Raw genomic sequence first — 70,581 nt, forward strand, 5'->3', positions numbered from 1 at the left:
TACTAGTACGTTTGGGGGCTATTGTAGATAATAATAAAGAAATGCATCTAATCTATAGTTTTTATTGATATGGAAGGAAAACTGTTCATTTAAAGATAAACTGTGCTGTTAACTGTGGCAGATGCAAATACTCTTGGGGTTTTTATGCTCAAAACCTTTTCCCTTTCCCCTCCAGCTAATACATATAAAAAAAATTTAATACTGTTTTTTATGTTGGAATTATTTTTATGTATACATATATATTTTGTCATTTTGAATTATAAATTAAACTTTCATATGCAAGTTTAAGTCTGCATACATTACTTTTATAGAGAAATCGCTCAGTCTGGCACAAGATGGCTTGTTTCAGCTGTCTGGCTTGAAGTTGTAACCACTACAAGCCATTCACAAAATAAAAACCTAATTCAAGCAAATTCAGTTAACTTTTATCCAGCTGCCTGCTTTGAACATCAGTATTCCTGCTTCTTTTACGTTTTAAAAAAAGCCCAACAAATTTGGAAGAATTAGACCTGCAGCAGAAATCATCTTCAGATTTAGTGGAACTCTCATAACAACCATAAGGCAGAGTCACTGGGAGTATCTTTAAGTGGCTTCAAGACAACCAGTGTCCTTCTACAAGGATAACAGTGCAGGTGTGTCAGTGGGAGTGATGAAACGTGGGAAACTCCTCTGACATTCTCAGAAAAGATACTTCCAGCTTCCCAGCTTCCAGTCTGAATCCGACATGAAGAAGTGGTCTTTCCTGGCTTTGGGTGAGTGAAGTAAAGCCCTTTCTTTTTTTTAAAATCTTTGCTGCGTGCTTTCATGTTGCCATTTAGTCATGATAAGGATTTTATAATCGGAATGTTTGAATAACTTTTTGCAATAATAGAACTAGTAAATTTTTTACACCACAGAAGCCGTCTGTGCATGTGTTGCATGATCCTGTCTCCTGAAACTAGGATGGTACATAAATAATTCTTTACATAAACTGATGCAAATAGTTCAAACAAATTCAAACAACCTCTGGATTAATGATATGTATTTCGAAGGAAAAATCAAGAAGAGTTTCCTGAATGACTGAAGAGACTGAACCGATTCAATTATTAATCAACACTTTCTTTGTCATTGTAGAAAGAAAGTGATTCAATTATTAATCAACACTTTCTTTGTCATTGTAGAATGCCTCTTTATGCAACTATGTCACCAGTCCTTACTACAGAAGAGACGGTGTGCTTTCCAAGTGACAAACGTAAAGAACCACGGCTACTATGCAGCTGGGAATGTGACTGGCTCCGTGCAGCTCTGTGAAAACACCGGCTGCTGTTTGGCCATTTATCGAATCACAAATGGCCAGCGGAAGGTCGACACGCTCGGTGAGAAAGCTCCATGTCCAAATGAGAGACTCAGGAAGTGATTTAACAAAAAAGCAGTCACAATTTATGTTAATTTAACATCCAAGAGCAAAGATTTATGAAGGAATAATTCTTTCAAACATCAAGAGTGTTTATGCGTTGTTCTTATCCACATGTTTGTTATTTTTAGCATGCGACAGAGTAAAAATGCTTTGCTCACACAAAACCTGCGAGGAGCAATCAACCTTCATAGAAAACTTCACTGTATGTACATGCAGTACAGACATGTGCAACAGAAACATCTCGTTGAGTCCAGAACCGGAACGGCCTCCAGAAACCCACCACCATGCAGCAGGTACTCACTGAATTAGTTGTTTTTAACAATTAACTGTTTGATATAGCTAAACAAAAAATCTCTGCTTTTTTCCCCCACAAAGTTTTACTAATTCAAACAAAAATAAAAAAAAGAAAAGACATGGACCTGTATTTGTTTTTTTTTTGCCCTTCTTTTCTTTTAGCTGAAATCACAAAAGCAGTGGTGATGGTGGCGATTCTGTTCCTTACTGTTCTCATCGTTATTGCTGTCAAGTGGAGAAAACTCTGCAAGGAAAAAAGTAAGCTTCATTTTCTGGTGTATTGTTTTTAGGAGGTTTTTGGAAACATGTCAAGTTAACACAAAACCTTAATGCCTCGTTCTTATCTATCAACTTAGATAGATGGATATACTTGATATTCAGGCTTTACCAATCAAATGATGCTCAAGTATACCTGAAGCTGAAAATCAGAACAAAATACTGAGAAAAATTCAATGTCCATCTCAAGCTTCCTTCTAATGGATTTGGGAGAATTTTTCATGTTTCTCATCTTTTATACACGGCTGCCTATTTGTGCTTTTTTATTTTACTAAAGACTGATTCTGGGGATCAGTAATAGGTTTGCAGAGATTACTCATGGAAGATGAATCAGAACCCTGTTTTTTGATCCGACTGAGAACATTTAGGAGAATTGCATGTCATAAACAAATTTTGAATCTTTAAATGAACAACTTAGTTTTGATTGGATTTCAAGTGGTATAACTGGATTAAAATATGAAAACAAATAGGTTATTTTCTTATGTTTTCCATGATGTTCATAATGCTCCTCAAATATGATATAAAAGATTTTATTATTACTTACATATGTACAAATATATATATAAGTAAATATATATATAATATATGTCCAGTGAAAAGATGCATGAAAAACCTCTGCAGCGCATTTATTGGTCATTGTTGTATCAGCCTTTGTCACAAAAGTACAATAATGGTTAAATACAAATACTTTAAACTTCAATTGTTTTTCATGGAGTTTTAAGTCACCATAAAAGAAAAAGTTGTGTCTAAATGTATTCAATTTAAAATATGTTATTGTGTAGTTAAACAATGTTGGGCATAAAAAACAACTTCACAGTTCTTAATAATTTCTAGAAAAAGAAAATCATGTTTACTTGTAAATTAAAGAATTTATATGCTTTAAACTTTGCTAAAGTTTTAGAGGTTATTGAAGTACAAAGCAAGTCTTACCTGAAGTGTGGATTTTTTTTATTGATTAATTTCTGTTGTATTCATATTCAGTGTCTTTACTGCTCTTCTTCATTTTGTCTTGTTTTTCAGCCAAAATGAAGATCCAAATTGAAGGTAAGTTCAGATATGCTGGTGAAGATCCAGATCTGTTTCTTTAATAAAGCAACACAGAGCTGGACCTTGATGGCCACTTTAGTAACAAACCGGTTATTATCCTGATCCCACCTGTGTGATGACCTAATCAGACAAACACAATTGTTTTTGTTCTTATATTAAACAAAAAAAAAAAAAAAAAAAAAAAAAACAATAAATATTCTTGAGTAATTGCTTGAACTTTTTATCTTATATTTATGACATTTTCAGGATGTCTCCACTAAACCTTGAGTCTCTTTCATTCTCTGCTAAAGCTGACCTTGGTCTTGATCTTTGACACATAACTCCCCTTTACCTTTGCTACTCTTCCGCAACAACTCAGCAGATGTTTAGTCAGGCCAGCTTTAAGAGAATAAATACACCGGCATGTCTGTCAGATCCACAAATGTAAAATGTTTTCTATAATTTTAGAGGAGTATCTGCAGTCGGCCTGTAAGGACTATAATATCCAACAACAGTGTTCCTGTCAAATAAAAGCTTCAGAGAACCAGATTACGGACATCGAACTGCAGGGGGTAAATCTGACAGTGAAAGTTTTCCTCAGAGTGTTCTTTGGACATTTTAGTAAGTCCTGATAGCTTCTAGATTTTCTTTTTTTTTTTTAACCTTACAGGTTCTGGGACGGGGCCATTTTGCAACTGTTTATCAAGGGAAGCAAAGGGGAAGTGTGGTGGCTGTGAAAGTGTACACTGCAAACTGGAAGCATCAGTTTATTAATGAAAAGGGGGTTTATGAGCTTCCACTGATGAAGCATGAGAGGATTCTCCAGTTCTTAGGCACGGAGTGGAAACCAGACGACAGCAGCCTGCTCATTGTGCTTCAGTACGCTGAACATGTGAGTACGAAAAGGTCCTTTTATATTTACCATTCTGAGCTGCATAAAGGGTTTGGTTGGGGTAAATTACTTAGCTTGTTTTCAATTTGCTGAAAGATCAACATATAGGAAACAAAAAGGAAACGATCCTCATAAACAAAAAGGGTTTGTTGTTGCTAAAAGGTGACACTATTGGCAAATGTGTTATTTTATTAAGTGAAAGTCATTTAAAGGGAAGCTCCTGTTTCATTGAATGTCCAGCAAATGACAGCTAGAGAAATATCTAAAACATCTAAAATACAGTTAGGTATGAAATCGTTTAATTTCCAAACTCAACCTAATAAAAGATATATTGTTCATTCTGTGAAGTCTGGATAGATAACTTGCTAAATGTGTGTGTGAATGTGCTTCTGAACCTACAGACATTTTGACATTTACAGAAAACCAAATGGTGTAGATGAAACTAGAGGGTAGCAAATAGTTATTAAGGCAAAACGTTTTGATTTTTGTTTGTCAGACCAAAGAAGATATATTGAGAGAATAAGTTTGTCCCTGAGTTCATTCACAAACAATAATCTGACCACTAATACTGCTTTTAGAATAAGGGCTAGTTTGTACCATACCTTCTTCTAGAGATTTCCACGAGAGCTTTTCCTTTTGTCCTGGGGTTGATATACACACTTTGGACCAAAAGATGTCCATTTCTGGGACGTGGGACCAGTCTCCTTCCTGTATCTTAACATCTGGTTTCAGAAAAATATGAATGAATATTTTTGTGATAGCCAGTTTTAGATTAATAACATTATTAAAGATATAAACAACTTCATCAATAGAGACTCTTCTTTCCTAATTTAGACTTTTAATCAACCTCGTATTTTGTAAAGCTGATAAAATGCTATTCTACCAACCACAAGCAACATGCAAGAAAATAATTTTTAGATATCTAAAAGGATAAAAAAGAAAGATCCCAGCGTGGTCTACATCCCTCCTTTTATTTTTGTTTTGAATGTGGAGAGTTTACATTTCTCCAGCTCAAAGCTGGATTTATATTGCCCTTCTTTTTTTGTCCTCTGGACTGAGTGCCAAACTTCTTGAGTCCTGGACAGTCGTCTTGTCTTTGATTTCAGGGTTCTCTTCATTCCTTTCTGTGTAAACACGCCAGCAGCTGGATGCTGTCCATGAGGCTGTGCCAGTCCTTATCGGAGGGACTTTCCTATCTCCACTCTGACCTCCGCAGCAATGGTACTGGCCAGAATCCCACACCACAAAAATGTGTTTACATGTTCACATTGTAGCATTCACGCTAGACAGCCGAATCTGACGGTACTTAACCAATGACGTGTTCCTTTTAACCAAAAACTTACAGAAACTTGATTAGCCGGGTGTCAGGGTCTGCATTTTGTTTCCGTTTTATTTTGGGTTTTTTTTGGTTTGAGTTTTTTTTTCCTGCCGTTGGGACTGGCATTCCTCATGACATCCACCAGAGGTCGCCAACAGACAGAGCCCCTGGAAGGCTGCTGAGTTCAACCCGTTTACACACCTGCAGCTTGTTTTGGAGGGCGTGGATTATGGATTTAAGCAGCAGCTCCTCTCCGTCTCATCGCCTGAGTGTTTGCTTACTTCGGTAACAACTCGTTCCAGAACTAGGCTCTCTGTGATCTGTTCCGCTCTAACCCTTTGTTGTCTTCCTCGTCAGATATCCTGCTGTTCTCTCGCGGTTCTGGCGAAGAGCAGTCCTCCCCGAGTTCAGTGTGCGCCTGTGCTCCCCTCGTTGTGGATTCCCTACCTCCTGTGTCCTCCCTCGACGCTGTCGGTGCTACCGGTCAGAAGCCACCCCTCGTGTGTCCACCCTTTCCTCTCGTCGATCCCTCTCTGGTGGAACCCCCCTCATTCCAAGTAAGACAGACTCTGGAATATTCCCGAAGGATTTTCTCCTCACTGCTCTGACCCTGCTTCTCCTGTTGGTAGCAAGACGACCCGGTCATCAGCACCAGGAGTCGAGTCCTGACCCCTCCCCTGACTTCAATAAACTGATTATTGTGCACTTAATCGTTCTCTCTGATTGTGTTCTTGCATGTGGGTTCGTAAAGTAAAACTCAACATGACAGAACACTCAGGCCAAGCTACGACCTCCGCAGACGCGATCAGAGGAGCGTTATCAGACCAACAAGCCCTCATTCAGCTCCACGATTCAGCTCTGAGAGAGCTGGGAAATCGCCAAGCTGAAACTAACCGACGATTAACTGAACTCTCAAATTTCCTACAGAATTCATTACCTCAGGACACAAATCAACCTTCTGTTTCCCCATCCGCGCCGTCATTAGCCCCGGATCCGCTCGTCCGCTCCGGCTTCTCTGAGGTCCGCCCGGCAACTCCAGATAAGTTTTCTGGTGACATCAAGAAGGTAACAGGATTTATCCTCCAATGCACCATTGTCTTCAACCATTCGCCACAGAGTTTTCCCAATGATGACCGTAAGATTTCTTATGTCTTATCCTTGTTGACGGGCCGAGCCTTAGAGTGGGCCGAAGCCCGGTTTACCACCGCAGTTAATTATGGATGTACCTACCCCGAGTTCCTAACTGAGTTAAAACAGGTCTTTTGCCAGGAGACGGAAGGAACATCCTCTTCCAGAGATTTGCACGGGTTAAAGCAGGGGCAGAAGAGTGTTTCTGATTTCGCCATAGACTTTAGGATCAAGGCGGCCGCATCTGGCTGGAACATGATAGCTCTCAAGAGCGCCTTTTTCCATGGGCTAAACGAGCAGATAAAGGACGAATTAGCCACATTGGATGAGCCAGAATCCCTGAACGATTTCATAAACTTATCCATAAGATTGGACAACCGAATCCGTACTAGAGCCAGGGAACGCACCCGTCGAGTTTCTTCTCCATGCACCTCTCTAACCAGTAGTCGTCTTTCTGCTCAGCACTCACCTCCTTCCCCAGCCCCATGTATGGAACCCATGCAAATAGGAAACACAAGGCTCACACCCGAGGAGCGTCAACGGAGGTTACGCTCCCAGCTCTGTATTTACTGCGGTGAGCCGAACCATGTGATTGCTAATTGTCCTGTACGTTTAAACCCGCAGGTCCGGCAGTGAAGGCGGGGAAACTGCCGGCACCGTCCACTCCTAAACCCCGTCTCACCTTCCCTGTCACCCTATTCGCCAACAATGACTCACTTTCTGTGTCAGTTCTCATTGATTCCGGTTGCGAACAAAATCTCATCAGTTCCGACATAATTCACCAGCTCTCCGTGCCTACTGAACCGTTACCAGTTCCTCTCCGTGTCGCTGCCCTGGACGGGAAGGGTCTACCCCAGATAACCCACCGGACCAAGCCACTACGCCTGCTAATTTCTGGTAACCACACTGAAGAGATAATTTTCTATGTGTTTCCCACTATCAGTTCCCCCATAGTTCTAGGATTCAACTGGCTATTCAAGCATAACCCCCAGATAGATTGGGTTGAGGGACGGATTACTTCCTGGTCTTCCAAGTGCCACACCACCTGTCTCCGTTCCGCTGTTCCTTCGCAGCCCACACGTTCCACGATGGATGAGGTGGATCCATCCGACGTCACCGCCGTCCCTAGTGAGTACCATGAACTCATCACTGTTTTCAGTAGGGACAAAGCCCTCTCTCTACCACCTCACAGACCATATGACTGTGCAATCGACCTCCTGCCTGGGGCCCCTCTACCTAACAGTAGACTGTATAACATCTCCAGGGCCGAACGCCAGGCCATGGAGGACTACATAAATAAATCCCTCGCTGCAGGTATTATCCGTACCTCGTCTTCCCCTTTGGGTGCTGGGTTTTTCTTTGTGGGGAAGAAGGATGGTTCTCTGAGGCCCTGCACCTGCAGAGGCCCTATAGAGGCCTAAATCAAATCACCATCAAAAACAAGTATCCTTTACCCCTGCTCTCCTCTGCCTTCGAACCTGTTCAAGGGGCAACCGTCTTTTCGAAACTGGACCTTAGAAACGCTTACCATCTACTACGCATCAGGGAGGGCGACGAATGGAAGACCGCTTTTAAGACCCCTATGGGGCACTACGAGTATCTGGTCATGCCTTTTGGTTTGTCTAACGCCCCCTCCTTCTTCCAGGCCCTTGTGAACGACGTCCTCCGAGATTTCATTAATGTGTTTGTCTTTGTCTACTTAGATGACATCCTTATCTACTCAAGGACCCTGGTGGAGCACCAAGAACACGTCCGTCTAGTTCTCCAGAGGTTACTAGAAAATAAATTGTATGTGAAAGCCGAAAAATGCGAGTTCCACCGCCCATCAGTAACTTTCCTGGGGTACGTCCTTGAGAGCGGACAGATCAGAGCAGCAGAGGACAAGATCGCAGCAGTTCTGGACTGGCCTCAGCCTGAAACGCGTAAGCAACTCCAACGTTTCCTAGGCTTTGCCAACTTCTACAGGAGGTTCATCCGGAACTATAGCCAGATCGCTTCCCCCCTCACAGCTCTCACCTCCACAAAGAGGGTGTTTAGCTGGACTCCACAAGCCGAGGCCGCCTTCACTGAACTCAAGTCGCGGTTCTCCAAGGCCCCGGTCCTGGTTCAACCCGACCCAAGCAGGCAGTTTGTAGTGGAGGTTGACGCATCCGATATTGGGGTGGGGGCCGTTCTGTCCCAGATCACTGCGCAGGATCAGAAGTTACACCCCTGCGCTTTCTTTTCCCGCAGACTCTCTCCAGCTGAGAGGAATTACAATGTGGGAGACAGAGAATTGCTGGCTATAAAACTGGCTTTGGAGGAGTGGCGTCACTGGCTGGAGGGAGCAGAACACCCCGTTCTAGTCTGGACCGATCACAAGAACCTGTCCTACCTCCAGTCAGCTAAACGATCCAACCCACGCCAGTCTCGCTGGTCTCTGTTCTTCGCACGCTTTAACCTTTCCATTTCCTATCGTCCAGGTTCAAAGAATGTAAAGCCAGATGCTCTGTCCAGGATACACTCCCCTGACGATTCGGAGGAAAGCCTGGCTCCCATTCTCCCGCCTAGTTGCACAGTCGGAGGAGTAACGTGGGAGATGGAGGACATCCTCCGCCAAGCGCACCAGACCGAGCCTCCTCCTGAAGCCTGTCCTCCAGGTAAATAGTACGTTCCCTCCGCTGTCCGTGCCCGCTTCCTACAATGGATTCATGCCTCCAAGTTCGCCGCTCACCCTGGAGTCAGTCGCACCATAGGGTTGGTCAATCGCAGGTTTTGGTGGGGATCAATACACAAGGACGTTAAGGAGTATGTCTCCGCCTGCGCAGTCTGTGCACGCAACAAGTCGTCCAACCGACCCCCTGCTGGCCTCCTACAGCCATTACCCATACCAGGACGACCATGGTCCCACATCGCTGTCGACTTCGTCACCGGACTCCCAAGGTCCAAAGGTATGACCACTATTCTCACAATCATCGACCGTTTTTCCAAAGCCTGTCATCTTGTCCCCCTACGCAAACTACCCACCGCTGCTCAGACAGCTAAACTACTCATCAAGCATGTTTTCAAGCTGCATGGGATACCCCAGGAGATCCTCTCCGACCGCGGGCCCCAGTTTATCTCGCAGGTCTGGCGTCAGTTCTGCTCCGCCCTGGGAGCCAGGGTGTCTCTCAGCTCCGGGTATCATCCCCAAACCAATGGGCAGACTGAACGTATGAACCAGGAGCTGGAGGCCGCCCTGCGATGTCTCACCTCTACCAACCCTGATGATTGGGCTCCACACCTTCCGTGGGTAGAGTATGCACATAACTGCCACACGTCTGCAGCTACTGGTCTCTCTCCCTTTGAAGTAGTCCTGGGATACCAACCTCCTCTCCTCCCGGCTGACGAAAGTAACATCTCTGTCACATCGGTCCAGCACCACATTCGCAGGAGTCACAAGATCTGGAAGGACACCGTCTCCGCCCTCAACAACTCATCCGCCAGTAATAAACGACTCTCTGACCGACTTAGGATCCCTGCCCCGACATACTCCGTGGGGCAGAAGGTATGGTTGTCAACACGTGACATTCCCCTTAAATCTATGTCCAGGAAGTTGTCCCCTAGATTCATCGGTCCTTTCGAGATACTGGCGCTCGTGGGTCCCGCGGCTGTGCGACTCCGACTCCCTTCATCCATGCGTATCCACCCGACCTTCCACGTGTCCCACATTAAACCTGTTCTCTCCAGTGAACTTTGCCCTCCGGCCGAACCCCCTCCTCCCTCCCTGGACGGGCGGGGCGACGCCATTTTTGCCGTCCGTCGGCTAGTGGCCTCCCGGCGGCGGGGTCGGGGCTACCAGTACCTCGTCGACTGGGAGGGCTACGGCCCTGAAGAACGTTCCTGGGTCCCGGGATCGTTCATTGTGGATAACACCCTCATTAGGGAGTATTGGGACTCTCAGCCCTCATCCTCTGCTCGGCCGCCAGGTGGCGTCCGTTGAGGGGGGGGTACTGTCAGGGTCTGCATTTTGTTTCCGTTTTATTTTGGGTTTTTTTTGGTTTGAGTTTTTTTTTCCTGCCGTTGGGACTGGCATTCCTCATGACATCCACCAGAGGTCGCCAACAGACAGAGCCCCTGGAAGGCTGCTGAGTTCAACCCGTTTACACACCTGCAGCTTGTTTTGGAGGGCGTGGATTATGGATTTAAGCAGCAGCTCCTCTCCGTCTCATCGCCTGAGTGTTTGCTTACTTCGGTAACAACTCGTTCCAGAACTAGGCTCTCTGTGATCTGTTCCGCTCTAACCCTTTGTTGTCTTCCTCGTCAGATATCCTGCTGTTCTCTCGCGGTTCTGGCGAAGAGCAGTCCTCCCCGAGTTCAGTGTGCGCCTGTGCTCCCCTCGTTGTGGATTCCCTACCTCCTGTGTCCTCCCTCGACGCTGTCGGTGCTACCGGTCAGAAGCCACCCCTCGTGTGTCCACCCTTTCCTCTCGTCGATCCCTCTCTGGTGGAACCCCCCTCATTCCAAGTAAGACAGACTCTGGAATATTCCCGAAGGATTTTCTCCTCACTGCTCTGACCCTGCTTCTCCTGTTGGTAGCAAGACGACCCGGTCATCAGCACCAGGAGTCGAGTCCTGACCCCTCCCCTGACTTCAATAAACTGATTATTGTGCACTTAATCGTTCTCTCTGATTGTGTTCTTGCATGTGGGTTCGTAAAGTAAAACTCAACATGACACCGGGTGATGAAATATGGATTCCTACCGCATGGTTTAGCAAAAATACTACAGTTTTACAGAGCTTACACAAAAAAAAAAAGTATAAATTTGCGTGTGCAGAAATCAGGGTGATTGTGCTGGAATTGTCTCAAAGAGTTACATTAATCACTTCTTCACACGTGAATGCCTCTTTAAATCATAAACAACTGATACCTAGTTGAGACATAATGTGATAACTTATCAAAATATCACCTGTCTTTCATGCAGCAGAGAAATGTGCTTCTTTTGCTAATGTTGCCAACAATAATAATAAGGACATAATAAACTGCAAGCAGGGTGAGGCTGACTAATATGGTCGGGTTCATCATAAATCTCACTGCCAAGCATCTTTCAGCTCATACCACTTTTAATAACTTTTAGCAATTTATCATCAGCAAATTATCCAGAAATCTAGACATAGCTCTCGCAAATGTTTACAACTGCAGATGTGCAGAATACAAGTCATTGCAGGAAAATGTGATTAAAAGGATGCATTTGAAATATCGGAGTCTTTCTCTTGCACAGATGTGCACAAACCTCCCGTTGCCCACAGAGATCTCACCAGCTCCAATGTACTGGTGAGAGCAGACGGGACTTGTGTCTTGTGTGATTTTGGATCCTCCACCATCCTGCGTTCTTGTTCAGGACATCGCTTCTGGAGAAACCACTCCACAACCATGACGGTGAGATAATTTGTTGGGAATCAAAAATCTTACTACCAAATCGTGTCATTCAAAAAAAAATAACACTCAACGGAAAAGAAACAATCGGCACAATATAAGGCTAGGTGACCGATTTTATGTCTACTCAAGCTCTTTAAAGGAACCATGCTTCTTTTAAAATTCACAGGGTCATCTTCAGTTTTGCACGCTCAACTACATGTCCCCTGAGATCCTGGAGGGCTCTGTGAACCTCAGCAGCAGCTCATTTCTCCTGCAGGGTGACATCTATGCCTTAGGTCTGATTTTGTGGGAGATATGGATGCGCTGTTCTGATTTGTTTACAGGTAAGTTACTGTTGTAGCCAAAGTAATACATTGGTTTTTTGGAGCAGAGCTGCATTCTTTAGGGGGGTTTTATGAATCAAACCCAGATTAATTTCAGATCTACTAGTTGGTTCAGATACAATTTTACAACAACGTGAACCCATTTGTAAGATTGTCTCTATTTAAAGACCAATTCTGCTGTCATTGTTTGGGTTATAGTGTAGACCAAACAACCACAGTACATAATTTAACATCTTATTTATAATATTTTATAATGGGACAGATTGGGACTTTTGATGTGAAGTTAAGTTGTTATAAACTTTTGATACATTATCTGCAGTACCTTGTGCCATCTTCATTTACTACCCAGTTAATTCATGGAAAGTTGAAGCCAACATCTAGTAAAAGAGTAGTCAAAATCAAACTGGAGTATTCTAGGATGTTAAAACAAATTCACAATAACAGACATTATAGTGATGAACGCTTTTTAAAAACCTTTTAATCATCATCATCATGCTTGAGTTTGATTTGGTCTTAGTCCTTCTTGGATTAGCAATTAGCCTCCAGGTCTAGGAACTACCTAATCTGGATTTATTCTACATAAAGATGGCACAACAAAAGTGTTGAACTATATGCCCTTAAGTTCAGCCTTCAGGTGAAAAACATCTATAGAAATGAGGTTTTGATGCTATGAAGTGTTGACCAGATGGTGGTGCTCCAGGACCGAATGTTCATACGGACCGCAGGCGTTCACCCTTTAACTCAGCTTCTCATTTCTCAATCAATTGTTATAAAAGTCCTAGATATTACGAACGTGTCACAAAACACCTGTAAGAAATGTTCATCTGTTCAGAAGTTCCTCCCTAGATATTCCTAAAACCACCCAGTTATGCAGTTTGTACACACATCCTAACTGGTTGGTATGGCAGGTGGTTTAGTAAAAAATAATGATAAAATAAACTTTAAACTGATTCAACACTCTTTTTCTGTTTCCCCATATGTGCACAGAAATGTTAAAAATGCACTTTTAGGATTGTGTTCTACAAAGAAAGCAGAAACCCAGACAGAATCTGATAGGTTTGCTGCTCAAAGCTTGTTTTCCATATTATGTTCTTCAAAATCCTAAATCGTGCAAAACAGTTCATATTGTTGGAACAGATTACAGGTTGAATTCATTTCAGAGTCTGTGCAAACACTGTCCTCTACAGGGGGCGCTGTTCCAGAGCATCTCCTGCCTTATGAACTGGAGCTGGATGCCGATGTAACACTGGAGAGGCTCATCCTGTTTGTGTCTGAGATGGACAGGAGACCCTCCATTCCTGGAAACTGGGAGATGTTACCACAGGTATTAACCGAGACTTTGCTCTCGCTCATGGCTGTGTGGTTGAATATCAACAGTATGACACGTTGGCTGGAAACTAACTACACCTTTTACAGGGACTTGGGCTAAAGGAGCTGCTGACAGACTGCTGGGACCGAGACACAGACGCTCGGCTGTCAGCTCCGTGTGTCGTTAACAGATTAATGTCTCTGTAAGCTTTTAAACGCGATGATTTTTGTTCCTTTTTTTTTCTTCCAAGTTGATACATTTATGGATATAAAGATAATGGTTCCCGTTTTGTCTCACCCCTGTTTGTTGTAGTTTCTCATTTTTAGCTTGCTACCAGACAGTTCACATGTAATCTGGTCGCATGAGCTTTCAATAAAGACGTTTTTAATTGAGGTTTGAGTATTTATTGTTCTATCAGAGTTTATTTTTATTCATTTTTTTTTATTTAGAAAAAAAAATAGTCACACATCGTGAAGATGCTAGCAAAAAACAAAATTACATAAAACAAAATAATGTGAAAATTTGCTGGGGCAGTAATCGCCCCAGCATTAAATGCTATTTAATGTAAATATTATATTGTGTGTTGCATTGAAGCATAATGAACGGGTTCCACTGTCTTTTCCATCCTGCACAACTGTTTTTATTATTATTATTATTATTATTTTATCTTTTGATTTTATGTGACGCATTCTTCACACTGGTTTTAAGGAGGTACGCTAAACCAAGAGATGTATTTGGCAGAAAATGCGAGGAACTTCCGGCAATTTGTGTGACTAAATTTGTGCATCTCGGGCTCATTTGGGTTCAATATAGCAGCAGTTCTTGGAAAATAAGATGTGCATCGTCATAGCAGTAAAATTACTGGATTGGCTATGTATTACAAATTTCTCCTCTTGAAATCTAACATTCCTTTTTGTGAAGTTAATATTGTTTTTTTGTTTGTTGTGTCTAATTTTGTCTATTTAAAAAAAACAACAACAAAGGGATCATTAAAATGTATTATAAGTAAGTATTAAGAGGTCATTTAATGCATTTAATAGTTAAAGTTTAATTTTTGATCAATTTCTAAGCCTGGCTCATTTTACACAATGAAATGTTGTTTGTTTTGTTTGTTTCCTCATAAACGTTCGTTTTAATAAAGGGCGTATAAGAGGATAAATGAGTAAGGCTTACTTTTTCTGACTGGTAAAACATCAGGAAACACGGCTGAGTGATGTGGGGGGAAGTGGGTTCAATCTGACCGGCAGGGCAGCACATTCCGGACATATTTCCCTTCTCGTGTGCTGCTCAGTCAAGAATGAGTCCTCGGAAAAGGCAAACTGATTCCTGATGGGCGTGACGCGCCGGGATGTTGGAATAAGGAGGCTCCACCCATCTTTCTGGACCATGTGGTTCCCTGTTGCTGAGCCCACAAGCTGGGAGGGAAACAGATGCAACAGTAGCTGTCAGGATGGCTGAGATCTTTATTAGCGTGTTTATCTGCGCTGCGACTTCGCTCTTGCTCCTTTAACTCTCTATATGGGCAACCCTAAGCCTCCCTGCGCCAGCTTTCGCAACAAACTCTGTACAATTTGGGGATCCGGTGAAAGCTCCTGACAGCTGCGCTCCGTGCCCAGGGGAGGATGGGCAGACGTGAGTCGCACAGCAGAGGCGCGATGAACCCCAGCCACCTCCCCGTGCTCGGCTGCCTGCAGGACTCGGCGTCCAGCGGCCACCACCACCAGCAGCACCACCTCGGCGAGCAGCTCCGTGGGACGGACAGCGGTCACCCATGCGGCGCAGACAGGAGGCAAAGGAAGGCGGACCTGGCCGCGGCGGCAGCGCCGGTGGAAGTGAAGAAGCACCAGCATAAACACAACCTGAAGCACCGCTATGAGGTGATGGAGACGCTGGGAAAAGGCACCTACGGCAAAGTCAAAAAAGCGGTGGAGAGAGCCAGCATGAGAACAGTGAGTAATGTAACAGTTGTAGGATTTATATTTTGTACACGAAATAGTTTCTAAAATGTAGCAGTGAAGCAATCAGTTTTTGAAATGTTGCAAGGGCGTCTTTAGAAAGTTTTTTTTTTTTTTTTTTTTTTTTTTTTTAAGGAAGGACAAATGGGAGGTGGGCTGATAATCACGAGGTGGTTCACCAAACCAAAATGTTTGACAACAAAATAATTAAATACAAATCTCTGTAGAATCACATTGTTCAAACAGCCAAATAGTTTCTGAGTTCATGTTTTTAAGCACATGAATCCCAGGTTCCAGATGATGCCAGGAGCGAGGGATGAACATACAAAAGGGGGGCCAGATGAAGGACAAAACAGAAATACATATAATCAGATGTTGCTCTGTTGTCTACTAAATTCAATGACCAGGGGTGTGTGTCATTAAATTTGTAACCACCCATTTGGTGGGGGGCTTAGGAGACGCTTTGTGGTCCCTGTGTCTGTATCTGCTTGCTGTGGTTCTTAATTATTGATGCTGAATGCTTGCTTCCTGTTCTGCCAGGCTGAAATGCCTTTGCTCTGACTCACTCAGTGCTTGGGGTAAGAACCCTACAATCAGCCTCCAACAGTGGTTTGACCCAGTTCACCGGAAACTAGCAAAAAACAATCTTATGCATTGACAGATATTGTCTATTTTACTTCCGAACTGCAGATTCTGACAGTGGGCAGATTACTTGTTTTAATAGTGGATTTCCGCTGCAATCTGACCACCAAGAGGCACAGTGCTTTTACTTCTCTACCCTCTGTTTTGGAAAACAAACACATGCCAGTAGTGGGAAGCTTTTGGGAAATTAGAGCTTGGAATTTGTGCTTGACACTTCACCTCTAACGCTAAGCATCTAATTGGAATGGGAGAAAACAAGGCTTGAAGAGCAGCTCTTGAGTGTGTGTGTGTGTGTGTGTGTGTGAGCAGGGTGAGAGGGTTTGTTAGGACATGGGGAAAATGCTGAATTCCTTGTGCCATTAGCCAGCGCATACCAAGGATTCTTTGAAACAAAATGGACATTATTTTTGGAAACAAGGCCAGGGGGCTGTTGTTTGAGCTCAGCAAAAAGGGCAGAGGAGGAAGAGAAGGTAGAGGAGAGTTTTACAGCAAATTGAAGATGAGACAGTGGTTTTAGATTTGGGATCAGAATTACCAACGTGCCAGAAACATCACAGGATTAGAACAAAACTAATAAAAAAATATTTAAAAAATGAAAGATTCAGATTAAGATTTGACTAATTATATATGTGTCTGATGTGCTTTATTCCTTAATATATAATTGTATCAGATGGTTATAGGTCCTAAGTTGTAATGCAATATTTTAAAAGAAAAACAACAGTTCTGTTTTGCATTGTCTTGCAAGACCATTGTCTTTACACCAAGCAGAGGCTTGGAAAAATTGTAATTATTATTAAATTAAATTATAATTATTTTATGTTCCGACATGTTAGAACAGCGGACACGAATGTATTTTGATGGGAATGACCAACAGAAAAATGCTCAGAATTTTTTGATGAAAAAGGAAAATTATACATGCTTTACATTTTTTTAAAATGAAGAGAAACATGAAAAATGCATTGTGTTCAGCACCCGAGTGAACTTGCAAATTTATAAAAACACTGCACCCACGGCTGAAGGTATTTTGCCAAGTCTTAAAAAGTTTACTTCCAGGATAGTTACTAGTCTTGCTTTTAATTCTGTGATCTTCCCACTAACTCTTTTTCAATGTCTGACTTTCCAGACTTGGAGCAAATTACAAATCCAACTTCTTCAGGTTTTCAAATCGCAAAAGAAAAACATGGCAAAAAGGATCTTCGCATTTACCGCTTATTGCATTTTTTGAACACCTCAGTATATTTTAATAGAATCCCAAAGCCAAATCCTCTGCTTCCACCCTGAATGAGATGAGGAAGACCTTTTTCCTTTAACGTCAAATTACTACAGTGTGCCTGTCTTGGTCCATATCCCTGTAAGCAGCACATAGCACAGTTTGTAATTCTTGGCTATGAAAGGAACAGCTTAAGGCTCTGTGTTTAGCCGAGCACTGAGGTCCAGGGTCTGTTTGGCAACGATCCCATCTAATCCCACAGCTAAATCTTTCGCAGATGCTTTAGTGACTCTTGGGATGCATATGTGTGCCTCTCCATGTATGTCCATGTCAGGAAATCTTAGACTTCAATGATGACTTGACACAGAAAACCATGTCAGTTTTTCAGCCTCCTGAAGAAGAGAGAAAGGAGGATGGAGCTGTAAACTCGTTACTCTCACCCCGAAATAGCCTCTGGATTTCTACCTCTTTTGCTCTCACCTAAAGCACAACTCTGATCAGCTCTCAGTGACTCATGCAAGTTGCAGCTTATGTTTCCTGCATTTGTAAAGCAGCGATTCTAATCTCAGAATTTGTCACTCAGCTCATTATTTGGAAGATCAATGAGGCACAGCGGTGCTTCTGATATCTGCACACAGCGGTGTGAGCTCATACAAGTGCACACATTCTCAATCTTCCCCTATTGAAACTTGTCAAGGAGGGTGAGCAATGCCCTCTTTATGCAAATGTTCAGTGGCTAATGCTAGGCTAATGTTGACAGCAAAACACAACTTGTTTTTGCTCTATAATTTGTCCTGCTATTTCCTTTCCATTTATTCTTTATGCAAAATTTGATTCAGCATCTCATTTTATCCATCCATTTGTTTTGTATAATTTCCTACTAGATATATTCTGACAATAAAACACACCTGGGTGACGAAGTATTGATTTTCACTGCCGGATTTCACAAAAATATAAAGTTTTTATAGACACAAGAAAACTGGTAATCCTGACTTGTGTGTGTATCTGTGTTAATGACGTCGGACGAGCAGCGTTTGACTTGTGTCAGTGTAGATTCTGCAGTATTCAGGTCCCATCCCAATTTGCCCTGATTCTCTTCACAAATCACTTCCGTGTGTTTTAATGTTGACAAATCTTCCTGCTATCCATGCAGTGTTTTCCCATACTGTGGAACAAACACCTCCAAAAATAAATGTCAGTGGAAACTTGTTTTTGGAAGGATAGCCTCTATCTTAATTAAATATTGATTTACAATAATTTAGGAAAACAAATGCAAAAAAACCCCACATTGCTTTACAGGTGACAAATTACATCTGAAGTAAGTTTGATTGATTTAACAAAATGAAAACTCTGTCTATTGCATTTAAATGGTGAAATAAAGGGCTTCTACTAATGAATTCCACTTGTCACACTATTCCCTTGTTGCTCTGGCTATTCAGGTCAGCAAATCACTAGCTAGCCAAAATTGACAAGTGCCATTCGGCTGATAACTGCTCAGCATATGGACTGCAGACTGCAGCCCAGCAATGGAGATTTTACTTCAGCACAAAATCTCAGTTAATGTGGGAAAATGTCTCTAAATGTCTCCAGTTTGACCGTCGAAAATGCAAAGCATTCCCAAAAGCAGCAATTTCCCTTCATTACGTAGCTTCCTCATCAATTATGGAAGGTCAGGCCAGTCGCAGGAATTCAGTGGCTTGTGTTCGCCTTGCACGACTGCAGCAAACGGAGCGTGTGAATTGTGTCTTCCTGTGTCCCGTAGACATTTTTCCAGCAGCTGAGAATGCTACAAGAGTGACCTTGGGAAGGAGCTATGAGGACGCTCAGGGGGCCGATGTGTTATTTAAGCAGCAACATCATCTGTGTGTTTAAATGTCAACTCTGCTTGTGCACATCTTGTGGTGTGTATTAATCTAAAGTTAAATTCTGACGTCCGCTCTTCGCTCCTCTCCTTCGTGCTATTTCTGTAAGAGTTCCTCTATCAGAGCGGTTTAGTGGCTCATGTCGGGGGAGATCTGTTGTGGTGCTCCTGTATGTGTGGATTTAGGAGGTTGGGGGGCCTACATTGGGGTACAGCATGAGTCTGGGATTAAAGAAGAGGAGTGTTAACTCCACAGCTGTCAACCTTCTGCTTCTGAGCGTGCTCACTTCCCTAGACAGCAGCCTCTAAACCAACATAATCACCTCTAATACCCACAGATTTTATTTGTGCAAGAGAGTGTGTATAACTGTGCTTCTAGTATGCATGTAAGCTTGTGCAAAAACACAGATTTTTAGAAGTTAAAAGAAAAATAAACCGTATCACCCAGTTTCCCACCTGGTACCTCCAGGACAAGCTTTGCAAAGATTAAATTCATTTTGAACATTTTTTTATACTCAGTTGTACGTTTCCATTCCCAGGTGGCAATCAAGTCGATCCGAAAAGAACGCATCACCGACGATCTGGACCGGATTCACATCCAGAGAGAGATTGAGATCACCTCCTCACTCCGACACTCCAACATCATACGCTTCCATGAGGGTAAGATCCTGTTGCATAAGTAGAGGGAGGCATAAATATCACTTATTCAAGTGATATTATGTTCACTCAGCTCACATAAATATTTTGTCTTCATTGTTCTTGAAGACAAAAACAACAATGACTTCATCCAACTAAGATTGATCTAGTGACTTAGATGGCTTCCTGATCTGTGCATTTAAAAAAACCATTTTTTTCCCAATACAACTTAAATCGCATTGATACTTATTAATGTGTGACTTTACATAAAGTCACACAGATAAATTAAGATAAATTATGTTATCTCTCTCACATAATTTCTTCATATTTTTCCATAATGCACAAAATGCTCTCGAAAATTGACCCAAGTAGATCTACTGTAGGTCGTTCTTAAAATTTCTACATTTAGAGCTGAGGACCATGACAAATAGCACAGTAAATTAACATTTTTCTGAGCATTTTACATCTATTATCCATAGTTGAAATTAAATTTCATTGATATTTGACTGCACATATCATCAGAGTGAAAAAAGGGGTTTTTAATCCCTGTTTTTAACAAGCCCATGAAAATTAATCTAAAAAAATGTTTGTCCATCCATCTAAATAAACAGTGTTTGTTTGTGAACCCCCAAGTCAACAGAAATATCTAAAGTAAACTCAGTAAATTTCTATATTTACTGTAAAAAAAAAAAAATCAAATTGGGTCTGAGTACTCCCCTAATTCAAGTCTCGAAAAGTCTGGAATTAGATCATGAAAAATGTGTGGAAACCCTGCCTGTGAAACCTTTCTTGCGTTCTGTGTTGACAGTTTTCGAGAGCCGGGATAAGATTGTGATAGTGATGGAGTACGCCAGCCGAGGGGAGCTGTACGACTACATACAGGAGAGGAAGCGACTGCCGGAAACAGAAGCCAGAAGCATCTTCAGGCAGATTGCTTCAGCCGTCCACTACTGCCACAAGGTCAGACACCCATACGCTCCTCAAATGTGCCACAGAAACTGAGTATAAACTGGGGCAACACATGATCGCACGTGGCGAGTATTCAGCTGAGCGTTAGTAAATACTGTAATGCTAAATCCACTAAATCCTAATCATAATACTGTGCTGAAACCTGACTTTAGTTTCAGATCTCTCTGGTTTTGGAGCACATTAGGCTCTGATTGCTGTTTGCAGTCACATATTTACATATTCACCGACCTCCTTTATGAAATGGCGAAGAACCAAATCCTTCTTTTCTGTTGTTGATGTCAACATTAAATTAGCAGCTTTGCCAAAAAGCAGGAATTACCAGGGAAATGCCTAAATCCAGTTAATACACAGCAGCAGCTAGAGAGAAGCTGTGCCTGACAGTCAGCTGAGCTGGAAGTAACAAATGTGTTTTGTTACTTGTTTGATTTTTCACAAATTCAACATATTAAACTCAAATTAACATCCAGCTCCTGCTGTTTGCAGGGAGGAGTGAATTTGCTGTCCTGCTGCTCTTAAGTATATTCTTAAAATAGAAACAAATGTTCTGGCATGAATGAATAATTGAATGTGCTGCCGAAGTATGCAGGGCACACTGAGGTATTTTCAGCACTTCCAGAGTTTTCTGTTCCATAAAATGAGTCATGATGAAAATAAGGATAAACCGATTTATCAAATATACTAGTTTTGTTTTTGTATGTTCACGAGAACAATAATATTTATAGTAATAAACTTGCATAAAGACTTTGACTATGTGCAGAAAACACATTGTGGAGACATGGGTCATTTCCTTCACAAAAGTGCACCAAAGAGGATGAAATTAATGAAAGAATGGAGTCTCTGAGTTTCTTTGCGTCACTCGACTTCCTGGGTGGTCATACATATCTATTGAGGCCTTGTCTTTTCCTGTGAATCACTGCCAACTCAGTATCTATGGAAACACTCAATCCTTCAACAAACCTTTCCTCCAAAAGGAGCTGAAAGTAGTTTTTTTTTTTTTCGCCTCTGATTTTCCAGACTCCACATGTCTCCTGACTTGTTGGCACCAGTCAGGAGATTGAGTCATCGCCAGATTTAAAAAAAAAAAAAAAAAGCCCAAACTAATTGTTTCTCTGCCTGAGAACCTGCCTCAACGTTCTGGTGTTCTGTCTCTGCTCTCTTGCAGAATGGTGTCGTGCATCGAGACCTCAAGCTAGAGAACATCCTTTTAGATCAAGATTTAAATGTAAAGGTAAGGCTGAGCAAATCCAGCTAATTGTATTTCAAAAACATCATCAAGTCAGATCAGCTTTCTGATCTGACTTAATGCTGTTTAATATTTGTTCAGAATCAACACATGACATTCGAAACTAACTTTTATTTAAATTAATTTTGATAAACATCCCACTCCCCAAAATAAAGGTAAACTTTTGCATGAAAACAGTTTTTCACCAATGGAGCGATATGTATAGCTCTCTATCAAAAGATAGAAAAAAGGTGAACATTCTGAACATGCGTGTAAAGACTTTATCCCCTCGGTAATAACAATGTTATTTTTATACTATCCGCACCGAACCCCAGTAAACATTGTGCAGAGTCTTATAAAGTTACCCAGGGGATGTTTTCTTGCCTTGCCTGGACGTTACTGGCCTTATATGGGAGCCGTTCATGGCCAAAGGGGAACGCAAAGAATCCAGCAGCAATCTGGGCAGACAGTTAAAAGAATGTTTAAAAAAGCAGTATGTGCAGACTTCCCAGCAGTTCTTCATTCATTACTTACCTAACCTAAACAAGCTCACCACACTGACCTCTCACACCATGTGCTGCAGGAAATGACCAACACTCATGTGTTTGTCTTATGTCTGCACAATAGAAAAATGCTTAATGACATGAGTAAGAACATGGCATGTTTTAAATAGTTTGAGTCTGGGTCAGTTTAGACTCTTGTGTGTCTGACTGCAGTGAAAACTTTAGGAAAATTAGCAAATTATGACGACAATTGATCACTTTCACTGTGGAAAACCGCTCTTAAAGAAGGACACTGTGCAGAGCAAATAACATTTCTGAGCGATTTAGCCAACCTGTTCAGAATTTTTGAATAAATTATTTAATAAATTAGAATATTAGACCCATTCAGTAAATTAGAATATTATTGAAAGGTTTGTTCATTTTAAAAAGCCTATCACCAAATGAAACATATTATATAAATGAATTAGCCAAAGACTTGTGTTTTAACATCTGTGTTTCTTTTAATCATGATGATTTTCTGCTAACAGCTAACGAAAACACGACATTTAAGATCAAAATATTACATCAGACCACTAAAAAACAGAAATATGGTTATAAAAAATTAATACCTGCTTAAATGTCGTTATTTATCCAAAGGTACTTTTAATCTGACAAGCAAGAGTCATCAGGACAAATATTCTAATTTACTGAATTTGACAGCATCAATAGCACATTAAACCTCACATTGACCTCAATGTGCAATCAATAACACTTTAATGTATGTGTTACTGCAGACAGAAAAGTAAAGTACATATGGTTCAAAGTTTTGATATTCTGCTTAGTTGTTCATTTTTTGCAGATCTTCACCTCTAATATTTTTATGTTGGAGTTAAGCTGGTTTCCTTGGTCTTTCTAAAGTTTTCTAGCATCTATTAATAAACTTGGACATCACGTGAAGCCATCTGAGACGTCTAAACCTTGTTGGAACAAGTGAAGGAACGTTATGATCATGCATCTCAAACACACACTGTTATTGCCACTGTATAAATAAATAAAGGCCACAGAGCTACGTTGTATACACAATGTCACCTTCTGTATTTAGGTCTCTGTTGTCGTGGGCCTTCGTGTGATGGAAAAAATGTTGGCATGTATTTTTAACACCAGAGCTTGTGATAGTGGGCTGGTGTGCATGTTAATAATCTCTTCAGATAGAGTCGGGGCACTGTGTGTGTGGTTATGTCTCCTCGCAGCCTGGATGAGTGGTTGTTCCGTTACGTAAGCGTGCAAGCAGCACCAGGCTGATGTTTTTGGCTCTTCTCTTTCCCTGCTCGCACATTAACTGACAAAAATCTTCACAGAGCTATTTTTGGACCATTTAAAATAGCTGTGAGTTATTGTGCTTTCAGTATATGACTACATTCGTAGAGAATAGACACTGAAAAGGAATCCAGATTCCAGGATGTGAGTGGTTACTTGAATGTGCACGCAAGCAGAAAGTTTGCGTTTTTGTAATGTTGTTGTGTTTATTGTTTATGGTGTTTTGTTTTCCGTCTTCTCTCTGCAGCTTGCCGATTTTGGCCTTTCCAATAATTTCCAGACAGGCTCCCTGCTGCAGACCTACTGTGGAAGTCCTCTCTACGCTGCTCCAGAGATAGTCAAGGGGCTGCCGTACACCGGACCAGAGGTGGGCCAGTCTACATGGTGGCCTAAAACACCAGTTACTGGGAATGTAATTTCTGTAGGATAGATCAAAATTATTGTTTGAACTTTGGGATTTCTAAATGCAGTGTAAAAAAGTGCTTTTAGAAATAGTTTCCCCATCACTGCTTCTTATGGCAGCAAATCACTTTTGATTTCATCAATCTCATCATGGATAGGATCCCAATTATATATGTTCCTGAGATCACACAGCCTTAATTCTGCCTGTTTTCTTTCTGATTTTTAGTTATATGTGAACATATACTGTATATTGTATATATATGCTTATTCTTCCAGATATGTGGTTATATCATTTTTCAGATATTTCACAGACAATGAATCGGTCAATATCCTCTCTGTGTAATAATACTTCCCAGTTTCCTCCATTCACATCCCTTGTCTTTCTTCCTGTAGTGTTATTTCCTTTTCTTACTCCTGGTATGGCACTACGTCAGCTTTTGTTGTTCCACCGGATTTCCTGCTCGAGCATAACTTAAGTTTACGTGAATACATTAATTACATCGTTACTTTATATCTGTTCTGCATTCTGTGTTTCATTTGCGTTTTGCTGCTGTTAATAAAGTTGTGGACACAATTTTATTTGTCAGAATGCACCCATTGAAAGTGATCACTCCAAATGGATAATAAAAAATATGAACTCACAAACAAACCCTTTACGAAGATCAATGCAAAAAATATTTCGTTGCATTGATATTTCTCATAAAGCTCACTGTTTTAATAGAAGACATTAATTTACTCTTGGTGTGTGTTAGGTGGACTGCTGGGCTCTCGGGGTACTGTTGTATGCGTTAGTTTACAGCAGTATGCCTTTTGATGGGGCAAATCACAAAAAACTGACTGAGCAGATCAGCCAAGGCCGCTACTGCAGACCCAACCCGCCTTCAGGTAAATCAATAAAACATTCACCTCCAATAAAACGTCTTTAAGGTGTATCAGCTGTGATTGCTTTGTGTTAAGCCTGTCAACAGCTGTTGATCTGTTCCTCCCAGACGCCTGTGCCCTCATTGACTGGCTGCTGACGGTACGTGCAGATGAGAGGGCCACGATCGAGGATGTAGCCCACCACTGGTGGGTAAACTGGGGCTACGATGAGAGTGTATGTGACTGCCCCACATCTCCGCACCAAGAATGCCCTTCCCCCTTGCTGGCCCGCTACATCGACTGGCAGAATCAGGTCGGCAAAGCTGGCGAAATGACATCTGACCCTGGAAGCAGGACTTTGGACTCCTCCTGTCATCCTCAGCTAACATCAAACTCATTTTACTTCAGTTTACCTTTTAAAAATGACTGTGGAGGAGGAGCAAGGGTCCGTGAAGGAGCTTCTAACCTCAGAAAGTCACGCAAGGAAAATGCAATTCCACAGACCGCCATGGGAGCCCGCACTGATATTGGTTCAGCAGCTGTGTCTCCTGCTCCAATGGCCACTTCCACCCCAGAAAGAAGAAAACCCAAAGGCATTCTGAAGCATCAGAGGAGTTTAGATTCAGTCTTTCACAACTCTCCAAAAGAAAACTCTGCCTCCCAAATGTGCAATACTCTCCCTCACCCGCATCGGACACAAACACTTGTTCACACGCGTGCAGATGTCTTGTCTAAAACCCTTCCTCACCCGCCTACGTTCAGTCAGCCTTCTTCTAAGATGCCAAAGAAAGGAATACTAAAGAGTCGGGGCTCGGGTTATAACTTAGCCCCTGATCGAAATTGTTCTGGAGAAAGAGTACAAGAGAGCGATGCAGATCAGTCAGGTTCCCACAAGACTTTCCCGGCTGCAGAAGAGAGTCCCAACATGCGAACAGAGGCAGTAAGGAGACGGAAAGGTATTCTGAAACGTAACGGCAAGTTCTCTCGCAGTCTGGATCTTCCTGACAATCCCAATTCATCTGACTGTTTGGCACCTGCAGTGTTCCCCGAGGCCCTCCAGCAGCTCCTGCCGTCCTCAGGGGACGCCGAGGGCCGACACAGCCGCCCCTCCAGTGTGATCAGCGAGGACAGCCTCTTCTCCTCTGATTCCTTTGATCTGCTGGACCTCAGCGCTCAGTCACAACCCAGGATTTTCTCCCAGGGGCGGCGGCACAGTGGCGGCGGCTCTGAGGAGAACGAGGAGGACGAGGTTAAAGGAAACAAAAAAGGACAGAAATAATAAATTAATGGATCTGTGATACTGTGATAACCAGTACCTGTTGTGTTGAAAAGAGTGAAGGATCCTGATCTCTGGAACACTGCAATTGCTGACATTAACTGGGAATGTGAAGCACCATTTGTGATCGTATTTGCACCTACAAGCACATGACCAAGGGGGTCCACCAGCCACCTCTGAGATCAAATCTGCTCACTTTGATATCGTCTGCACAGTGAAACATCACCTACTGTACGCAATGCATGTGAACTAGAAATGTGAGGAGCAACAAATGTTAGTTTTTAAAAGTTTTTCAAAAACTTTTAAAACTTTTTTTTGAGTTATCTTTAAGTGCATAGTTCAGATATTTGTTTACAGTGATAACCCTTTGCAATGTCCACAACTCAACGTATTTACATGACAGTATTTGCAATTGATCTTATTAGCTTTTTTTTTTTATTTCAGATGCAAATATTAACTAAACTGACTTGTGTATAATATTTATGAACAAAATTGTTTTTTACTTTATGAGCCTTATATGAAATTAATTGATTCTGGCATATTAAGATATTTTATTACGCAGATTTAAGGCCCCTTTGTTGTTACGGTGGAAACCTTTGCCTTATTACAGCCAGGTTTTCATCTAATGTTTCTTCTTGTGCAATTCTGCTCATGAGATATGTTTCGACGGGAAGGATTAGAGATTAATTTGTGAAAAGAGCCAGGTGTTCAGCTACTCTGAAGTGCATTAAGGGCAATTTATATTTTATTTTGTGTTGCAATACTAAATAAGAAGATGAATTAAGCAGTAAAAGTAGTTCTGCTTCCTTTAACACCTGTATTTATTCCTCACAGTGTTGACTGTGTGCAATTTGCTCATTTGTACCTGAACAGATTAATGAGTTGCAGATTGTTTTTTTTGTTTTGTTTTTATTTTTGCTGTAACCACACTTGTGCTGCTGTGGACGTTTAAGGTGATCTGTGCAAAAAGATGTGCTTTATAAAAAAAAATAAGGATATTCCTTGTGTGGACCTATTTTATACTTGTTCTGCAACAGTTAATAAATTATTTGAATCAATACGTTGTCAAACTTTCATGTTTCATTCTGGTGAGAAAGCAAAAAAAGCACAAATCTGAACAAGAACTTGAGCCATTTAAAAACACGTGCATCAAGCTCATTATAATAAGTCATAGCGTAACATAATTAAAGGAACATTACAATAAAACATTAAACTTCCCACTGCACTTTTACTATTTACTTTTCAGTTCTTGTGTCCCAAGGAAACTGGTTCTGCTCAACAGACTGGCTTCATTAAGGCTTTTCTTTGAGCAAAAATAGATTTTCTAAAGGAAAAACGGTGAGTACAAGTTGCTGACATTTTTGGTAATTTTGTTTAAAGAGAAAAAAAAACAAATCAAATATAAAAGAAACTGCTTGGAAAAAAGTAAGCAGTCAGCCATTAATGAAGATGGATTTATTTTTCCTCTTTTGTTTTCTCTTTTGTTGAAAATATTCTCATAAGTCTCCCCTTTGGGGTCTCTGCAATATTTTAAAGTGTATTAAAATGGTTTCAATTTAATTATCTTATATATAGGCCATAAAGCGCTAAATATGTTCAGATTTTCCATGCCAGGTCACAAAAGGCATTTAGCTTTGTGCATTTGTTTTTGTGAAACACACCGGTGGCAGTAATTTGTTCCATGATTTGTAGTTCTAGCTGGAGTGTTTGGGTATTATGCAGTGATAAAACTGCAACCCCTGCAGTGCAGGGAAGCAATAAAATATATCAACAGGAATCTAGTGCCAGACATTCAGCCTCCTTGCTGACCGGCAAAATAAATCTGCTCAGTAAACCGGCTTAAAATGTTATGTTTAGATGATTAAAATCAAATGATTATTTCTTATTATGTTATGCACTGCCAGTTTCTTCTTCATGAAAAGACGTATACATTAGCAGAAGATTCACTTTTATAATAGACAGCTAAAATCCTTTGACAATAGCTGTTGAATGAAGTTTTATATACGCTGATAAAGGAACTGAAGTTAGGGATCCCAGATAAAACAGCATTTTGTTTTCCATGTTACAGTTTTACTCATAAGGCCACGAAATGTTGCTGATTACTAATTACTTCATTCTTTTTTTTGTTGTTGTTGTATTTTATGTCATTTAATTTTCATTTCTTTTCATAATTAATCAATGTAAATAGTTGTCCTGTTTTGACAGTGTAATTCCAGCCTTCTTAGTTGAAAACCTTGTGACATTAAATAAACATACTCCTTCGACGATTAAAGAACGGCTGAAGTTTTTAAGCACTGAAGGCCCGCCGTGATCTGGATGACAACCTCTCTAAGTGGCATGTACTGTGGACCAATGATTATAAAAATGTTAAACTATTGCAAATATCTGCAGTAATTGCAAATACTTAGCAAAGTAAATCTTGTAGGCTAAGACGCTTTCTGCTTTGGTGCCTCACGTGTGGATACAAGTACCAATGAGCGAACAAAGGTGAAAAATGTCACTGGTTTATGGGCTACTTTAAGAGGCTCTGCTCTTAAGAGGCTTTTGCAGTATCATGAACATATGACACACTTATACACATGCTATCTTAAAATCCCTAAAAACATCTAAAAAAATCATTTACAGGGAAATGTTTCAAGACATAAAGCTGGGTTTCAGACTAACATGTTGGAAGTCGACTGCATGTGGTTAAAAATGAAGATTACATCAGTGAATAAAACCTGGGCTTGTGAAAAACAGGATTTGATTGTCTGCATCTTTTATAGTAGTGTGTTTTGGACTTGTAAGTAGACATTTTATAAAAAAGTATTTCTGTTTCATATGCACATTTAGATTTGTCTTTCACCATTTGTGAGTAAAGCTTGTTGTTTGGTGGTAAACATTTCATATCTGTTTTAACATTCTATCATTGCTTACAGATTAATGTATTTGGTTTCGCTTTTTAGTAACAGACCAGACAAATGCAGGCTCGACAATAAGTAGCTGGCAAGACAAATCAAAGTGATTAAAATTATTTACAGAACTCATTTTAGGATTGTACAGGAAGGCAAATTCAATCCGAGACCGGAGCTACAGTGCCATCTTGTGGTCGTTGCTGAAACACATTGAAATATGAAAGATATTCGCAGACAGAATTCAAAAATTTGAAGTATCTTTGTTAAATGTTGGAGATTAAAACACCTGGTTGGTTGCACTACCCCTGCCTCCAGACTCCTATTTCAGCCTCCCGCTAAGGGCCATCTTAACACCAGAGGTGGGTAATATTTAATTTTAGTCAGTTACATTTGCATGAGTTTTCTTTTTGTTGTTTTTTGTTTTTAAAGAAATTGCTTCTACATGTAGTTATACTTTTACATTTACTTGAGTAATATTATTGTTGCAAAAATACTGCTGTAACTTGAGTAAAATCTTCAGCTACTTTACCTGGAGTTACTTCACCGAATGAAGAATATGTGTTTCAACCAAATATGCGCAAAACACATAACCACACATGAAGATTATGTAAAAACTCACACTACTTGTTTTGACATAAGCTCAATTGTTCATTTTCTATCTGCTGAACCTGCTGTGCCACTTGTAGTTCAAGTGAATATGCAGTAAACAAAAGTTATAAATGATCACTCCTCCTGAGTGAGCATGTGACATGGGTGGAAAGGACAACTCCATTATAACAGGAAGAAACTTTCAGCATAACTCATCTTAAGATGCCATGCCATTTTCTATGACCAGCTGGATGTCAGAGGCCAGAGCAGAAAAAATAAATACGATTAAAAACAGAAGTACCATACAATTTTTGTACGTTAAAGACAGAGAAATCCATAGGTAGATGCATTAACACAGAGCCAGTATTACGGTCTATGGAATGAAAAGGCATCCAGTTTATTACAGCAGTTGGTTCTTGAATGACTTGAATGTCCAGGAAAGAGACAATGGATTCTTTCAAGAAATGAAAGAGAAAATCAGTCGATAATGTCCTGCACAACCGCAAGAGAATTCCAGCCGTGTGGGACAATTGGAGGTGTGGTGTGTGATTGACATGAGCACTATTCATTATGACTGGATCAGAAGTTCCCCATACCATTCTTTTCCAAAGAATAATAGTACACAAACTCACTAGAGATTGTGAGTTTGCGTACACTCCAAATTTAAATTTGAAGTGTACACAAGCAACACTTCAAATTTAAGTGACTCATTTTCTTGCTCTTCTCGATAGATTTTCTTTTTCTTTTTGTATTTAGCATTTTTAAATCCTGTGGCTGGCTAATTTCCAAGCTATTTGTCATCAGTTATGTGAAAGAGGCTATTATCAAATACAATAGAGAGAGAACATAACTTTATCGGCTGTTAAGTGGTGAGACTACTAAACATAAAGAGAAAAACATTAACAGAGGATTTAATTGTAACTTTAATAACTTTAAAACTTTAATCTTAACTTTAATCAGCTATGTAGAGAGCAGTAGGAGAACACAGCAGAGTTAGAATGGTTGTGTCCTCCTGCATGATGTAACAACTAGTAGCTCAAGATGACCTGAGCCATGCTTACTATAACATTTATTTAGATAAACGAATAATGGTAACTATTTTTGGTTTCGTGTCGCTCCACTGCTGTGGTTGTCCAAGGGGTGAACTGGGCTTTTATTTTGAAATACATAATTGGGAAGTCGCTTGTGTTTTTGAACTCGCTTAGCTGCTCGGGCGAAACGACAAAAACCCGGGTATTTTTCACCTTCTTTCTCTGCTTTCAGTGCCGAATCAGCTGTGTCTCAGACAGCGTGGAGAAACTGCTTCCGGCTTCGCTTATTCCCGTCTTTATTCAGACAACCAACTAAACGCCTGTTAGTGTGATCGACATGGCGAGTCGAAAGCGACCCATGGGGCCAGCGGCTAGCTCGGATGAGGAGTTCAAAACCCCGGAGAAGAGAGCGCCAGTGGTCCGAGGCTCGCCTCTGGTCTCCGGCTTCATGCGGTGGGGAGTCGAGGAAACCTGTCAATACCTGCAAAGAGAAGGACTTGAAGAGTGGAAGGACAAGTTCAGAGGTTCGCTTTTAGTTAGTCACAAATAAATATAATGCTTGTTAGCAACGCAAACATGACGTGGATGTGTGGTTGTACATGTTTACTGACATTGCGCATTTGGTTCTGATGGGATTCAGCTGAGAGGATTACAGGTGTGGGACTGAGGTACCTCAAGGATGAAGACCTGGAGAAGATTGGCATAAAGTAAGCCTTTGCATCTTTCCACAAAACAACATGACATCGTGGACAAAAGGAAACGTGGCCACTACTTCCTTTTCTGCGTCTACATTGAATCTGTAGCTCAGGAAGAGGTTTTTAAAGGAAAATCTTCTGATCGTTCACTTCAGGTGTCTCGGTGACCGTCTACAGATTCTGCACAGCCTCAGGAAACTGTGGCAGATTGAAGCTGAGCCCAGCAAGGTAAACATTTTCCCACTAAGACAGACTGTCAAGGCTGTTCAGATAACATTAAGCAGACTGTAGGTCCAAGGGCATCTACACAGACAGCACAAAGGAAGAAGAAGAGTCTCCTCTGTGTTTTTGTTTTGACCTCTCCGTGATGCTGTTGGTCGTGAGAGTAGAACTGATCCTGTTCTAATGTCGTTTTCCTGCCTGGTTGTCAGGTCTTCAATGATCCCATCCATGGCCACGTGGAGCTGCACCCGCTTCTCATTAAGATCATCGACACGCCTCAGTTTCAACGACTTCGAAACATCAAGCAGCTTGGAGGGACGTATTACGTTTTTCCTGGGGCCTCCCACAACCGCTTTGAACACAGCATTGGGTAAGTGTCTACATGTCACACCTACAGTAGTTGCTCCTAATTAACTTTAGGAAATGGATTTGGGAGAGAAATGCTCACAGTGCCTTGCTGAATTATTATCATTACGAAGGAAAGCTTGTCACATTTTGCCAAATTGCAACCACAAGTTTGTAGTTTATTTTATTTTGTTAGTTTGTAGTTGATAAACCAAAACAAAGTGAATTATTACCATGTGAAAAGAAAATAATTTCAAATATATTTACTCATAAAATCCTAATTCTGGTGCATGCATTTGTATTAAGACGCCGTGAGTCACATTCATTTGTAGCTGGAACTTTTTACTGCAGTTACAGCTACACCTCTACTTGCGTTGCACATTTAGAGATTTATATTCCCCTAACTACTGGAGAAAAAATAAAACGCTCATTCAGACTGTACGTACTGTCTCACAGCAGCAATTTTCAATCATTTTTCAAACATACAGATCGTTCCTCCAAGGACTTGTAAGACATTATAACTATTACTACTCCTAAGAAAAAATAAATAAATCACTATAGCAGCAGTCATATGCACATCCCAGTTGTTTGCACAGTTTTTTCAGTTCTTTTAAATAATAATTTTTTATACACACAAATGTATATAATTATATATTTTATAAAACCTTCAATGTGAATATGCATGCTTGACCATAAGTTGCTCTTGTGACACCTGAATTTTCCCACTGTGGGGCAATAAAGGACATATTTATAACCTATCTGTTCTTTTATTTCCACTTTATAATAGGCCTGTCACGATAACAAATTTTGCTGAGCGATTGTCTCAAAAATTATTGCGATAAACGTTAATATTGTTTGAAGACTATTTTACACCAATTTAATGGAAATGAAGTAATAATGCATGCGATTTCCTGCCAAAGATTTACTTTATTTTCAAAAGAACACTTAACACTGGAACTGATGAACAAAACAACCAAAAACAAAAATAAAATGGATTCTCAGTCTCCATTAACAAAAAATGTACTTGAATTAAAACTAAACAACATAAAGCCAAAGTGGAAATAAATACTGCATTTAAAAGAGTGCAGATTATGAAGTCTGTATACTATATTGCACTTCAGTAATAATTAGATTTAAATAGAGAAGACGGGCACATCCGACTACCTGATGCAATAGTTCACACTACACAATTTTCTGCCCCGATTTTCCCCTTACGACAATCTTAGAACGTTGGGTGTTCTAAGATTGTCGCTTGCAATTTTGTAACCGATCATTCTGTAGTGTATGGTGTGTTACGGTAGATCGTCGTGGCCGCTTCGATCTAAATCTGGGTTTTTCCCCGACTGGGAGCTTAACGCAGCCTGTTGAATATGACAGGCAGCCAATCAGAAAGCGCGGATTCCCCTCCGCGCTTTCTGAGGGGAAATTATGGAGAGGAATCCCAAACAGCTGACACGGCGCAACCCGAAGTCCAGCGGACATCTGAGATGATATGAGGAAACAACATTAATGTTTATTCAACATTTCGTGCAAAGAATGTAGAAATGACAAGGGGAGGAGTTGGAGTGAAATTACCACGGTAACTTTTCAGCTGTTCTTCGTGACATAAATAGGTTATAATGATTTTCATTCAGTCAGGACTGACACTAGCCACATGCATTGCAGGTAGATTGTAGTAAAGCATTGATTAATGCCTGGTTTAAAAATTAGTTCACTGGACTTGTAGCCATTATTTGGTGTCCATTGTTGGACACCACACGGCAGGATCGAACCCGATTGTTATACCTAGGATTTTTGTCGGCTCATGTGTGGTCTCTCAGGTTTAGAAAATAGGCCGAGAATCAGCTGACAGCTCTAAGATCGTGTCGTGTGCACAGGGCATTTCACTACGGCAATGAGGAAGGGAGGGTCAGTGGAGAGCACCGGAGTTGAACCTTTTTTCATTCAGTGTCATCAGCAGAAAGAGAAAAAGGCCGGAAGAAACGATAAAGCCGATAAATTAAAATGAGGTCGATAGTTTTAATTTATCATGCGATTAATTGATTTATTGTTTATCGCGACAGGCCTACTTTATAATGCAGGTGAAGTGGAAATGTGAGCCTGTCATATAAAAACATTGCTATGTGGAACAAAATGACAGGGTGTGGAGACTTCACCAACGCCCAGTATTTTAAAATGGAAATGTTTGTTTTCACTTGGCCAGCTATATCAAGCAGGTCAAGTAATAAATCAGTTGTGTCTCTCTCGTGACACTTTGTTGTGTTTTTGGCTGATTACAGGGTTGGGTATTTGGCTGGACGACTTGTTCAAGCTCTCAACGAGAAACAACCAGAGCTCCTCATCTCTCGCAGGGACATTCTTTGCGTGCAAATCGCTGGACTCTGCCATGACCTCGGTCAGTGCTGCTCTGGGCAGATGGGTTCACAGAATCGGAGACTAGCAACATTCTGAACTTTTAGGGACTTCACTACACTAGCTTCGATGTTGTCCCTTTTGTAGTGAGGAAAGGAAGAGGCTTTATTTCTCTTTTTAAAAGCCTGTTTCTTCACAACATCAACTGTTGTTGTGTCAGTTGAGACAAACTAATCCATTCAGGGATTAGTTTGTCTTTAAACTGTGAAGTAATGTACTTAAAAGCACATACTTAACACTGAACTTACTTGCGGGTTTCATCTCAGGTGTTTCCCAATTCTTTGGCTTCAGTTTCTGGGTGTAAGAACAGAAGTGGAGTTGCTGATCATCTGTTTCAACACTTCCAATCCTTTTAAGATCTTGCTACTTGCCTCTGAAAGAGCCTGTAAACCCAGTATTGCTGTGTTCTTCCCCTTTCAGGACATGGACCTTTTTCCCATATGTTCGATGGCATGTTTATACCCAAAGCACGTCCAGGAATTAAATGGAAGGTAAGACTTTTTTTTTTTTTTTTTTTATGCATGGTCTGGTTTTTCTTGTCCGTTTGTTCACCAGTATTAAGACATAGTGTTCCCTGTTTGGTTGAAGCTAATTTCAGCTGTAATTATGAGTCACATAATTACAGCTGAAATAATTACAGCCAATGGAAGCCAGTTTATTACAACATAAATGTTTTAATAGATGTAGAAACTCAAGAATGCCAAGAAGTCCTCTCTGTTGGACTCAACCAGGTTGTGAATTTATAGATCTAAAGTTTGCAGAAGATTTTATTGAGGAGGGTAAACATTTCTGCCAGCCAGGGCTTCTGCACACAGCTGTTAATGTCAAGTGTTGAGGTAACAGCACATTTTATGGCTCAGACTGATAGACATGAGAACTAAACAGAGTCTTTACAAAAGTGTGTAAAAGAGTTTACAACAGCCTATTGGGTGTAACATCAGCTGAGCTTCTGTTTCAATCAAAAGTTGTCATTCGTTCACTTTCTGCTGATTTTATTCTGTTGAACCTGTTCCATTTAAGTACATTTCTGTGTTTTGCAGCACGAGGCTGCCTCTCTAAAAATGTTTGACTACCTTGTGGATGACAACCGCCTGAGACCGGTCATGGAGGAGCACGGTCTGGTGCTGCCAGAGGACCTGAACTTTATCAAGGAGCAGATCGCAGGACCGACAGAGAGCAGCTCAGGTCAAGGAGAGAAGGTGACCAACATGTTGAAGAAAACAAACCGCGCACACTCTGTATCATTATTTCTGGCTGTGTTATTGCAACATTCAGAGTTTCTGCAAAGTCTAAAAAAAATTATTTAATCTTCTCAATTCTGGGCCTTATAAAATCCCATTGTTTGGACACCCAGTGGTGTCCAAACATTTTGCTTTGTTGGCCAAAATTGCAAAGATAAAGCACTCTGATGGCATTTTTTTTCCAAATTAAATCCCCAAAATGTTTTAGGGTTTTTTAAATTCACATAGCTATAAAAGTAAGATTACAAAATGTGTTTAATTTAACATAATAAATCTTGCAACAACCCCCACTGTTGCAAATCACAGAGGTGACGTTTCTAGTACTTCTCTCTTTTATCTAACAGTTAAGCTATATACAGTACATCACCATTTTAAATCATGTGACAGTCATGTGATCACATCAGCAGTAGCGATCCAGGACATAAAAACCAAACTACAACACATAATGTAAATAAATACACATATAAATACACATGTAAATGTAAATAAATGTCCCGTCTATTATTTGTATTTTCTCCAACATAAATTTGATTTAAATGGGAGGATATGGTGGCATTAGTTGCTGTACCAAACCCCATATCCTGGAAAGTTTCAGGATATGTTTACAGTAAAGGGTAATACCGCAGATGTTTGGACCGATGTGGATTATCAAGTGTGTTTGTTTAAGAGGGATTGACATTATTGTAAATAACCACACCTGAATCATAAAACATATGTTTCAGTCTCCTAAAATAATATTTGCCAATGATGAACTCATTTGCTTTTTCTTCTTCATAGTGGCCGTACAAAGGTCGTTCTAAAGACAAGTCCTTCCTCTATGAGATTGTCGCCAACAAACGGAACGGTATCGATGTGGATAAATGGGACTATTTTGCAAGGTGGGGAACTGTTATGGTTTAATGACTCGGTGCTAATTTACATTATTATCAACTTGTAATGTAAATTATGTTCCTATTGCATAAAATGTTTTCGTTGTTTCACTCTCTGTCCTCAGGGACTGCTATCATTTGGGCATCCAGAACAACTTTGACTATCGGCGCTTCCTAAAGTTTGCAAGGGTCTGTGAAGTGGATGGACAGAAGCACATCTGCACAAGAGACAAGGTGTAATTTTATTTTTTCTAATTTCTTAATTAACAGGTTAGAAAATGTGAAAGTTGGTCTCTAACATTCAGGATGTGGTTTTAAACAGGAGGTGGGCAATCTGTACGACATGTTCCACACTAGGAACTGTCTCCACAGAAGAGCCTACCAGCACAAAGTGGGCAACGTCATCGAGACAATGTGAGTTATTACTCTTTTCTTTTGCTCAGTTGCTGTGATTTTCCTTCTTGGAACATGCAGCAGTTTTTTTCTGAAGTCCTGATAAGTTTGATCTCTGTCCACAGGATCACTGAAGCATTTTTAAAAGCAGATCCACACATCCACATTGAAGGCTCTGAGGGAAAAATCTTCACTCTGTCCACAGCCATTGATGACATGGTGGCCTACACAAAGTTGACAGGTCAGCAACAAAGACTGTAAATTTACATGTAATTACATTTTTAGTCAAATTAAAGCTGAATGAGCTTTTGAACCATATGCTGTGAGGTAATAAATCATAAATTGGGATAAGTCATGGGTTGATTTTAAGACAGCACAATATGATAAAAACATATGGTAATAATAGTGTTGAATAATGTAATGATATCAATCTTGATTAATCCAGGTTTTCATGACTGTTTTTTATATTACCTTCATCACAGTTTCCCAACTACTGTTTGTGAGTTTTAACATCTCAGTCACTAAAAATGAACATGTCCATCGAAGGGAGTGAAAATCCATCCAGCAGGCCACATACATTATTGGCATGCATAATTTAGCACTTGGAATATAATATCCTACTAAGTATTGGTTCCAATACCTGTTATTATATTGTACACACCCAGTTAACACCAGAGGTTTGCATTCGCTACTTAAAGTGACACATGCATTTTTTTTTTTTTTTCATTCCTTTGTGCACCTGGGATACAGCAGTCTGTCATCGAAGTAGCTCTCCAGTTGTGTAACAGCGTCAGACTCTGAGACCTTGGCACACAATAAAATGCTAAATTTGAATTTATTTTAAACTAGAGCAACTTTACACGAAAAAAATCTTAGCTATAGCCCATTTGCTGGATTCGTCTGATTTCCTAAAGAAAAAACAAAACATTTTGTGGCTTATGCAATCCCATTTATTACCATTTGGGTTTGTATTTGCTGGAAGAAATGTCACATTTTGCATAGCGAATCAGTAAAGAAAATGATTAAACTTTTTTAAGAGAGTCCCTGAAACATATTCTTAAAGAGTTTTAAGTGTATTAAGATGCATCTTTTTCTACAGAGCTGACTCAGCCTGTTTCACATCTCTATACAGCCAGTCATAGTGACTCCTTACTCAGATCTGGTGATGTAACATAAACAGTTTGTCAGACACAAGTTCCTATATATGACTCTTTAAAGTGTGAAATCAGAATATGGCCTTCTGCATTTATCACTTACCTTTTTAATATATAGTTGTTTTCCCTTCGTTGCATCTTTTTTCATAAAAGAGAGGTGGTGTAATACTTGTCAAATGTAAATTAGGCTCCATGACTATAATTTAGAAAAGCCATGAACACAAAGGTATGCCAGTCTGGAAGTCAATGGTTTTTGTACCATTAACTTCAAGCGTTCTCTTGTGGTTAGCTTTCTCAATGAATTAGACAAGTTTCTTGAGCTGAAGTAACATTGCTTTCTTCTTTCTCTGTTTGTTTTGTAGATAATGTGTTTGAACAGATCGTGAACTCGTCCTCTCAGGAGCTTGCAGAAGCAAGGCTGATACTGCGCAAAATCATCCGCCGGCAACTCTACAAGTGTCTGGGTCAAACCCAGCCAGACAAAGCCCTGACTGTCACTCAGGTTTGTTTGTAATTGGGCAGCTGTTTTGCAAATTTATGTTATTGGAGGGTTGAATAACCTGAATTGTTTGCATATTTTCAAATTACACACTGTCATGCTGCAGTAAGTTATATTCTGGAAACTGGAAAATAAACTAAAAAGAGCAGAAATTGAAATGTTCTTCCCAGATTTTTGGATTCAATTAAAATAAGGCCTTTGTGATGAAAAATAATTTTTAAAATCTCAGATTTACTGCAGTAGTTTTTGTGTGTCATCTTAATGATGTTCAAATGGAAATGTCTGCTCACTTTACCAATTATTTTCTTATCTTAAGGAAAATATTCACATTTGGGAGGCAAATTTGGCTCAGTCCATCCCCCACAGTGGCTCTCGTGATGTTGTTCTTCAGCCAGAGGACTTTGTTGTCAGCGTGAGTTTTATTTAAAAAAAATTGTCAGATCTCTTTGTAACCTTTCTGCAAAACTTCAGGAGTTAATTTTTTTTGGGGGGGGAAACACTTGAGCTTTTCTGTCTGTGTTTTATTTTATGAAATATTGCCTTTCCTTGTAGGTTATCACGATGGACTATGGGATGAAGGAAAAGAACCCCATCAATAACGTGCGTTTTTACTGCAAGGATGACCCAACAAAAGCCATAAAAATCAATAAAAACCAGGTAATGTAATACCAAATTTCATTATCAGGGCTCTGTAGAACCTATCTGCTTGCTAGCAAGATTAGCCGTTTGATTTAGCCGTGTTGGACCAGGAATCGTTCTGAAAGCTTCATTACATTACTCCCCAAAGACAGCAGTTTGACACCTTTGAGATAAATGTCTACATTTTTTCTCTCTCTGTTTCCATTCTGAATTTATTACTAAAAATAAAGATTTATGTGGTGCTGTTTTTCCTTTTAGGTGTCTAAACTTCTCCCAGAGCACTTTGCTGAACAACTGATCAGGGTGTACTGCAAGAAGACAGATGAGAGGACCCTGGAGGCCGCCAAGAAGCACTTTGTTCAGTGGTGCATGGACAGGAACTTCTCAAAGCCACAGGTATTTCTGCAGACTGCATGGCATAAACAGTTGGTCAGATATTTAACATTTTAATGTTATGTCTATGTCATAACATTAAAAAGCAGAATTCTCTCCTTTTCTAAGGCCCTGCACTAAAAGAACACTAACCAGTATGTATGGACAGTGTCGGAGGCCTATTGTAATAGGTCAAAATAATAAATAAACCAAATAAACCTTAATGTGCATTATGTCAGACTGTTTATGAATATTTGCAACACATGCCTAAAATGTTACTTTTTCAGTAACTTTCTACAAAGAAACTGTAAAAATAAACTAATGAAAACAACTGACATTTGTTGTTGACACAGCTTAGGATATTACGACAAAAACCCTCATAAAGATGAACATGTTGTTATACCATCAGTCTCTGTTGTGTTCATCTGCTCATGAAGCCGCAGGCATTTATCAATCTTTTACAATTTTCCAGGCTCTATTTGGTTTTTGGAAATGGAACAAACTCTCTGTTATGTTGTTTCCCCATCAGATACTGTTTCGCTTGCTTGTTCAGACTTCAGACACCATGAAAGCTCAAAGTGTTCCAGCAGATTTGTCCAAATTTTTTGCAACTGTTCTCTCAAATACATGTGTAGAAATATGGATGGATGGATGCATGAATGCATGCAGCCCACCCTGAAAGCTCAATATGACACAAAACGCATCAGAATCTGATGGTGGTATAGATGGGTGGTACAGTAAAAATAGTTCAAATTTGCATTTAATTTAATGAAGGTAAAACTACACATCCTTCTACTGGTAATGGTGCATTCTTGCAAATCTCATATTTTGCATTCCTGCAAATCTCATAACAAACATTTGTTTCTTACCTGTAGGATGGAGATGTCATAGCACCTGAGCTGACTCCTCTGAAACTCAGCTGGTGCACCGACAAAGAAGGCAAGGACAGTGATGGCTGCAGCGCCGAAGAAGCAAACGTTCACATGAACGGACTCAGTAAAGCAAAGACTCAGCTTAACTTTCAGTGAACGGAGAGAGAAACCTGCCCCTTGTTGCACATAAGTAAACAGATTAGTGTTGCAGGACAAGTGTATTTTTCTACAAGTCGAGTTCGTTGAAGAGCCCAGCAAATAGCTTTTTATACAAAACACAGAAAGTAGAAGAGAACGATTTAGTGAACAGTCCTAGACAAGGTTTGTTTCAGAAAAAGGTTCAATTTAGCAATATACATATTTATTTTATTGCTTTTAATTGGTTTTGTTTGTCAAATATTCATTAGGCAGTTTAACCTCCATCAGTCTGCTACATTTAAAGAAACATATCTGCACATTTAAAGTGTTTTTATATTTTATTTTTATTATTTGAGATGAGGGAGGAACTCCTTTTCTATTTATTTCATGTAGAGTTGTGTTTTGGTTGAATTTTTTGATACAACCTTATTTATTGTTTCTCCAGGAAATATCTTTGCTTGCTCCTTTTCTTTGCCTTGCAAAGATTAAAACATTTTAATGTTTATCTTCTACTTAATCATGTTGTGGGCTCATCAGATCTTTGCTTGACTGTGTTTAAAAACAACTGATAATGTTGGTTGCTGTGGTTTCTGAATGTAACGCTTGTGAAGGTTTGAGAAACAACATCTGTTGAAATAAACTCTTCAGAGTTGAGAGGACACCATAAAGTCATCTGAAGCTAAAAATGAAAGACACAAGTTGTTTTGTCTGATTGTTTTACATAACTATGCAAAAGGCCGCTAAAGGCCTTTTAGCAGCCAGCCAGCCCAAACATGAGTTTTGTGAGGTGCCCTATCATTCTTCCTCTAAAGAATGTGATTCCAGTGACATCCAGAGATTTTATGTATAAGCAGGACTTTACTCTCCCATTATTTACTGGCTTTTCCAAATTCTCTGCAGAAAACTCTAAACCAGCTCCAACATGCTTTTTCTAGGTGACTCATACACAGTGAGTGTACATAGGAGCCATTGTTGAGTGGATTGTTTATTGTTTTCATGTGGTTCCTGGTTCTTGGACAACTCATTCACACAACTCATTTATTTGGCTCCTCTTTGAGAAACTGGACAACAGGCGTCTGGTTGTGGCCAGTTTATTATGAAATTATGTTCTTCCCACTTCAGGATTATGATTCCAACGATGCTATTCAAACGTTTAGAAATGCTCTGAAAAATTGCTGTTGATATATTAAATATAGCATCACATAATTTTTGTGTGTTTGTCTTTGCTTTAACCAGCTTTATCACTTTTATGTTATTTATAGAAATGTTCCACTCTCAATTCAAACTCAATAGGTAACACATCAAGTTACAAACATCATTTTCTTGGGATATCTGGCTTCAGCTGTGGTATTATTTCAGCTTCTCCAATGTTAATCAGTTGCTTGCTGTTGCATACCATCCTGTTGCTATGGTTACGCATCATAACAAAAAATAGCAAAAAGATGATAAATGTTGCCTAAAATCAGTCCAACTGCACAGTGTCCAAACAAGAATGAACAGTTGTGCAAAAAAGCTATTTTCCTCCAAAAAGGCAGGAATGACATTTTGAAAACGAGAAAAAATCTCAATGTTGGTTGCTGTGGTTCTTGAATGTTACCCTTGTGAAGGTTTGAGAAATAAAATCTGTTGAAATAAACTTCAGAATTGAAAGGACACCATAAAGTCATCTGAAGCTAAAGAAGAAAGACACAAGTTGTTTTGTCTGATTGTTTTACATAACTCATGCTAAAGGCCGCAGAGAAACAGGTGAATTCTTGGTGACTGATTCACTTTACAAGACCAATGGATCCTATTAATATGCAGTGATAGAGTAAAATTCATTCAAGGTATGAGAGGCAGGTGCAACTTTTACTGTTTCAGGCAGTGATGAGTAAACAAGTCTCCGTGTCAAGTTCCTTTACTACAGGAATCCTTTGACCACATAATGAGAGCAAGTTGGTCTGGATTTAAAGGGATCCAACATTCAATGGTGTGATGAACCTGTTTCATTCAATTTAATTTTTTGTCAGAGGGCCCAAGATTCCTGGCGGTGCCCCTGAGCAGCATACAGACCCTTGATCAGCTCAATCAGCGCTGAGGGGCTGGAATTTATTCAGATTTGTGTTCTGATATTTTAGAAAGATCTTCTCCATTTTTTAGAAGTTACGTGTATGTTAAATTTTAGTTGATCAACTTTAGAAAAAAATTTCCAGAAGTAAACATAGCCCTAAGTTACCACTTTTTTTTAATTTCCATCCTGCAATCTAGTCAATTGTTCCTTGTAATAAAAAAAAAGTCACTTCTATTATTTAGGAAAAAAATACATTTATAAACTCCTGTTTATAAATGTCAATTTCTCAGTAAATGTCAATTTTCAATATGTTTTTCTTATTTGTCTAAAATATATTAACCAGTTGGGAGGCGGTGCTTTGTATGCGTTTCTCTTTTACATCAGATAATAACCCTGCCCTGGAGGAGGATACACTCTAGCTGCCAATATAAATTGTTGTAGCAGCAGGTTGAAATTTTGATTCTGAAGATTCTGAGGTGACTGAAGTTTCCTTGCTGTGCTGGTAATATCGCATTGAGTAACAGAAAAAAATCTATTGTGTTTGGCATTTGCTTTAAAAGTAGTCATGTCAACATAACATTAATAAATGCTATGTTATCTGTTCACACTGGAATGTCTGTCTTTGTTTTAATCTTTTTCTTCTTTACAGCATCTTGTCATCAGTCATTTGATCCTTCATTTCAAGAGTTTTAGTGACCATCTGCTGATCCTGCAAAACCTCTGAAACAATGACAAACAATGACTTTAAGGTAAAACTGTTTAAACTGGACCAGGTGTGAAAAACTAATTCTCACTTCATTCACAAATGTCCTCAAAGGGCTGATTATGGGAGAATGCTTCTATGAAGTTATCTTATAACAAACTGTTAAAATATTAATAAATACCTCAGTACTTAATATCACATTGAACATATTTTCACACTGATAGTTTGACAGTATAGAGACAAAAACTGCTGTAATTTAATTAGCAAAATAACATCTAAGCACACAACTTTTATCTTGAACTATTAAGGAAAAACCTTTGACCCTTCGGATTTGGCCCCTGGGACTTTAGTTTGACATGTGTGCACTAGAGGGAGATATAATTCTCTGTTCCTCTGTGTTCACAACTGCGATGCCACAAAAGTGGTGACAAAAAGTTGGTGGGATACAAAATACTGCGTAATTATACTGTTTAAAATACACCATAACTGATACAAAGTAAAGAAAGAATATGACAATTTGTAAAGGAGGACTTGATTGAGACAAATTAATTGTTAAATGAGTTTACATGTAAAATTTGAATTACACTACAAACCTAGAGAGATTTATTCTTTTTTCTTTTCAATTTTAAGAGTCTATTTTTGTGACTCTACTCTGTCATATTCTGTGCTTTTAAGAGTTATTAAAGAGTAAATAAGATTTCTCACTATTCTGATTTCTCATAGGATTTTTGGACAAAGTTATCACTCATTCCTATTCTGTTGGTTTCACACAGATATTAATTATTTTGGTCCTTTTCTTATATTAGTGATGTTGACATGATTCTATACCTGGTTTTCAGGTCTTCAATGATCCCATTCATGGCACTATCGAGCTGGACCCAATCCTTGTCAAAATCATCGACACTCCTCAGTTTCAGCGACTTCGAAACCTCAAGCAGCTTGGTGGAACATATTATGTTTATCCTGGAGCGTCCCACAACCGCTTTGAGCACAGCATTGGGTAAATGCTTGTATTTATTGCACCTAATTGCTGTTAATTAAGTTAAAGCCTTCAAGTTAAAGCTTTTAACTTAAAGGCTTTAAGAGAGAAATACTTACACAGTGTCTTGCAAAAGTATATCAGTGCTTCTCAAAATAACTTTATAGATGTCTAAGTACTATGTTGGTTTAGAGCAAACATTAGTTGTCTGTTGAAAGTTTACATCAGTTTACTACTTTATGTTTATTTTATTTTGTATGATATCTTTTTGTTGCTGTTACAGGGTGGCGCACTTGGCTGGAGAACTTCTTCAGACTCTCAAAGGGAAGCAGCCAGGTCTAGGAATTGATGAGAGAGACATCCTTTGTGTGCAGATTGCTGGACTTTGCCATGACCTGGGTGAGGTATTCCCCAAAAAGACAATATTCAGCTTCTTCAGTATAGAATACTTTCAAGAACTATTCTACTTCTTCAAAATCTACTTCTTGGTTAGCCACTACCTTAAGTTATACTTGCCTCTAATGAGAAAATGAATTATATTTATTGCTACCTTTGACTATTGTCATTTTATATTAGAGTTTGGCAAAGGAAGTATTCCACTTCTTCCAAATATACTTCCAAATCAATACAGACAAACAAATATCAATAAATAATTTAGATAAAATCTGCATTTATGTTAGAAAATAAATCTTTTAACTTTAAAAAAAATCTATAAAATAATATGGTGATTTTTTTTATTAGGATTTTATTATCTGTATGTTTATCTAAACAGAATCTTCACTTGATCAAAATCAAAACTGAGTTTTAAACTCAGTCTTTTTAGGATAAAAACGGATTAGTGGATCATTGGTTTCCAGAATGAAAGAGATCAATTTCAGAAATGTTATTTTCATTTCAAGTCAGACTTCTGACCCCATTTACTCTATTTCTCTCTTTTCAGGACATGGACCGTTTTCCCACATGTTTGAAATGTTTATCCACAAAGGTAATCCTGAATGGAGGGTAAGAAATTATTTTTACCCTTACTGAATTGCTGCCTCATTTATTTTTTCAGACTGGTTTGAGAATAAGAAAGCCTACATTTTTCTTCCACTCTTTGAATTGGAGTTAGAATATGACAGTTATTTTTTGACCAGCTTTAAAGATGTAAAATTTTTAAGTTGACTACCTAGTTTGTAAAAATATGACTTTCATAAAAAAAACTGGTTTAAGGTTTAAACTGGTTTAATGCTTAAACTAGTCCTCTTGACAACTGGATTAAGAAAAATATATTCAGTGCTGTCCCTGCTGGTATCTTAACAGACTAAATAAAACTGATGCAATGAAACACATCAGTACTTGTCAAAAAAATTGCATATCCTTAAAGAGAATAATATTCTGTTAATAGTCTATTCATTACACACATTGGAGTAGACTATTCCACCCTCATTTCTGGCCATTGTTATGATTATACCTTGCATAAAATAAAAACTAATACAGTGTCTCAGAAATGTACATTTACATACCATCATTAAAAATAGTATTTTGCATTAATGCTGTTAATGAAAACCTCCGTAGAGGTTTAGATAGTGGCCTTCAGTTCATCTGCATTGTTGGTTTTAGTGTCACTCATCTTCCTCTTGACAAAACTCCATAAATTCTCCATGGACTTCAGGTCAGGCAAATTTACTGCTCAATCTAACACTGAAACTCCATGGTCATAAAAACAGCTCTGGGTTTTAGTAGTAGGGACAAGTGCCCAGTCCTGCTGAAAAATCCTAACAGCATCTCCATAAAGATTACTTATTTAATTTATAAAAGATTCTTGTGAAAATAACTAGAATATCTGCCTAAATTTAAAGATATGGAAAATATTTACAGTGTCCTGCTGTGTCTAATTAAAGCAGCAGTATCTAACTTTTATTTTAAAGAGTTTTTTACATATTTGATAAAGCTGTGACATTATAGTATGAGACAGATAATCAGCGAAAACAATTACACTCCTCTGCCTTCTCCCAGTGTTAATTAGAAATAATCAATTAGAGCCAGGTGGAGGGTCTAGGCTACTTAGAATGACCACTAATGATTTCTAATAAACGATTTTCCTGGAGCGGTAAGTTGCATTTCTTCAGGCATTTCACTTGGAGGTGCTCAGTTTACTATAATGATATAATGACAGTTTTAAAAAATATGTGAAAAAAAATTGTAAAAGTTGCTTACTGATGCTTTAAACTTAGGCTTATTCTCATTTATTCAGAATACATGTTTCTTGTATTTTTGAAATGTGACTGTCTCTTCTTAGAATAACTAATTTTATGTTTCTTGCAGCATGAGAAAGCATCTCAAGACATGTTTGACCATCTGGTGGAAAAAAATAACTTGATTAGAGACATGAAGAAGCACGGCCTGGTGCCGAAAGAGGACCTGCTCTTTATAAGGGAGCTGATTGATCCTCCAAAGGTTGAAAAGATTGCTGAGGTACCCCTCTGTTCAGCTTTAGAAATATACCAGTATAATCTTCAACCGGGTCGTGGTTAGTCTGGTATAATGTGTTGCACTACCTCTATCTTATCATCACCCTTTTTGGATGTGATAAACTTTCAAGCACTGATATAGAAAATTATGTAAATTAGAGAAAGTACTTCTTTACCAGGGAAGTGAAAAGTCGTCCTCAACACAGTTTAACTGGAAAAAGAAACGTAAAATAAATTTTAAAAAACGAAGGAATTAACTATAATGTATAAAACTACCACATTGTATCAAAAACATTGATGCACTTTTGACAAAGGACAATTTGTATTTCCTATTTTACTGTTTCTTTCTGTGGAATCAGAAAATATTACTTTAAAAATTAGTGCTTATCTACAATTCTGTGGTTGTCCATTCACAGTGGCCACACTATGGCCGTCCTAAAAAGAAGGCCTTCCTCTACGAAGTTGTGTCCAACACTAGGAACAAGATTGATGTGGATAAGTGGGAATATTTTGCTAGGTGACTTTTTGGATTTAATTTTCTTCTCAAAATTTCAATCTTGTCTTAAATTCCATAAATTTTTAAACATATTTTTTGCTCTTGCCATATGTCAGGGACTGCCATCAATTGGGTATGCAGAACAACTTTGACTGCCATCGCTTGATTAAATTTGCCAGAGTGTGTAAAGTGGGTGAAGTGGGTGAAGAGGATGAAGTGTGTGAAGTGGGTGAAGTGGGTGAAGAGGATGAAGTGTGTGAAGTGGGTGAAGAGGATGAAGTGTGTGAAGAGGATGAGATGACGCAGATCTGTTACAGAGACAAGGTTTGATTTGTTTAATTCTTTTTCCTTCTTATATCAAAATTACAATATTTGCCACTACATGTTGTCATTATTGTTAACAGGAGGTGTTCAATCTGTACAACATGTTCTACACAAGGTTCTCTTTGCACAAAAGAGCCTATCAGCACAAAGTGTCCAACAGCATAGAGTGGATGTAAGGAGCCCTTGACATTGCTGGAGCTTGGTGGACACTGTTTCTGTTTTATTACCTTTTATTTCATGCAATGTTTTCTCACCATTGCAAGCTGGGTTTTTCCTTCAGGATCAGAGATGCTTTTCTGAAAGCAGATGAGCACATCCAGATTGAAGGCAGTGATGGGGAAATGTTCACTCTCTCCACAGCTATTGATGACATGGTGGCATATACTAAGCTGACAGGTGAGTAAACTTGTACAACAATGTAGAAAAACAGAAGAGTGTTAGTTTGATTAAATGTGGATTTTTAAGACCAATATAAACATGTATTCTTTTTATTTTACTTGTGCAAAATCAAAGGGATGGAAATAAAAATGAAGTTATAAACAATTTGCATCCACAAAGTCCATATGGGTAAAACTGACATTAGCATTACCCATTAGCACTCATAATTTAATGCTGGTAGTTTATTCAGCACTTGTTTTAATACCATTTTTGAACAGAAACTTAAAACACTTAAAGTAATTATAACATAATCAGAAGTATATTAATCTAGATTCCCCCACCCTTATTTTCCTTCTACAAAACCCTGCTTGCTACTCTTATCTTGTACACAAGATACATTAGCACTACTTCAACATATTTTCACATGAGTAAAATATGTTGAAGTAAAAAGTAGCCATCAAAGAAATTAAATTAAACAAATAACCTTAAAAAATAAGTATTCCATAAAAAGGCTTCTCAATATTGAATAACAGATCATAACATTAATATAGATTTTTGAGCAGTGCCTTTCAGCATCCTCTCAGTCCATGAGGATTTAAAACTGACTTCACTGAAGTTCAGTCAGTTCAGCACACAGTGCTTTTCACTATTCCATTCAGAAGTCCTTTTTTCTGTAGTACCTCCCAACATTTTGTTATCAATTTTGGAGATCAGACTTTTATATGAGGATTTTACATTAACGTGGTGACTGGGGTGTAGGGATGTAGGACATGTCACAGTTGTGAGTATATAAGAATGTTTTTATGGACAGCTGCTCAAATTATACTCTTTCTGTATGAAAATAAAGAAAAAAACATTTTCTCTGGTATTTAGAGTCTGAATTTTTAGAGGATTTGAAATCTATTTCTTTGTTTTGACCAATTTTGTGTTTTTCTGTTTGCCTTGCAGATGCTATATTTGATCGTATATTGAACTCCCCCGATGAGGAGCTTCAGGAGGCACGGGAGATACTGGAAAGGATAATGCAAAGAAAGCTCTACGTGTGTCTGGGGGAATTTTCATCAGAAGAGAATCTGGGCAATATGAAGGTATCCTAAGAACTTCAACTGTACTCAGTAACACTGTAACTATCCATCCATTTTCTGACACCCTTGACCCTAACGGGGCTGGAAGGGGTGATGGTGCTTATCTCCAGGTGACATTCCGGGCAAGGGGCGGGGTACACGCTGGACAGGTTGCCAGGGCAACACAGAGACAGACAGGACAAACAACCATGCACACACACACACATACTCACACCCAGGGAGAATTTAGAGAGACCAATTAACCTGACAGTAATGTTTTTGGACTGTGGGAGGAAGCCGGAGTACCCGGAGAGAACCCACGCAGGCACAGAGAGAACATGCAAACTCCGTGCAGAAAGACCCCGGGCCGGGAATCGAACCCAGGACCTTCTTTTCTTGCTGCAAGGCAGCAGTGCTACCAACTGCGCCACTGTGCAGCCGCACTGTAACTATATTGTTTGATTTTTAAGTAAAAATCTGGAAGTTGTAACATTTTATGCGATTTCTGTTTAGAATTTGTGGAACATGCATGTCGGCGAGCGAAACCCAGAGGATTATGTAGTGGAAGTGAGTTTTAATGCAAATAAGATTTTTTTTATTTGCAATTTAATCTCTGAAATATTATTTGTAACCTCACACTATTTAATATTTAGTCAGTCAAGTATAACTATGGAATGGGGGATGAAGACCCCATAAAACATGTGAGGTTCTACACCAAGCAAAACCCAAAAAAAGCCAACCATATCAACAAAGATGAGGTGAGAATGAAACAAAATATTTTAGATTCTTGATTTGTTCATTTCTGTCACTCGTGTTCTTCTGAAGCGAGATCATTTGAATTTTCACCACAAGTGTTTCTAATTTATGGTTCAATACAAACTGACATGTGCTGCTTATATCTCCTTCAGGTATCTCTACTTCTTCCAGAGCGGTTTGAAGAGGAGAAGTTTAGAATCTACACTAAGAGAACAAATGATGAAGATCTGAAGGCTGACAAAAATCTCTTTGACACATTTGGCCCCGCACAAACCAGCTCAAGCCGGAGGTATTTCTGGAGGCTATAATTAGCCAAACATAGTAGACATCAGCTATCTTTAATTAGCTGTGATTCATAACTTTCTAATTTTATTTTTAAACAGTATGTGGAAAATATTAGGAGTTTATCTACTTGAATTTGATTTACTGATCCCACAAATTTGTGTTTATTCCACAATGTAAATATCTGTTTGGGTTAACAACCCAAGACTATAAAAATACAGTATAATATGTATGTAACTCTATGTTAATTAATGTTCTTGCACCATTAATTAATATCTCAAGTCTATAAAAATACAGTATAACCTTTATAACTCTATATTAATTAATGTTCTTGTGCCACCACTTTCTGTAAGAAGTGATTCCTCAAAGGTAAAACCGGTGATGTAGAGTTATTTTATTTTATTATTTTACAATCGTCAAAATTATCTGTGTAGTGTAGTTTACTTTTTATGTCACAATTTATGCATTTTCATTTATTATGTACACTGTGCACTCACACAACTTGCAAATTCTGTTTTTTCTGTTTTTTAGGAAGTAACCATGGCACCGGTTCTGAAGCCTCTGATCCCAGGTTGGAATAACCACAGAACATGAAAGAAATAAATGTTATTCTTGTCAATAAGTATAACCAGGCATGAATTTAAATGGGTTTGTAAAAGTGCAGACAAACTGCTTTTGCATTTAAAGAGGCTTGAAAGTTAATCTTATATGGGCTTTTTTTTTTTTTAAAGGTGAAGGTTTTGATTAACAGATAATATTTACATATCAAGAAATACAATAAAAAAGATCAATTTGAAACTTTATTCAAATATTTGATTTGTCATTTGTGATTATTTTGTTCTTTTTTGGTGTTTGGTATATGGGTATTTGATTTATTAGTTTTATTCATACTTACTCAATTAGTTTTGGTAAATTACGTTTGTTGTCATCACCTTCCAGGTCTGTTGACATTACAAATATGTCTTTGGGTATCATTTAAATAAAATATTATTCTTGACTAAATGTGCAGTAATGCCATTCAATCTGGACTTGAATGTGTAAAATTTTCTCAGGAGTTGTGAGAATGTAATCATTTTGACAAACTTGTTTTAAAATAAATTGTGAGATGTCACATTGTGTTTCATTTCTTTCAACACCGTTGTGCTGTACATTTGGTTTTTTTTTTTGGTTACATCTAAAAGACTTTACCAAAGCCTGAAGCTCAGCTGTAGAAATGTTGTTGTTCTTTCACCCACTAAAGAACTCAAGAAGAGTCTTGTAGATACTGTATATTGCTAATGTGAAAGTCATTTGACAAATTTAGACTTAAAGTATTCGTTTTATTTAACTTTCATTATTTAAATTTTTATTCTGACTAGAGGTAGTTTGAACAAGTTTTCATTTGGTGAAAGTGAAGCAGGTCTCAAGGACACTTTTTTTTAAATTTTTTTACCAAAGATAAAATATCATTGGAAAAATAACAAAAGCTGGCCAGCAATTATAAAACCTGTTGCTTTTGAGAAGGCTATGAATATTACAATTTCAGTCTTTACTCCACCATTTACAGAAAATAAATCCACCTCTTACATCCTTTCAGAATACAAATTTAGAAATACGTTTTGTAATAGTTCAATTGGTTCTTCATATCTATAAGTTAATGACATTAACATATTCATCAACCTATGAGTGTTTGGTCTGTAGTATTAAATGACCCTGGATTTAACTTCAGCATGTTAATCATTTAGTGTGACTCTGGACAATTCAATTTTAGGAAGACATTTCTGGTGTCAGGGTTGTGTTTTTCTTTTATCCATTCTTTGTTTGTACTTAAGTGTTGTAAGAGAATGTGAGTGAGTGAGTGAGTGAGTGAGTGGATCGATTGATCGATCGATTGATGATGAGCATGCTGGTTTAGGAACCTTTAATAAAAAGCTCATTATAATTTATGCTTGAATTCCACTGTCTTACAATGAAATTATATATATACTGTATATATATATATACAGTACAGACCAAAAGTTTGGACATACCTTTTAATTCAATGAGTTTCCTTTATTTTCATGACTATTGACATTGTAGATTCACACTGAAGGCATCAAAACTATGAATAACACATGTGGAAATATGCACTAAACAAAAAATGTAAAACAACTGAAAATACCCCTTATATTCTAGTTTCTTCAAAGTAGCAACCTTTTGCTGTGATTACTGCTTTGCTCTGCATTTTCTTGATGAGCTTCAAGAGGTAGTCACCTGAAATGGTTTTCACTTCATAGGTGTGCCCTGTCAGGTTAATAAGTGGGATTTCTTGCCTTATAAATAGTCATGAAAATAAAGAAAACCCATTGAATTAGAAGGTGTGTCCAAACTTTTGGTCTGTACTGTATATATATACAGTATATATATACAGTATATATATACACACACATACACATCCTCGTCGTGTTCGTCTATACTTTCTGCCATCACCAGTTGTGCGCTGCTTGGACTTTTGGATTAGTATTTTCTGAATTATTCTCATCATTAAATCATTATCAGTCATCCTACCTGGGTCTCAGTGTCTGCCTCACCACTCACCACCGCAACTCATGACAGTAGGACCCGACCACAAGCTACAACGGTGAGGCACGCGATGTCATAAAACGGTGTGAGTTGGTGAAGGCAGCAGACGGGAGACCCAGGATGTGAAGAAATAAATGTTTTTAATGAATAATGTCCAAAAAGTACTCAGTCCACCAAATCCAAAAGCCGGGCAGCGCAGCCGAGCGGAAGCCTGGGCTCGACGCCGGTAGCAACCGGTACACGAAGGATGGGAGAGAGTTTAGTCAAGAATAAGAGTTGTAATTAAGAGTTGTAATAGAATGTGAGTGAGTGAGTGAGTGAGTGAGTGAGTGAGTGAGTGAGTGGATTGATTGATTGATTGATTGATTGATTGATTGATTGATTGATTGATTGATTGATTGATTGTGAGCATGCTGGTTTAGGAACCTTATATTCAGTGCATATATATATATATATATATATATATATATAAGCGAGATCATTTGAATTTTCACCACAAGTGTTTCTAATTTGTGGTTCAAGACAAACTGACATGTGCTGCTTATATCTCTTTCAGGTATCTGAAATATATACGTATATATATATATATACAGAAAATTCTGATAACTTTCCTAATCAGAGTTGATTTTTCTTATTTTAAAAATAAGCCTTATTAAAAGTTTTGCTATTAATTGATGTGTGCAGAGCATAAATTAAAAGGATGGTTTGACTGTTGCCTAGCTACAGGTTATGTACCCCAATTTATCTAATTTTAATTAAATTAAATCGAATTTAAATTGAATTCAATTTAAATTCGATTTAATTTCATGAATAATTGGATCACTTTTCTTTTCAGTTGCTGCTATATAAATAAAATATGTTTATATTTTATTTCAATAGCACCAACTGAACAGACATCACAAACAGATGTTTATTTTTATGAAACCATACGGTTTCTGATTCATTCGCTTCCTCTGCAGCACTCAACTATCCAGGAAAAGAAACTCAGGATCGTCTTAGGGCAGTTTTCGTTTAATTTTACCTCGGCACTGTCAAAGTAATTCTCAGCTAAGAAGGAAAGGCTTTTATCTTCATTTTCCGATTTTGTGGGTTCTTTACAAGGAGCTGGTATACTGCTGACAACATCTGGTGATGCTTTATCTGCCTTACCTTCAGATTTTAATAGATTGGGCAGTTTGGTGTTGGAAACACACTTTTGCGGCTTTGTTGGTCGTATTTGTTTTCTGACAGGTGTGGGTGTTTCCTGAGCTGACATTTGGGGCTTCACATGGATCAGAATTCTTCCTTTCTTGCATGACAGTTTCTTGTACTGCTGTAAAGCTGCCACCGCTTTCTGAGATGTTTTGAGCCTGTGCACCACTTCCCCCTGTGATCCTGGGTCAGTTTGGCTTTCTGTGTTCTGCCTCCCAGCTTTTATTGAAAATATATGTTCCTCATTTTCATAATCCTCTTCAGGTTGGTGGTCAAAGCATGAAATAGCTGAACTAAATCTGCACAGAGTTTCACTGGATGTTTTATACCTTAAAACCTCTGCTTCCTCAAGCTGCGACTCTCTCATGTTTGCATGGGCCAAAGATACGTACGGCCCCTTGCTTTTGTACGAAAGATGTGACATAGTTACGAAACGATGGCCAAGAGCTTGACTTGGGGTGATCCTTTTTGCTGGATTGACATGCAGCATTCGCTTAAGGAGGCTCATGAAAGCCTGTGTGTCTTGTTCTTCAACAGGATCATCCAATCCTGGGTGCAACCTTGGCAACTCATCAAAAGTCTGTATATATTTGTCAATGCAACTGTGCTTGACAACTTTTTTCCCTGTTAGTTTTTGATATTCCTCATTCGTATTCAGTTCCCAAAACGAATCCTGAGTGAAAGTAAAGAAAGTGTTCACCCTCAACCCTTTCCTGAGAACGTCGTCCTCTGGGAAACCGTGCAGCTTCGTTATCACTCTGATGAATTCATATTCAGATTGCACGGGATACATGTGCCTTCCGATGAAAACCAGGGCCAGAACGCAACCAAGAGCCCACATGTCAACGCCCTCTTCCAAGGGCAGGCCCAGCACCACTTCAGGGGCTCTGTAGCCGAGAGCTTGGATCATCTCAACCCTTTCCAGCGTGGATCTCCTCATGGCATTGCCAAAGTCGATAAGCTTCACCTTAAACGGCTGCAACTCGTGGTTCACAAGCATTACGTTGTCTGATTTGATATCACAATGAACAATGCCGATGCTTTTCAGTGCATCCAGAGCCACTAACAGCTGTTGAGCTATGACCCTTATTTCAGACACGTGCAGCGGCAGAAGTTTTCTGTCTACGAAAAAGTCATACAAGCTTTTGCTCAGAAATTCAAAAACAAGGCACTTGTGCCCTTTGTAATTGAACCCTTCGTAAAACTTGATCAAGTTTGTCTTGTCAGCGTCGAGCTGTCTTATCGCTTTTAATGCTTTCACTTCAGCTTTGCCCGCATTGGTGTTTCGCTTTAGAACCTTGATGGCCCTAAGTTCATCTGTGTGAAGGTTCCTGCAGCGGATCACTTTTCCAAAACTGCCCTCTCCTAATTTATTTTCCACAAGATATGAGTCAAACTTACTGTGGATAATGGTATGCTCCTTCCATTTGAATGAATTTTTGCTCAAGAGGATCTTGTCAGAGCTAAACATCCCTGCATCCGTTTGGCTCAAAATAATTTTGTTAGGACCAAACATCATTCCATGCCTTTTGCTCAGAATGATTGTGACAGAACTAAACATCCTTGCAAAGTTTGAACCTTTTGGAATTCGGTGATCGAAGGCTGTGACGATGCAGACTGTGACGTCACAGAGCAAGCTGCGCATGTCTGTTCTCTGTTGGAGTCAGCTGCGTCGATCTGCACAGCCTCGGGGGCGTTGACGGGAAAGACCGGAAGGTTGAAGCGATCGGGTCGCACGACAACGTGTCGCCGCATTGTGAGCATAAACCGCAACAGCCTGTGCGAAAATGCGAACAACATATTTCTGCTTTCTGCGCTGGTATTGTGGTTTATATGTATTTCGCAATTATCGCAAGAAGCTCGGTGTTTATGACACCCCTGTAATAACTACAGCAAGCATTTAACTTTTTGGAAGCAATTGCGCACAGTTTTAATTGTGATTGAGGATTTCTCCGGAGTTTTATAGTGCTTGACAAACAGGTAAAATTATTAATCATTGGACATAATAACTGTGTCAACATAAAAATCAATCAAACAGAAAATCATTTAAATTCCGCAATTAAGATTTTCAAAAGAAATTCCAAGTGCTACAACGCAACAACAACAACAACAACAACAACAACAAAATAAATAATAATAATAATTATCATCATCATCATCATCCCTACAGCGAAGAACTTTTTTTAGAAAAGAATCTCACGTTCACACACTAAGATCCTGACATTAGTTTTAGCCGTCAATAGAGACAAATAATGCAACTCAACAATGTCAACAACAGGCAAAGGTAAAAGAAGAAGAAGCCTATACAAACCAATTCATAGCAGAAGAATTATGTTCAAAAATGAATTTAATGAAGTCTGTCCCTTGTTGGTGAGTTCAGTACCATGAACAGCACTCTTGTCTTATGCAGATCTGTCCATGGTGCTGAATTCTCCGCCTAATTTACAAGCCGATGTCTAAAGGAGAAAGGTTCAGATTCTAATGTGCTTTCCTCTCATCTGTTTAGTGATACCAGCTTTAATATATAGTTTTAAAGAAGATGTATTGTGTAAAAAAAATCGACTTTATATCACGTCCTAATGTTATATTCTCATCAAAAACATACAAGGAGTGTTGCTTTTGATTCTTTGCTTGTTTGAGAAATCCTTCACCCATTCAGGGGTTTCTCAATGATTGCCCTCACACAGCTCCTCCTTGGAGCTGCAGTCAAATTGTGAAATTACATTTCGTTAAAGTCATGTTTGATATATACAGCCCTGAAAGTAATATAATGACTTGATTATGCTATAAAATGGTACTATGCGCCCGCCCCTTTAAAAACATGTTCCGTGTTTGTGAACTTTTGCTATGAAATATTCCATTTAGGAAATAAAAATAATCATTGCTCAAATAGCATGCAGTTTAGAGCCTATACATTTTATTGTTCAAGATCTAATTAATTGGTGTAGAAATTACTACAACATATATATTTTTTTATATTTCATAAAGCAAAGCAATGAAACTCACCAATCTATAGATTAATTACCTAATTTGTTGCTTTTGCACATCGTCTGTCATCTCTAACTTTGCCAGCAGGTTGTGCTGTTGTATAGAGATCACCTCCAACTGTTTTCTCGTGGTAGCGCGGTGTTAATTTCTTTCCATGTTTCCTTTTTTAACAAGATTTGTTACAGATTGGCTCACAACTCTTTCATTTGTCGAATAATAGTGATGATAAACGCTTTGTAAATACCGTGGTCTCGTTTTAAAAAGTGTCCACTTCCAAATTGGGCCGCAAATTTTGCTTCACGCTCCCAAAGCGTCGTCTTCCTAAATCCTTTTCCACAATTGCAGCTGATTGTCACTAGATGGCACCATAGAGACGCTTGCAAACATCTCCTCCAGCAGAGGAATTTGGATAAATGAAGTGTATTAGCTTGTTTGTACGTTTGGTGGTGTGTTTTGTATTACACTTTCTCTTATTTATTCCAAAATCTTTAGTAAATATTTTTTAAATTATTTTCTAAATTGCATTTTATTTAATTTCATAAATGACCAAAACAACAATTGATTTAAATTTTATTGGGAGTCTTCTTCCCCTCAGAAATGTCCCCAGATATAGGGTGTTTCTGGAATCACGCGGCTCTGATACATCCTGGACGCTCACATTCGCTTCAACACACACATCGTCTCCACGTCCTGTGACGCATTCAAGACATTTCTACCAGACACTTGCACCGTGCAGCAGCAGCAGCACCAAGGCCAACTGGCTGCCAGTATTTTTATAATCTTCATCCTCTCTGACCTCTTGCACCCCTCCTGGCGCCAGTGGTCTCAGCCCCTCCACCCCTCCTCACTACACACACACTTGCATACACACATGCTCCGGTACACTTAGCGGTGCCTCCGTGGATAATTGAGACCAGCTGTTGCAAGGTGCCTCTTCCCTTGACCCTGCACCCCTCCTTCCCCCTGCTGCTGCTGCCGCTTCTGCTGGTGGTGGTGCACTTGCCTCTCTGGCAGAAGGCAAATCCAAAGTACCCCCCACTGCTCTCTCATTTCCCCTTCCTCTATTCTTACCCCCCACTCTGCCAGTCCAGCATGCCTCTAAATGTGTTCGAAGTCACTTGTGCTAATTGATAAATGCCTGATTTCCTGGTTTTCTGGGGTCTTAGAGAACTGAGAACTGAAATTGTTGGTCCTTAAACACATCCTGATAAACACCTGCAGAAAGTTAATTATTCTGTCAAAGCCCATTTAATAGATAAGCATTTATCCAGCATAGTCATCCGTAAATGCTGTTTATATAAACCAACGAAAAGAACCTATTCCTTTTTCTTTAATTTAAAGCAGAAAGTGCACAACAAAGCAAGAAAATAGGATGCAGATCACTAAAAAAACAGTTATACAACTTTAACTCTACGCACCTGCCACAGTTTTAGGTGTTCCTTGCTCCTTAGAACTGCCCTAATTCTTTATGACATCAATTCAACAAAGTTTCTGACACACTCTTCAAAGATTTTGATCTGTATCAGCACAATGATTTGTTTATCGTATTTGATGCGTACTGCTCGCTCCACCGTGTCCCAAAAGGCTCCAATGGATTGAAATTTGTTGACTGTAGTGGTAATAGGACATTAGTAAACTCGTTCACTGCATAAACACAAAGCCTTACCAAGTATTTCCCATCAATTTTCTAATGCAAATATTTTAGTACACTTGAAATAAGAAAGAAAACTAATCTAGAAGTAAGTTTCAGCTAAATATAAGAGCTTACTTTAAGTCAATAATTCCTTAATAATTTTTAATTTATTACAAGACTTTTTTCCAATATCATAAGTAAATAAAATTCCAGTATTTCTAGATAAACAGCAATAGTTTTGATTCTGCAGATTTCCATTAAGTCATTACAACAATAAGTTTTGAATTATTTGTTGGGATTGTAAATGACAAAGAAACAATAAACATTTTTCAAAAGTTTTTTTTTAAAAGGCCATTTGACCATCATTTATATTCAGTAGACTTTACCCCGATACCCTGAAATAAAATTGAACGCTGCCAGAAACATACAGATGTCACGAGATCTGAAAATAAAATTAATTTCTGTGTTCTTGTGTGTAAATACAGCAAATATCTTAGAAATGCTGGAAAACATGGCAGTGGCTGCATCATGGCTGCATCTGGGGTCTTCGAGAACTGAGAACTGAAATTGTTGGTCCTTAAACACATCCTGATAAACACCTAGCAGTGGGGACCGTTTTCTTGAGTAGGAACAGGGAAGCTCCTCAGAGCTAAAGGGAAGATGAATCGATCTATACAAAGACAATTTGGGAAGAAAACACGTTAGCGGCTGCAGAACATTTGGAAATCACGGGAAGGTTGATCTGGTTCTAAATATTTTTGAAAACCTGCCATCCTGTTCCATGGACATTTGTGGCTGTAACGGAACAAAATGCATAAACAAAAGTTAAAGAGGTGCAAATACTTTCACAAGGCACAGAATGCAAGGCAGTTGAATCTGGGCGAGACGAGGGAGGAGAAGGGGTCAGCCTCTCTTTCCCAGCTGGTCTGTAGGGGTCAAACTGTGTGCATATGTGTGCGTGTCATGGCCTCTCATTAGGGGTGAGACGCTGCGGCTCCAGACCCCCCATGGTAGGATTGCTGGGTGACTCTGCAATGATCCTGCCACTTTGAAGCCCTGAACCCCCTCCCCACTCTAACCCCCCCACACCAGGAGGCTAATGAGCCTCCAGTGAGCTCTAAATGCATGCCGGCATCAAGTGTGAGCACAGTTAGATATGAGGTGGGAGAGAATCTGAAAGCCTGCTGTTGTATTTTTGCAGGGAATGGATCAGATAACAAGGCAGCGAATGTTTGGATGTGTTCAAACAGTTCAGGCCAACTCACCAAGCACCTGCTCCTCATGAGATCTTTGGTTCTTCTTCAGGGTTTTATTCTTTCTTCTCTATATACACGTATCACAGCTGAGGCAGCATTGAAAAGCCGCTGAATCTGATTCAGCGCCTCAGCCGTCAACAATTGTTACCCATAATTACAAGCCGACCTCCGCTGTTTTCCCATTCCAGAGTCTCTTTCTCGCCCCTGAAAACCGACTCCAGCACTCCCTCACATAGCTGAGCAGGCACTAAGACATGAATGGTTTGCTTTGGGCGGGGCAGAGCAAGCCCCGGCCTGCAAAAAGGAAGACTAAAACAGGTGCTCGAGTTTTCTGTCTTTTCATCCTTCGCTCTCTGTGCACGCTTTTTCTTACTTTTCCCCACCTGTTGAAGAGGGAGGTCTCATGCTGGTTCATCTGAGCGTTTCAGCTCAGCCTGAGCTCTGCTGTGACAGAGGGGGGTCTGATCTTAAGTGGAGATAATCGCTTTACTGTGTTGGATCTGCTCTGGTCCATCCCCCCTCCCACTTTTACTATTAAGTGTTACATTTTATTGTAGCCTATCAGATTGCAACCCTCCTTAATTTTGTTAAATCAAAACTGAAACATTACATTTAGCTAAATTGTAGGGAAATTGTAAAGTTACATCAGTAGGTTTGCTACGATTAAAAACGAACAAACAAAAACAACTATTGCAGCAGCGAATCTCCCCTGATCTGCATGTTGATTCCAGAGGGGTCTGTTGGTATGAGCCCCCTACTGGAGCTCCTCACTGGGCCGGCAGTAAAGTCTCAAAAATCCCGACTCTCCTTACTGCAGGGGTTGAAATTTACCCAGCTGTTTGGGATCTGTACAGAGCCATCCGTAAGTATTGACGCCTCTTATTACGGCAGCAACCTTCACTTGATTTCATTGGGATTTTACATGATAAATCACACCAAAAGAAAAAAAGAAAAAAAAACATCATATCACATTAAATCTGAAGTATGGTTGTTGTCTTTTTTGCAAATAAAATTCTGTAAACAGTGGTGAAGTTCTATTTGGAGTTTGATGCAACCCATACAGGACAAACAAAAAAACATGTAGTTTTCCTGGAGAATTTACAGCAAGAGATTTCCCTCTTCATACTTACTTGCAAAATGCTTTGAGTGCCAAAAAAGTCACACTACCCATCACCCCCATCTTAAAACATGGTAGAGGCCGTCATTTACTGTGGGGATCCTTGTTAGAGTTGATGGGTGGGTGGATGGAGTTAAATACTGGGCAATCCTGGAGAAAAATCTTGAGTCTGGAGCAGAAAGAGAACACACTGAACATGCAACCAGAGCTTCAAACTCAGAACCAAAATACAACTGAGATTATGAACTAATCTCAGTTAAACATTTATGTCCATAAATTCTCTCCATCTACTCTATCTTTGAGCTTTTAGGCAAGAAAAATCGCAAACACCTATTTTCTGAACACGTAAAGCTGGTGAAGAGGGAGTTGAGAGATTCTCTTTGCATCAATAGCTTCTATAGTACAAATTAATTCACCTTAAAAATAATCCTGTCTGAGCCTTTAAGGTCGGTAATGTTAAAATTGAGTCAGTAAGACTCTTTTTAGGAGTTCTGTTCAGCTGTAGTTGAATGAAAATGTATTTTTCATTTGCTTGCCTGCAGACTGAAAGAAAATACTTTGAAAAAAATTATCTAAAGTGTTTTTTTCATTCTCTACTCACAATCTCTTGTGTCTCAAATAAATAATATATACCAGTGGGAGTTCACTAAGAGTTATTTCCGTTTGATCAGGGCTCAGCAGATTCAACTGGACCACACAGGGATCAGAACCACCGTCCACTGGATGTGACAAATATTTGAAACTGTCCTTTATTTTAAGTTAGTTTCCTTCAGACTCTAGCCTTGTGTGGATATTTGTTTTGATAGCTCATTAAAAAAATTTCACTGCCAAGAGAAATGAACTGTGTAAGCGGTAAGTGATTTCTGACTACTTGTGGAATGATTTGTTTGCAGATGTGAAATTGAAGTAAGTTGGGATGAAATCATAAGATGTTGGTACAAAATAGTGATGCGACAAACTGAGTCAAAAAGCTGTGAAAAAAGTAATAAATGTGACCCTAATCAACGGGGTTAAAATAAATGTTGTCTTCAAATCAGAAACCATTTCTGCAACAGATATTTAGACGAGGCATTTTTCCAGTGAAACCATCTTGGTCACATCTGGAAAGACTTCCAGTTTCAAATGGGGCATTTTTGTGTGTGTTTGGGTGGCACCGGCGGGGGTTTGCTGTCATGTGGGAATCCTTTTAGTATTCTCCACAGGGGTGATGTTTTCTCTGGGTTTCAAAAACACAAGCTCCTGCCTAATGATTTCAGTGTGCTGGTAAGCTTTGTTTTCTTGTATTCGTTTAACCAAAAATCTCTTCCTCACATTACGCGGGCTTGATCTTCTGGCTCCCACTTCAGCGAGGTGTGTTTGATTTATGTGTGTAGATGTGGTGTATGTGTACATCACTGCGTGTTTTGGCACATGTGCGTGCACGCATGCCACCCGTTCTCCTGTCAGGCCCTCTAGCTGGTAATCTGAGCATAGAGATTAGAAAGAAAAACAGCAGAGAAGAATGTCTTTGGTTGAGCCAGAGAGGAATTTACAATGGCCTTCAGGCTGCTCTGACCTCGCCCTCCCTTTCTCTCTCTGACTCTCTTCTGCATCCACATAAACACGAGCAATAATACCAAACAACAATAAAATACATTTCATCATCCTCAGGTACACTTTACTGCATGGATCATCTTATTATTAATACAACACCTGAAATCCCCCGTTTTCTTGGTATGTTTGATGTTTTGGGGAATGTCTTGGGGACACATCTGACAAAATAAAACAAGATTTGTGCGGTTGGGTTCAGCCGATTTGTTGGAATAAAAGTTAATATCTCCTCTTTATTTGTTTTTGCTGAGAAATACCTAAAAAAATTAAGTTGTTTACTAAAAGATCCTTAATTAGCCGGTTGTTAAAGACACATTCTGGTTATAAAACATTTGTTTCAAATTCTCCGCTCATTGTAATCTCTCCTAACATTTGGTCTGGATGTTTCAAGAGCAAAAACTACAAACAATACATTATTTTCATCACACAAATACAAATCTTTTTTCCAAAAGTCTTTATTCATCCCCCATTTCTGGACATTTTGCACCCAATGGGTCAAACTTTTGTAGTCTTGATCTGACATGATCAGATGCTCTTCTGGCTTTCTGAACTTTTCCACAAGAGTAATTCGTCATAAATTGTTATAATCAATCTTACTTCTTTGATTGAAACTTTATAAAACACCAGAAGATAAAGCAGATTGATTTTGGCCCCAATAAGATGATTTCTGAACAATTGTTAGCTTAAATCTTGGCACACAGGAAATGAAGAGAATAAAGAATGATAATCTCAGGTCCTGTGTTGGATTTTATTTTAACTTTCCTATAGACAAGATTTTCAGATAGAGCTCATATAAAAGTGTTCATCATTTTTCTGAACATATGAGCACAATGTTAAAAAAGGGGAAACTGACAGAATATTGCAGCCTTATGAACATTTACAAAGGTGTTCACATGTGGATTTGTGAACCAAACATCAGAGTAGAGTCAACTTCTTTTATCTAATTTTTTCACACATCCACACTGAGATCCCTTCATGCTAGATTACTGCTTGTCACATCATCTAAATGTCTTTGTTTACTCCTCTCATTTATTATTTCTTAAACACTGATATTTACTTTCAAGCTGTGTCTCTCATTACTGTTGATCAAGGGCATGACAAAACTGGGGGCTTATCCGGGATCGATAGATAGAAAGATAGATAGATGGACGGACAGATGAATGCACAGTGGCTCAGTCGGTGGCACTGCTCTCTTGCTCAAACAAGATCTTGGATTTGCATGTTCTCCCTCTGTATGCTTTGGTGCTCTCCATGTGCTCTGACATCCTCCTAGTCCAATCACATGACTGTTAGGTTAATTGTTGTCTCTGAATTAAAAAGATTAAAAACTGAAAAGAAACCCTATATTAAAAGGCAGAAACCCTCATACACTTTTCTTAAAAAGTCAGATGGAACAACAGTTGGACTTCATATCTTCACTGTAAGAGTTAAATAAAATGCCCATTTATAACAGGACTGATGAGAACAGATTTGAAACTAAATCTTTCTACTGTTTGTTAGACATATAGATGGTAGAAGTGTTTTGATACATTCCCATCTGTTGCTCGTAACGACACGAAGGTCTGCAGCCGCTCTCCAACAGCTTGCAGTGATGTCACCGAGTGGGCAGAGGCGGCACAGCATTGAGCCGCATCCTTGGTATGAGTTCTGGTTTCAGCAGGACAGCTGCATGGATACTCAAGGCAAACTGGTGATCCCCTCACTACATCCTAAAGAAGCCCCCCGCCTGCTTGGTCACAGACCAGCAACCTGCCCTCCTCCCAGACAAACTTTAGACTGTGTGTGAGACAGAAGGGGAGAGGTGCGCAGGTCTTTTCACAGACGGAGGGGACAGGTGTTAGGGACAGGAGGTGCCGTCTGGCCTGGGGGTGTGGTCAGGTGGTGAGACACCTGTGCCCACTTACTATGAGAGGGTCCAGTTACACATAGACACACAAGCATGCACATCGTACTGACCATTTGTTCAGACATGCAACATTAGACCAGCCACTGTCTCATAAATGTGCACATCTGGGGAGTCAAAACTAGCCAAGAATGATTCTCCTCATGCCAAAGCAAATGCAGAAACCTCAGATCTGTCATGAAGTAACATGATCAGAGTTCAAGGGTTGTATGGTGTGCAGAAAGTGAGAAGAAGGCATGCAGGACAGATTATGTGTGGAAATATAGTTACTGAGAAAACGTGTGACAGACAGAGAGAACAAGGATTAGAAAATCTGGTTAGCATCTTTCAACGTAAGGAGACTGAAGCTCTACGAAGGAGTTTGGTGGAAATAAGCTGTACATTGTCTAAAATAATGGCCCAAGTCATTTGTTGGCAAAAAAATAACTTATCCTAAAATCTGTAATTTTAGGAAATTGCTTAATAATATGCACACACATGGTGCCACCCTAAAATGTTTAGATCCAGCCACCTTGATGAACATTTTTCTGGTGGCACCATTGCCTTAACACTTGCTTAATGTAAAACACTGAGTTCTTTACTCAACACAACTCCCCTTAAAAAAAAAACATTAACTATTACTTTATGCATCCAGATGTCATTTTAATCTCATCTGAGCAATTTCCTTTTTTTCTGTCGCTGTTGTCTGTCTACTCTAATAAGCAAGTCAAATATCTAAATTCACATGCTCCTCTCATGTTTAATAAGCCCACCATCTTAATCAATCCTAAGCATATTTCAGGTCTGCAGTTCTTTGTGTGTTTTACTTCACTGAGAGGACAAACATCATTTAGAAAACAAAAAAGCCCTTTTACCTTAATTAAGCTGATTTGTTGTTGCAACTCTGCAACACATTTAAGATCTCAACTTTACATTCAGCTACCTTTTGAAAACAAAGATTAGATTTTGCTCATATACATGATTTCCCCATTAACCCTGGTAGTGGGCTTTCAGAAAACAAATATCAAATGATTTTCTTTACTGACTTTTAAAGGGCAAGGAAATGTGTGAATTGATTTTAAAGTCAAATTTCAGCAGGTTTGATACAACCAGATGTTCTTGCTCTGACTTTGTGTGCAACATGTGGTGTGTTTATGGAAAACTCTGGAGATTTTGGAGATAGGCATCTGGCCCTGAGGTGTAGATTTCAGGCAGGTGTATTTTACTTAGCCTGCAGCAACTCAGGGGACAGGATAGGATGGAGCGAGGCGGGGTGAGGAGAGGAGGTGGAGGAGACGGGAGACAATCTGTGCTCTTTACAATAACACATACGCCCCAGATCCCCACTCAAAGCATGACTCCCCACCCTACGCCACCTCCCTCGCTCTTTACCTTGTTCACGTGGAATGCTTTGGGACAATAGGACTGTCCCCATCCTTCAGCTGATGGCCCCCTGGGTCCACACAGGCCCTGACACGAGGACGAGAGTGCACCTTGCAACTCCTAGCACTACCAGCAGCACCCTGGAGGCAAATACCTGAATACCTGTGGTTAAAAAAAAAACAGAATCACACAACAGTCTGAGGTGAGAGAAGAGAGTGAATAAAGAGAGAAAATCAATCAGAACAGGAGAATTTCAGCTGCTGCCAGCTCTAACAGACTCATGTAGTTCCAAAGAAAACTAATACTTTTCAATCTTCCTACCTTGATTAGCTTGTCACCCATTTTTATCTGCTCTGACAATAACATCCTCCCTAGTAAGTCAGCTCCATGTATTTTCTCTGTTTTCTCATGTCATGACATGTTGGCCTTTGCCCAGTTTTTCCTCTGTGTGTGCGCGTGTGTGGGGGTGCGTGGGTGTGTGTGTGTGTGTGTGTGTGTGGTTTCCAGACTTTCTTACGCACTCCCTTTCTTGCACCACATTTAGTCCTGGGTTGGCTCATCGCTGAAATGAATAGCAGTTCCACTGGAATTTATTTATTTTTAAATAATTGCATTTGCAAGAAAACATTTAGACATACAGTATTTTATTACGAAAATAAATTTTTTGCAGGTCATCTTCCAGGCACATCTTGTTCCTCCTTCCAATCTGGTTAACTGTTTAAATTACGAGTTTATTTGAAGACTGTAAACACATTTTTTTTTTGTTAAAGTCATTCTAATTATACTATAAATCATATTAAAAAAAGACTTCTTTAATATTCCTATTCTGCTTTGTGTACTTACAAAAGTTGTTTTTAAATTGTGTCATGCCACAAACACATTGTCTTGTGATAAATCAACACAACATACTGTAGTTCATAGTTGCAAAGTGGAAGAAAAGAGAAACATGGTTTTCATAAATGTGTAAACATGATTTAAAAAGTCTGGCTTGTGAACACATTCAGCCTCCTGTACTTTGATACCAAATAGAAAATCCAGGACAACATCTCAACGGAATGTTTCACCTAAACGTACAGGTGAAGAAAAGTGGGAAAAAGGCCTGTGGTGATTCTGGAGGAGCTGCAAAGATCCGCAGCTCAGGTGGGAGAACCTTTGATAGGACAGAGGTCAAATCTAACCTTCAGGAAAAGTGGTAAGAAGAGAGCCATTGTAGAAAGAGAGCTGTTGAATTTGTCTTTTGATTGTGAACTTTAGGCTTTGGTTGATAAGTTGTAGTTTTCTTTTAATTTTGCACTAATTTCATAAAGCACTGTAAGCAAACAACAAGAAACTTGATGAAACTTTACTTTCCTAAAATTTTCCACCAAAGTAACTAACTGAGAAAAACTAAATAAATCCTGTTAATTCTCTGTGCTGATAAAATGACTCAAACCTCAATCCAGTAAATATGCAAGCTCCTACTTACCTTATTTTGCTGCTGTAACTCCTGAATTTTGCCACTGATAGACCCAATCTATTCTATTCTTCCAATTTTCCCCCTTGTCCCACCTACTGCAAACCAGATTTTCTCTGTTTGTATTACAGCATGTTGAGTGGATAAAGCATAACTCTGCCAGATGGTGGGACTCTCTCAGCAGCGGCAGACTCAGAGGTGGGTGACCCACATAGAGGCCACTGTGACATGGAGCACCGGTGTATCTGTGCAGTTTTGACGACGCCTCTAAACAGATCACTGTGTGGCAGATCAGGACAAACCAGAACGCTGCTCATTCAAAAATATTTAAAACTTGTATTTCATTTACGTTGAGCCAAGACGACATTGTATATTTCAAAGTAAATTAACGTAATTACTTTGTGGCATCAAAAAGTTTAAATATTTAGGAGCACATGAATCACTCATCAGGCATAATGTCATTTTGTAATGACGCTCAGAGTGCTTGAGAACCAAAGAAAGCTGCTGCCTGCTTTTGAAAGTGAAAGAGTTTCCAATTCTAAGATTTCAGCCACTCGGCACTTTACCCAACAGGACCTCGTTTGTCATATTGTTTCATAATTCACTGCATGTCTTTCCCAATCAATACATGGTCTCCACTGAGTCGTGTTTCTGTGCTGTTTTCCATGCTTCTGCTGAAATGATAACGATTTCAAAAAGATATATTGACCACAAGCATGATGACCAATTGAATTTTGAACAGTTTAATCAGACTATTATCCAAATGATTACATTAATTCAAAAAGCAGCCAGAACTGGTATTCTTGGGGAGCTGCAATGATCCACGACTCAGGTGGGACAATGTGTTGAGAGGATTTTTTAGTTGTATACTCGAAAACTAACACTGTATAACACTATGAACACACTCAGACATAGGTGTGGCTGCATCATGCTGTCGGCTGCTTTCTTCATCAGGGACAGGGGAGTTTAGAGGTTAAATAAAAATGTGGACCAACATTTTTAGAATCATTTCCCTGTCACTTCACAATTGTTCACAGCTTTGTTCTGGTTTATCCAGTAAAATCCCAATGAGTGAACATTGTCCTCTGGATGTTCATGGTACACAGGAGTTCTGCAGTGGAGTTTGTGCGCTCTCCAGTATTCAGAGCCAAAGGAAACATGCTTGTTGACGGCTCTCTGCAACACAAAGTTGGACATTTCTGCCACAGACAAAGTGTCACGTTTGTTTGTCCTCCTGTCTCTTTGTGGCTCATCCTCCAACCTTTGACCCTGTGGGACAGAGCCTTGCTGTTTAGGAGCAAGGCTAAAGCCTTGTAATGCACACAGACACATTTTGGTGAAGGGGACAGCAGGGGGTGCGGAGGTGGGCAGGAAATGGTCTGTGCCCCCTCCCCGAGGCCGCATCCTGCCCTTGGTAAAACTGCTCTATGTGCGCAGAGATCTGCATTCACTGTGTGGATCTGTCTCAGAGCGGCACACACTCCAAATGCTTTGGATGATAAAGACGAATTCCTCCTTATTTTGACTCTTGGATAAGCCAGATGTTGATGTGTTTTACATGCTGATCGCCTGTTACAGCGGCGTCATCTAAAGTCAGCATATCTTACTGCCCTCACAGCACATGTCATTGATCAAGTCTGCATTGCAACATGTGGCATTCCTCAGTAAATTCAACTCCCCACTGATTTGATTAATGGCCTGCAAACAGATACACCCATTCTTCTTCAGACACCCACCTCCTCCCCTTCCAATGTCCAGTCTCTCCCCTCCTGTTGCTTACCTCCTCCTATTATCCTTACATCACCTTTTTATTCCTAACGTAATGCCATTTATTTTCCCCATATACTTGTTGCTTAATTTTCTACTTGGAGGCATATGGGGCTTAGGTAAATTTGAGACTTTTTAATATCTTTTGAAAGGACAAAGGGCTGGAGGAGAATCTTCTGAAATCGCTCCAGCGGAGAATGTTGGCGCTGAGGCTTTGGGCAGTTGTGTAAGAGCTCTGCAGCTTGTAAGAGGGCTGGAAACTTTAGCCCAGTGACTTAACCCTCTTGGCTTGAACCTGATCCTCCAGTGAATCAGCTCTGCAAAGCCTGACGTTCTGATTTCAGCAACACACTCTCTCTCCCACTCAGCATGGGCCACTGTAAACCCTGGCAACCTTAATAGAAAATCAACAGACACTCATCCAATCATGCCCTGTAAATACCGTAAGACAGATGCTTTGAATTAAGTACTTTAGGAAAGGACCTGTTTTTGCTGTGCTGGCAGAATAATTTCTATCTTAAGCAATGCCTTAATGCAGAGTTGTGCAAACATATTCACTCATCTTCAGTTTTATGACTATTTCTTCCACTGAAACCGTAAACATCAGTGAATTTTATTTGGATATGAGGAATAGATCCACAGTATGTTCATTTGATTGTTTACAAATAAACTAATGGACTGACAACCATGGACGGACGGTCGGATGAACGGATGGACAAATACAATCTAACAAGTGCGCTATGGAATCAGATTCAGCTGTACCAATTTCATATTTATCCAATATGTCTCCCACATAATATCGTACGGCTGCACAGGAGTTTATAGTTTGTAACATAACCAAATGTGAGATAGTTCAGGTTATGAATATTCCTGGAGAGCACTACACAAGCATTTGCATCAGCAGAGAGAGAAAACCTGTAGACTCAGTTCACAAATATGTTGGAGGAGAAAAGAGACATTTGTTGAAAAAAGCGTTAAGATCTAAAAGGTTTAATCTTTTCGGGTTTAAAAGTCTTTAAATCTATTCTCAACAGAACAAAATCAAATTTCCCATTACAAGTACTACTACAGTAATATGTATCAAAGATGGAAACAGAGTACACCTTTAAAATCTGACGCACATAAAAGAGCAGAGTCGCAGACTTTAAAGTGGGCTCACAATTTTATTGCTTTTAATTTGCAATAAAAAGCTAATTAATTTTCACTTTTTATTTCTACTTTTTAGTGTACCCCGCCTCTCGCCTGTTGATAGCAGTAGATAGGTATGGATGGATGGATGGATGGATGGACGGACGTGCCTGACGACACCAACGAAACATCTGCAGCCTCAGACAAGCCAATGGTGAAAAGGTTAGAGGATAAATTAGACATAAGTTAAATGAAGCAACTAAAACCTTTACAAATAACATCACATCATCATCAACAGCACAAAAAATACACTGAAGCTTAATTTTACCATTTGATCCCAGCAAAGCCCTGGTCTACAAAGTGATGCATATTTTTTATTCAAAACCATAAGATGTTTTGTTTCTTAGTTCTCAAAGTAATACACTCTCAGTGTGAGATCAGAGAAAACACAAATTACATCCCCAAAGTCAACTCCTTATGGCTCTGGGACAAGCTCCCATGCAGTTAACTTAACCTGTCCAATGAGTTGTTCAATAAAATATAAAGAGCAGTTAAGCCACACAAAATGGCAAACACAAGTCAAACAATTATCTTTTTCTGGATTAAAACA

The 70,581-nt window shown here is 39.3% G+C and overlaps 4 protein-coding genes and 1 long non-coding RNA gene across 8 annotated transcripts; 4 read left to right on the forward strand and 1 right to left on the reverse strand.

Moving 5' to 3' along the window:
• Positions 1-531: 531 nt before the first annotated feature.
• LOC114137385 (bone morphogenetic protein receptor type-2-like) lies at positions 532-13,752 on the forward strand. 2 transcript variants are annotated; one of them, XM_028006038.1, is made up of 12 exons: positions 541-752; positions 1,161-1,355; positions 1,525-1,689; positions 1,853-1,948; positions 2,987-3,010; positions 3,461-3,564; positions 3,663-3,884; positions 4,991-5,105; positions 11,571-11,728; positions 11,895-12,051; positions 13,239-13,375; positions 13,468-13,752. In XM_028006038.1, the coding sequence occupies exons 1-12, from the start codon at positions 725-727 to the stop codon at positions 13,564-13,566; spliced, it is 1,500 nt and encodes a 499-aa protein (XP_027861839.1). In that variant the 5' UTR covers positions 541-724; the 3' UTR covers positions 13,567-13,752. The 2 variants fall into 2 exon arrangements, with proteins under 2 accessions (XP_027861764.1, XP_027861839.1); XM_028005963.1 differs by having other exon boundaries at positions 532-752; positions 13,239-13,752.
• A 1,003-nt stretch (positions 13,753-14,755) lies between these two features.
• Positions 14,756-27,251, forward strand: LOC114137093 (NUAK family SNF1-like kinase 1). Its single transcript, XM_028005647.1, has 7 exons — positions 14,756-15,309; positions 19,568-19,688; positions 20,473-20,624; positions 21,796-21,861; positions 23,902-24,021; positions 24,809-24,941; positions 25,046-27,251. Exons 1-7 carry the CDS (start codon positions 14,983-14,985, stop codon positions 26,194-26,196), a joined length of 2,070 nt encoding a protein of 689 aa, XP_027861448.1. The 5' UTR covers positions 14,756-14,982; the 3' UTR covers positions 26,197-27,251.
• Positions 20,817-46,590, reverse strand: LOC114137559 (uncharacterized). The gene is made up of 3 exons (XR_003594028.1): positions 46,367-46,590; positions 21,765-21,767; positions 20,817-20,827 (listed from the first exon to the last, which is right to left on the reverse strand). It is a non-coding gene; the product is annotated as an uncharacterized LOC114137559 (long non-coding RNA).
• Positions 30,496-41,255, forward strand: LOC114137154 (deoxynucleoside triphosphate triphosphohydrolase SAMHD1). Of its 3 annotated transcripts, none has more exons than XM_028005848.1 (17): positions 30,496-30,544; positions 30,939-31,230; positions 31,347-31,413; positions 31,557-31,629; positions 31,833-31,993; positions 34,248-34,363; positions 34,801-34,871; positions 35,421-35,579; positions 36,399-36,499; positions 36,616-36,724; positions 36,813-36,904; positions 37,009-37,124; positions 38,400-38,539; positions 38,853-38,948; positions 39,089-39,193; positions 39,434-39,571; positions 40,423-41,255. In XM_028005848.1, exons 2-17 carry the CDS (start codon positions 31,044-31,046, stop codon positions 40,573-40,575), a joined length of 1,884 nt encoding a protein of 627 aa, XP_027861649.1. In that variant the 5' UTR covers positions 30,496-30,544; positions 30,939-31,043; the 3' UTR covers positions 40,576-41,255. The 3 variants fall into 3 exon arrangements, with proteins under 3 accessions (XP_027861649.1, XP_027861693.1, XP_027861577.1); XM_028005892.1 differs by lacking the exon at positions 30,496-30,544 and adding an exon at positions 30,618-30,766; XM_028005776.1 differs by lacking the exon at positions 30,496-30,544 and having other exon boundaries at positions 30,796-31,230.
• Positions 42,988-51,153, forward strand: LOC114137494 (deoxynucleoside triphosphate triphosphohydrolase SAMHD1-like). The gene is made up of 16 exons (XM_028006156.1): positions 42,988-43,109; positions 43,257-43,356; positions 44,150-44,310; positions 44,573-44,688; positions 45,230-45,291; positions 46,597-46,746; positions 47,159-47,259; positions 47,355-47,436; positions 47,536-47,562; positions 47,643-47,734; positions 47,843-47,958; positions 48,889-49,028; positions 49,518-49,571; positions 49,658-49,762; positions 49,913-50,049; positions 50,574-51,153. Exons 2-16 carry the CDS (start codon positions 43,336-43,338, stop codon positions 50,578-50,580), a joined length of 1,371 nt encoding a protein of 456 aa, XP_027861957.1. The 5' UTR covers positions 42,988-43,109; positions 43,257-43,335; the 3' UTR covers positions 50,581-51,153.
• The last annotated feature ends 19,428 nt before the right edge of the window (positions 51,154-70,581 follow it).

The sequence above is a fragment of the Xiphophorus couchianus genome, chromosome 1, assembly GCF_001444195.1.
Source record: "Xiphophorus couchianus chromosome 1, X_couchianus-1.0, whole genome shotgun sequence".
NCBI classification, from domain to species: Eukaryota; Metazoa; Chordata; class Actinopteri; order Cyprinodontiformes; family Poeciliidae; genus Xiphophorus; species Xiphophorus couchianus.

What these genes read in the sequence shown, in the direction of transcription:
- LOC114137385 (XM_028005963.1), top strand. Translation starts at nt 725, where the DNA reads ATGAAGAAGTGGTCTTTCCTGGCTTTGG. An exon ending in GTGGTCTTTCCTGGCTTTGG is followed by an intron (nt 753 to 1,160) that starts GTGAGTGAAGTA and finishes TTGTCATTGTAG; the next exon opens with AATGCCTCTTTATGCAACTA. An exon ending in CTCTGACCTCCGCAGCAATG is followed by an intron (nt 5,106 to 11,570) that starts GTACTGGCCAGA and finishes TCTCTTGCACAG; the next exon opens with ATGTGCACAAACCTCCCGTT.
- LOC114137093 (XM_028005647.1), top strand. Translation starts at nt 14,983, where the DNA reads ATGGGCAGACGTGAGTCGCACAGCAGAGGCGCGATGAACCCCAGCCAC. An exon ending in AGAGAGCCAGCATGAGAACA is followed by an intron (nt 15,310 to 19,567) that starts GTGAGTAATGTA and finishes TTCCATTCCCAG; the next exon opens with GTGGCAATCAAGTCGATCCG. An exon ending in TGCCGTACACCGGACCAGAG is followed by an intron (nt 24,022 to 24,808) that starts GTGGGCCAGTCT and finishes GGTGTGTGTTAG; the next exon opens with GTGGACTGCTGGGCTCTCGG.
- LOC114137154 (XM_028005848.1), top strand. Translation starts at nt 31,044, where the DNA reads ATGGCGAGTCGAAAGCGACCCATGGGGCCAGCGGCTAGCTCGGATGAG. An exon ending in CGCTTTGAACACAGCATTGG is followed by an intron (nt 31,994 to 34,247) that starts GTAAGTGTCTAC and finishes GGCTGATTACAG; the next exon opens with GGTTGGGTATTTGGCTGGAC. An exon ending in AAATGGGACTATTTTGCAAG is followed by an intron (nt 36,500 to 36,615) that starts GTGGGGAACTGT and finishes CTCTGTCCTCAG; the next exon opens with GGACTGCTATCATTTGGGCA.
- LOC114137494 (XM_028006156.1), top strand. Translation starts at nt 43,336, where the DNA reads ATGACAAACAATGACTTTAAG. An exon ending in CGCTTTGAGCACAGCATTGG is followed by an intron (nt 44,311 to 44,572) that starts GTAAATGCTTGT and finishes TTGCTGTTACAG; the next exon opens with GGTGGCGCACTTGGCTGGAG. An exon ending in AAGGTAATCCTGAATGGAGG is followed by an intron (nt 45,292 to 46,596) that starts GTAAGAAATTAT and finishes TGTTTCTTGCAG; the next exon opens with CATGAGAAAGCATCTCAAGA.